Here is a 72089-nt window from a genome sequence, read left to right as displayed (position 1 = left end):
CAACTCACACCGACTCAGAGTCCCTTATTTCGAGGATGGGGAGGTTCCTCACCTCACATTTCGCTGGCTCGACCGTCGAACCGGGCTTGGAAACACTTAGGGGCATTTATGCTGAAGGCTTCCAGAGCTAAAGATTGGGAGCCCACTTCTGACCCACATGTTTTATACTCCTCATCAGCTCGCGTGTATTGTCAAGCACTCCCTAGTGCTGTTCACTGTCAGCGTACTGTGCGGCTGGAGTGTCAGTATGATTCACTTCTCTCTCTCTCTCCTTGTGCCTCTCCCTCCACAGCAGCAGCCCTTGACTCGCTGCCAAAGCAGCTGTGGGCTGAAAACAAATATGACGTCGGACTGATAAGGGGGTGTGAGCCTGTCGTCATCACACCCAAATCTTCTTTCCGGCCCTGTCAGAAGCAGTATCCGCTGAAACAGGAGGCCGTGGCAGGCATAACTCCTGTGTTTCATTCGTTGCTAAAAGCAGGGGTGATTGTGCCCTGCCCCTCCTCACCAGTGCACACTCCGCTGTTTCCTGTGAAAAAAATTAGGGGCCCTGGTGAACCAGTGGAGTGGCGATTTGTTCAGGATCTACAAGCTGTGAATAGGGCGGTGGTCCCCAGGTCTCCCACCGTTCCTAACCCACACACCATTTTATCTCAGATACCGTCCACAGCTACGTTTTTTTCTGTGATTGACCTGTCAAATGCATTTTTCTCTGTTCCAGTTCACCCGGATTCACAGTACTGGTTTGCATTTGAATTCGAAGGGAAACCGTACACCTTCACACGGCTGTGTCAAGGTTATTGTGAGTCTCCCACCATCTATAATGCGGCACTGCGTGATTCTCTCTCCTCCCTTGTGCTGTCCCCAGGTTTGGTCCTTCTGCAGTATGTGGATGATCTCCTGGTCTGTGCGCCTACGGAGGAGCAGTGTCAAACTGACACACTTGCATTGTTGCGTCATCTTTGTGAGCAGGGTCACAAGGTCAGCAGGAGGAAACTGCAGTATGTTCTCCCCACTGTCACCTTCTTGGGGCATGTGATCTCCTGCTCCGCTCGGAAGCTGTCAGACTCCCGCGTTGCTGCGATACGCAACATTCCAAAACCCGTCACTAAGAAACAAATGATGTCCTTCTTAGGCATGACTGGTTATTGTAGGAATTTTATTCCTAACTATTCATTTCTTGAGTCCCCTCTTACCAGGTGTATCTATGGGTCACACCTTGCGGCGCAAGAACCAGTCCCGTGGACCACGGAGGCCGAGGCTGCATTTGTGGCTTTGAAGGAGGCCCTCCTCTCTGCTCCGGCTCTGGCTCTGCCTGATCCAACCAAACCATTCACACAGATGGTGGATGAGAAGAATGGCTTCATGTCATCTGTTCTTTTACAGGCTCATGGGGACCTGCTTCGTCCGGTGGGGTACTACTCCTCGCGGCTAGATGCGGTGGCTGCGGGGCTCCCACACTGCCTGCGTGCTGTTGCGGCGGCGGAGAAGGCGGTTTTGGCATTCAGAGACATAGTGGGTTATTCTCAGCTCACTGTTATGGTACCACACTCTGTGTCGGTCATTCTACTTGAACAGCGTACCTCGCACCTCTCTGCGGCGCGTTGGCTCAGGTATACTACTGTTTTGCTGGACATGCCTAACATCACTGTTCAGCGGTGCACCAGGCTTAACGCGGCAACCCTCCTCCCCACCGAGGAAGATGGGGAGCCTCACCAATGTGATCAGGTCTTGTCACAGGTCTGCACCCCGCGGGTGGATCTTTCTGACTCTCCTTTGCCTAATTCTGATCTCATCTTGTATGTGGATGGCTCCTCCTCTCGCGATGTGACCGGAAGAAACCGGGTGGGTTTTGCTGTTTGCTCCGATCACGACACCCTGGTGTCCGGCTCCCTTCCGGCTCACTTCTCGGCTCAGACTGCGGAGCTAGTGGCCCTCACTGAGGCCTGTAAGCTCTCCAGGGGGAAAACTGTCACCATTTACACGGACTCTCGCTACGCCTTTGGCGTGGTGCACGACTTTGGTGTCCTGTGGAAGCACAGGAATTTTCTGACGTCTGGTGGTAAACCGATCCTGAATGCATCTCAAGTTTCTGATCTGTTGGATGCTATTTTGTTACCCTCTGCTGTTGCTGTTGTGAAATGCTCTGCACACACAGGCTCTGCGGATTCAGTCTCCAGGGGGAACGCTGCTGCTGATGCAGCTGCCAGGCGGGCGGCGAGTGCACCTCCGGCTCCTCAGCTGACTGTTGCTGACTCCGAGGCCCCCTCAGCTTCTCTTGCTGAGGTTCAATCGCTGGCTACGCCTGATGATCGCCGGCTTTGGTCCTCAAGCGGGTGCAGGTTCGCTGACGGGGTGTGGGTGTCTTCGGATGGACGTCCCTGTCTCCCTCGCCGCCTCTTCCCTCATTTTGCTAAGCTTGCTCATGGTGTTGATCATGTCTCCAAGGGGGGAATGGTACAACAGGTCACATCTTTGTGGTTTACCAGGGGATTCTCGGTTGTGGCGGAGCGGCACTGTAAGACATGTTTGGTGTGTGCAGCTCACAATGTCGGCCATGTCCGGCCTGTGGGGAGCGCTGCTCACCCGCCGTCTGAGTTCCCTTTTGACCACCTGATGATGGACTTTGTGGAACTGACTCCTGCAGAGGGTAAGAAATACTGCCTGGTGGTTGTTGACATGTTTTCCAAGTGGGTGGAGGCTTTTCCCACCAAACATGCGGACAGCGGAGCGGTAGCCAAAGCACTCCTGACTGAAATCATTCCGAGGTGGGGCATTCCCACCAGAATCACGAGTGATAACGGAACCCATTTTGTAAATAAGGCGCTGACGGAGGTCAGCAATAGATTGGGGTTCCAGTTACGCACACACTGCTCTTATCATCCACAGTCTGGAGGAGCAGTGGAAAGAGAAAATGGCACTTTGAAGGCCAAGCTGGCTAAATGTTGTGAGGACACGGGCCTTTCGTGGCCTAAAGCTCTTCCTCTTGTGCTGATGGCCATGCGCATGCGTCCGAGAGCCAGAACAGGTCTCAGTCCATTTGAGACACTGTTCGCGTGCCCGCCTCAGACAGGCTTGGAGCCTCCGCGCTGGCAAGCCTTGTCTACTGATATGTGTGACAGCAGCATGGTGTCTTATTGTGCCGATCTCTCCAAGACTCTGTTTCAGATCAGGCAGACCGTGAAGGAGGCTCTTCCGCGCCCGGCTGAAGGCCCTCTACACCGACTGAACCCAGGGGACTGGATCCTGGTGAAGGACTTCCGCAGGAAGCACTGGAAAGCCAGACGGTGGCTCGGTCCGTTCCAAGTCCTGCTGGTGACTCACACTGCCGTGAAGGTAGCAGAGCGAGCTACCTGGATCCACGCGAGTCACTGTAAGCTCCTTACGGTGCCACCGCCGGCTCCGACAGCTGATCTCCCAGCCACAGGGCAGAATAATCCCTGAGATCAGCTCCCGTGTGAGGTAGTCCACCCTCCACGAGGCAACGATGGAGATGTTCCTGGTCCTGATGATGCTGCTGCCAGTGCTAGCAGTGATGGCTCCTCCGCTCCACCGTGGGCACGTGGTGGAGGACCTCGCCGGGCCCCAGGACAACCTGTGGTGGAGAGCTGCCCGCGCGGTAGCTCGGGGACTGCATAATTCTAGTTGTATTGTGTGTGCTTTTATGCCTCATGCTACCCCTGCTAACACTCTGCTGATCCCACATCCCGTCTCCCTCTCAGACTCTCTATACACCTTTATCCGCTACCGCAAAAATCAAACCCTGCTTACACTGCGATACCCGAACGCAACTGTTCCCCCGTTGACCCCTTTCCGAGAGCCCATGCATTTTTCTAATATTACTAATTTCACGTGTGCACACACAGGTACTATTTACGAGCTCAGGGGCCTACGTTCTCCTTTTGGCCCACCTCCCTTGTGCGTGCGGCAACCTGCTCGGACCCGTTCCCATTTGGGTGACACTGTTGGCTGTGCGCTCACTCTCAATGTGTCCTGTTCTGTGGATCATCAGCCATGTCCTAATGCTACCTCTCCCCATGCGTCGACCTGGTGGAGTGGTTCACCGCTCTGGTCTGTGATCTACTTGAACTACTCTGTTTTTACTAACATGTCTTCGTTGTTTCTCCAGTGGGATGCTAAAACTATTCTGAAAGGGGACATCGTATCCTTCCCCAGCAGGGCGGGCTATGGGTGTCCCACGGACATGGTGTGGGTTTGTGGCCATAGATCCTACATTTATCTGCCGAGAGACTGGTCTGGTACCTGCTATTTGGCCCATTTGATTCCTGCTGTGACTGTGCATTCCTCTGCTGCTGATATCCCAGGTGTCCGTCGTCTCCGGAAGCGGGCTGTTGCAGTTCCGGAGGACAAGAGACGCATAGGGTGGGGGCAGGCGTTCTGGGGGGGGGTTTTCCCTTGGCATGGCACCGTTCGGAACCAGCATGAGATTAACTCGCTTGCATGGGAGTTGGAGAACCTCACCGGTCTCGTCACTGACGGTTTTGATCTCCTCACAGAGGCCGAGCGTGTCATGGGCCTGCAGAACAGGGTGGCCCTGGACCTCCTTCTCGCTGAGAAGGGAGGGGTCTGTGCTCTCATAGGTGATCACTGCTGCACCTGGGTTCCTGATGTCTCTGATAACATGACTAATATCCATGCTCAGCTGTCCTCTCTCCTGGCTGAACTACATGCTCAGGAGACGGGTGTCCCCTCGTCTGGATGGGACTTCTGGGGCTGGCTGGCTGGGGCCGGCTGGCGGGCTTGGCTTACTAAGGTTTCTGGCATGCTAGCTGTTTTCCTATTGATTCTGGGGGTTTTCTCCTGCTGCATTATTCCCCTGGTCCGTTGTCTGGTTGCTCGCATGTTCACAGCTACTTTGGCTCATTATACTTTGCTTCATTCCACTGAGCTGTCTGCATCCTCGTTCGCTCACCTTTCTGATGATTCTGATGTTGATGATGCTGATGATTTGGGGTTGATTGACTGATGTGGGGGGGCCTGTTGAAGTTGATTAAACCGTGGTTGATTTAATCAAAAGGGGGGAATGTGATGGAAATTTCTCATGTATGCATGCTGTTTCTCACTTGTAGTGCTCACAGAGGTATTTTTTGTAAACAACCGTAGCTCAAGCATCTTAAAGTTCCATTCAGAGGGATCCAGATTCTGTGAAGGATTTAAACATTTTTTTTTCGTGCGAAAGTAACACAGGAGTGATTTTGCCTGGTAATTAAAGAATATTATAGCTTAGTGGCTTTATTGAAGGAGTTACTAGTAACTATAACTACTTTTAAAAAGTAACCCTCCCAGCACTGATGAAGAGTGGACTGTTGGTCCAGACTGCATTTGAACTGACTGTTCTTCCTCGTGGCCACCAGGGGGCGCAGCAAACCAAAGCAGCCCAGCAGTGAATGTATGAAGAGCAGCTGCTTCCAGCTGATCCAGCTCCTGGACAGTTCACCTGTATGGAGCACAGCTCCTCCTTCAGGGACTGCTTCCTGGACGCTTGTCCACACTGACCACAGCAACAACCGCTGCTGGGAGCAACTGAGGCTGAGCACAGAGCTCAGCAGGTAATCACATTACTCAGAGGATTCTGTGTTTGTGGAGAGTGAGAGTTGTCAGAACACTGAGTGGATGACACACTGTGTTTGTCCTTGTCTTTATTTCTGTTTACTGGTCTAAAACTAATGTTAACTACTCTGCCACATAACTTTGTCTTCACTGTTTCAGTAGTTAGAGGAAGTTACTGACTGCATTTTATACAGGTAACTTGTAACTGTACCGGATTACATTTTTAACATAACCCTCCAAACCCTGCTGAACACAGAACAGAACGTCAACCAGGGGAAACAGTAGAACCTCAGATGAATCAGGAAAAGCTCAGTGGAAAAATAGAACCTCAGAGGAAACAGCAGAAGCTCGAAGTAAACATTCAAAACACAAAGGAAAGAGTAGAAACTCGCACAAGACGATAGAAACTCAGGAAACAGTAGAAACTCAGCTCAGCTCCAGCAGTTGAGGTATTTTCATCCTCAGATCTTTGTGGATTTGAGGTTTTTTTTTTTCTGACAACATGATTTTGTTGGAGACCAATCAGCTGATCTCTGGTTTGAGGAACAAACTGAAGCAGCAGAGAAGCAGCAGGAAATTAGTCTGCTGTTAAACCAGGAAGGAAAGATTAATTTTTTGAAGTCAGCAAAACATACCTGAGCAGGTGAGTTTCAGGGTGTCAGAGGAGCTCCATGATACCACACAGCTCCACAGGTCAGATCCAGATTGAACACAGTCTGAGTTGATTCTCCACATAGATTGATATGACACATCAGTTGTTTGTACAGAAACAGCAGAGCCACAGTTCAGATGTTCACAGATGAGAGCTGCTGTCTTCAGGGTGAAGCCACCGTCCCTCACAGGTCTCTGTTCACCAAGAACTTTCAGCTCCAGACTTCCTGCACAGCGACTGGCTCCTCCCACCAACCTGAACTCATCATCCCCTGAACCCAGAGCAGAGAGAGAAGAGAGAGAGGATGGAGTGAGAGTGAAGAGAAGAGCAGTGGAAGCTGCAGCTCCTCTTCTACCTGAGCAGGTGAGTCCAGCAGCTTTACCAGGTGAGCAGCTGCTTCTAGCTGAGCCTGAGCTTCTACAGTCCAGCAGAGCAGACTCATGGCCTCCACACTGGAACTCTGGGCTCCACCTGGGAGTCTGCACGTCTCCATAGAGCGCCCCCTGCAGGACCGAAGGAGCCCCGCAGCCCAGCTCCCGACACACCACCTGTGCATCCTGCAGGTCCAGGTCTGCTTCACACACTGAGGACCAGGTCTGGTCAGACGGGTTAGTCTTCACCTGCAGTCTGCCTGAACAGCCACTGGATCCATTCAGCAGCCGCACCCCGTCTGAACACCAGGGTTGGGGAGGAACGCAGTACATGTGACACAGTTACAAAAATAGGATACAAAAGTAGTGTAACTGTAATTCTTTACTGTACATAAAACATTTGTAATCTCATTACAGGTATATCTGATAAAAACATGGGTTAGTGAGTGGGATTACATTTGAAAATAAGACTAAGTATTCCAGACATGTGAGCTGTCCAGACTTTACAGCACAAACCATGACACTACCACAGATATATATGAAGAGAGGCCATTGACATAGAAAGAGTAGACGCCATAGATATATTAAGAGTAGAGGCCATAGATATATTAAGAGTAGAGGCCATAGGTATATAAAGCGTAGAGGTCATTGACATAGAAAGAGTAGAGGCCATAGATATATAAAGAGTAGAGGCCATAGATATATAAAGAGTAGAGGCCATAGATATATAAAGAGTGGAGGCCATAGATATACAAAGAGAAGACACCATAGATATATAGCGAGCGGTGATGGGAGTAACTGTTATTTTGCCTCCAGTGGTTTGGTTCATTTCTTCAAACAGAAATGACCTTTTCAAAACTCTAAGATCATTTTGCAAAACAGTCTGACAGTTCAGCACAACACCAGATTAATGTAGCATTTCCTGTTTGTCACTTTTTCGGTCAAGTGTTCATTTTAGGGCTGTCGCGGTAAACCGGTATTGACGATAATCGTGGTATTAAAAAAATGAAATTTCAATATCGTGTTCAAAATGCGGACATGATAATATCGTAAAGAGGATCTAGTGCCACTTGAAACGAGTTGAAGTGTATTTTCAAAATCCGCTCCTGTTCTTTCGCCCTGCTTCGTCTCCCGACTGCAGCGCTCCAATCTCTCCCCCTCCCCTCACATATAAACACAGCAGAGCAGCGGTAGCGGCATGGCTCCTAGCTAGCTAGCTCCCAGTTAGCGAGCGTCACGAGTGAACTAAACATTGTCGGCCACCGCCGACAACGACAGCGAGACGCTCTATCCTAACCCGAAAAAAGTGTGTTTAGCAACTTTTTTAGCAACACTGACTGCACGTTGACGCAAGCCGAGTAGTAGTGGGGCCCCATTAGGTAGATTCCAGACGTGTCATTGTAATGTGGCCGGGGGGGGGTTTCAAGTTGTGTCGCTGATATCCGCCGTCTTCTCCGCCGGCCCCCTTCCAGCAACTAACCGGTGAGTACTCGGAAAAGGGCCCCATGCGAGGGATTTTCGACACGTTGTCGTTGCAGCGTCTAGTGTAGCGCCTTAAATCTGTCATTGAAATTGACTGATGTCAGCCGTTCCTCGTGGCCCCCTTCAGCTCGGGGCCCTAGCCAGTAGCGGCGCCTCTGGCTGGAGAGAAGCCGCTGCTGCTCATTCCGCCTCGGATTTAAACAAACAAACAAAAATTCTCGGCAGTGTGGTGGTGGGACAGGATTTCACCCCAACAGGGTCCGTGGGTTTTCATAACCCACCAACCCTACGTCAGGGCTTAAAGAGTTCCGTTGCCACGACGGAATTCCGTCAGTTGAAAAAATTGAGAAAAAAAAATACGTATCATGAGCGCATATTGACTAGGTGCCGCTTTTTCTGGTTTGCGTGCTTTGGCAATGAAGCCGTTTTATTCATTTGGTCAAAAATGTCATATGCGCAAGGTTACAGGCTTTGTTGTTGTCGCACCTCGTCACAGTAAATCTATCCTGATAGCGAGAGTACATGGGGACTTTTATTTTGTAAGTGATGCGGGAAGTACATGTACATATTAATAGCCCCGAATTCACAGCAGAAGAAGAGTTTTTCTGCTGTAATTGTATTTATCATCATTTATCATTTATCATTGCGGTTTTGAAGACATTACCTGGTTTACACAATCTACAAGAACAATGCAGCGTTAAAAGCACACGGGACATCAGGAGGCTAAAGCCAGGTTTACACTTGCACGACTTTTTGCCACGATGTTGTCGTGGCAAGGCGTGCCAATCTGGAGTTAACTCGTTGTCACGGCCCCAATTCATGTCGTCCCTGACGTCGCCGGTCCCAAGCCAAGTCGGCCCCCGATCAACTCGACCCCAGCCCGCGATCATCTCGGACCCGACTCCCGATCACCTCGCCCCCGACCAACTCGGTCCCAAGTAATTGGGAAAAAAAAAAAATCCAGTAAATTTGTCTGGTGCGCCGCCGCTGTGGAGCCGGGACGAATCACACACAAGCCTGTCAATCAAAAAAGGGAAGGGGCGGGGCTAAAATAGCGCAGCAACCAACGAAAACAAGCATTGTTGTCACGTGAGTCTGCTGCCGTGTGCCGCATAGAAGTGACCATAAATCCATCAGTTTTCAACTTCTGATGGAGTTTATCATAAACATCATACATGGAGGACACATGAAATGCAGTCATAAACTCTTCAGATAGAGAGTTTTATTGAGAGAATTGGTTTAAGGATGTATATTGTACTTGATTGCTGTTGATATTGTTGTATGATTCTGATCAGCATTATTGTGATATTGTACTGTTATATATAATTACCACATGTTATTATCACAATTAGTATAATTAATGTTTTTATATTTAAATTTTAGAATTACTATTATGACTATTATTGCCATTGTTATCTTTAAATCGTCACAGTATTGCTGTTTCAATATTAAGAATCTTTTTTCATTAGTTTGTTTCTGCTCTTGGAAAATACATCAAGAAAAAGTAGACCAGGTACACAAGCACAAACAGCTATACAGGTATTTTCATAAACAATGCTTATGTGGCAACGTTGTTTTCTATTTCTATGCATTTATGGGGAAAATTATGAAATCTGTAGTACTCTTGCAGGAAATTACCATGCGATGATGATTGAGTTTTATTTGTGGGAAGAAGATTGGAGGAAGGTCAGACTAAATCTGGATGAGAGACACTGATGCTGGACACCAAGCCCCATAACAAAACATCAATAAACACGTATTTTATAGTAGTTTGTAGATATGCAGATGGTTTTAATGAGACAGATGTTGCAACCGAGGCTTTAGTGTTTATGGTATTTATCATGTTGAAACTTAGTATGAATCAAAATAAAATACAACATAATAATTAATGGGGCCTCCACTTCCAGCTCCACTGCTCTAACAAAGGCCTCCACTTCCCCTTCTACTGCTGCAGCAAAATCCTCCACTTCCACCAGCAAAGCGTCGGTCTAAAGTGGCAATGCTTGAAACCTTTGGTTTCAGTATTAAAAAGCAAGATTAGAATGACTTCCTTAAAGAGAAATAAACATCAAATCAACTGTTTTTTTCTAAATGTTGTTTCTACAAGTTCTTAAGAAACAAGTTCCAAAGTTTGAGTTTAATGAAAAATAACCTTTGAATAAACTTGTAATTTTTGTATGCTTTTGATGCTTTTACCAACTTATGTTGATTTTAAGATTTCTTCTTTTCCCACTGGGTTTTTGGAGTTTTTTCTTGCCGGATGTGAGGGTCGAAGGCGGTGGTTGCTTCGTTCTGTCTCGTTACTGTAAATATTGACATATTACCATTATGCTTATTCACTGTTTTTACTTTTACCGACAAATGTAACATCTTGAAGCCCTCTGAGGCAACTGTTGTTGTGATACTGGGCTATACAAAAATAAATTGATTGATTGATTGATTGATTTAATATCAATGCTGTTTGTTATAAAGGACATTGTTCAAATTTAAATTGAGAAGAAAGCACAAAGTTTCACTTAAAAAAATGTTCGAAAATTTTCAGTCAAATCATTTTTTTTTGCTTTAACCCCTGCCCTACGTAAATGACGCCTCTGCTGTGGATCCTCTGTTAATCAGTTCATCACATTTTAATTAATTGAGTGTAACTAGACTTTTTGTGTATGCAGTTGTACAGTTACTGTTCTCATATTGTTTCAACACCTCATTTGACAGGTATTCTGAATGTAATTCATCTGTGAAAAGAGAGAAAACAAAAAAATAAATAAAATTAAAGATGAATCTGAATGTTTGTACCATTATTAGTTAAATTTTTGCTGATATCGTGATAATATCGTTATCGTGATATTTTTTGCCCACGATAATCGTGAAGAGAAAATTTGATATCGTGACAGCCCTAGTTCATTTACTTCATTAATCATATATTTAGTTTTGTAATAAACAGAGCTGGGTATGTAACGACAAGTAACGAGCGTTACAAGTAGTTAAATTACTTTTGATGGGAACGAGTAGTGTAGCGGCACTACTCCTTCTAGATTGGTAGTTAAACTGGCGTTACAAATGAAACGGTGCGATCGTTACTTTTACAATGACTGCAAATAGAGCAACCAAAACACTGCACTCCCTCCCACTGTAAATGCCACTTTTAAAGGAACACTCCGAAGATTAGGGACCCACGCCCTTTCCCTAACCCATTGACAAAGTGAGACAAGCTCATAAATACCTTTTTTCTGTCTCTGGTTCAGCGGGTTCCCAGCTGTTAGCATCGTAGTTAGCTTAGCTCGAAGCTAAGCTGGAAGTCAATCAGAGCCGGACTACGCAAGTGGACAAAATCCTCCTTCCAGTGGTCCAGGGGACGGTGTATTAGCACGTGAAGTAAATCCGAATGGTTATAAAACATTTTAAAAGACGTGTTTTCTTTTCAAATCCATTAAAATAACGTTTTGATACACAGACCTGCGCATGCGCAGCGCTCCGCAGAAGGATATAAGGGAGCACAGCTCCACGGAGCACTATGCAGTAATGAGTAGTGTAACTTCTTTACTATTTCCATGGAGTAATCAAGTATTGCAAGGCACTACTTTTTCAAAAGTAACGAATAACGGGTAACTCTTTACTTTTTTGAGTAACGGACCCCAACTCTGGTAATAAATAACTGAACATGCACCTTAAAGTTCCAGTAATATTGGATCCACATTCTTTGACACATTAAAATTGATTTAAGGCAACTTTACAAAATTTACCTCAGTGCTGCCGCGATAGGTGCTGTGGGTAACTGCAGCCACCAGCCAAGGCGGCACGGGAGCGCGCACAAACATTTTACAGAAAGTCCGTCTTCACAGCGCTGCACCAGGGATGCTCCTGCTGTTTACTACGTCACGGTTTATTGCAAGACCACAGTGCATACTATGTGATTTTTGTCAGCCTCCGTTTTCACTCCCAGCTGAAGTTCCCTCCATGAATCAAACGCATATCAAATATTTATTTGGGTTCCTGCCCGGCTTCGGTCTTTATTTTATTATTTTTTTTTGACTCACGAGATAACGCTGATAAAGTCCTTTTTTTCTTTGTGGTGTTTTTTTGTGGGCTTTGAGTGGATGCAGTTATCCGATTGTATAGGAGTGTAACGGTATTTGTATTCGTCCCGTACCGTGACGGTACGGGGGTCACGGTTCGGCACACACAATCACATGACGAATACACCAGTGAGTAAAAAAAAAAAAAAAAAAATTCCAACCTTAGATGGCGGTAATGAGCCTAAAAGCTGCCGGCAACCACCATTATCACAGAAGAAGAAGAAGTAGAACAAGCAGGTCCAAACATGAACAAACAAAGAAGAAAGTACAAGCGGAATGAGAGCTGCAGCGTGTGGCGGAGCGGATTAAACGAGAGAGTATTTGTTCTGCGTGCGTTCCCTCATACGGAGTGACGTGTGACGTGCCAGTAAACGGGAAGCAGCACAGTCAAAAAACCAGCAGAGAACGCCACGGTGGTGGAAAAACACTTTTTTAATACAAAACCCCGACATAAAAAACATTGGAGAGGCGAGATGGAACCAAATCGCGCAACAGCCAGTTGTATAAAGAGCTCTATAGCAGAATACGAGCGATCGCCGGCTGGTGTTATGGATTAACTGGTTCCCGTGTTAACGAATGACAGCGGAGGTCTGTGTAAACACATGCTGATTACAGCAGTTGTTAAAATAAGACTCACAAAAGACTTTAAACGTATACACTCACTGTAACTGTCGATAACCGACGTTCGCCAGAACGACTAGATGTTTCAGTCATTATTGGTCACAAGTTAACACGGGCACCAGTTAATTCGAAACATCGGCATGCGGCGCAGAGCTCACACCGAGACGTGCTGCTCCGCACGGCGGTGCTGCGGTCAGGGGAGCAGCCGCTCCTTCAGCAGCGTATCATGGAGATTTTGGGACATTATTTGAGCAGATATCAGCAGATAAAGACTCTCTGCTTGGCGCTGAGGCTGCTGCTGCAGAGAGGAAGACCTGCAAGTTCCTCGTGAGACTTTGTGCGCATGGATGCTTTGTATGCTGTACATGAATACACTCGCGTTTAATACTATTGTTTACAATCGGATTGAAAAAACACCATGCAAACTGGGCCAATAATGTGTCGCATGGGAAAGCTTAGGAAAAATGTTCTGGTACATTTGTGAGCTTTTTTTACTTTTTCCCCACTGTACCGAAAAACGTACCGAACCGTGACCCTTACACCGAGGTACATACCGTACCGTGGCTTTTGTGTACCGTTACACCCCTACGATTGTATGAAGAGAGCAGAGCGGGTGGGGGGGGGAGTACAAATAGAACTACAAACAAACTTTCTTCTGTTGATTCTTGGTTTGTCAGCAGTGAGCAGCGGCGTATTTGCGCAGCGCGATTCATTTGACGTGTGGACGGAGCAGTGTGGGTCTCCTCTCTGCTCTGACTGCAGCAGGGGGCGCTGCTGAGACTGACCGCTGTGAGAGCTTTGGGACGGGGGAGGGGCTCACGCAGCACCCGCTGCTTGTTGAGGACAGCGGAGACGTCCTGTCACGTCTCCAGAGCACCAGAAAAAGTCGCTAAATTTGTCGCTAGTCGCTTTTGACAAAAAAAGTCACCAAGAGGCTTTGGAAAGTCGCCAGATTTAACGAGAAAGTCACCAAGTTGGCAACACTGTCCACCCCTGATCCCAGCAGTGTTTGAGTCCGTGTCCACAGCAGCCATGTTCTTCCTGTTCGGCAACGCACATACAGCGTCAATTTACGTCACATCCCCACGATTGCGCGGGAAATTCTGAGCCCGAACAGCAACAAATTCTGTGGCATACAGCCTGTATAAGGCAGCAGACAGATACGTGGACTGGCCTGTTATTTTAGGTTTTTAATGCTTCACGACCCATTAGCATTGAATAAACTGGAAATGCATGTGGATTTTTTCACAAATCTTGCCTTAAGTCCCTCTAAAGGTGCATTAAAGACTTTAAAACAATAAAAATATTTATTTTCCACCATGAATATGTCACAAATATTCAGTGATGTGTAGAATGTCCCTGACATATTCATTGCAAGTACCGCTAACAGCGTAAACTTGTCACTGGAATAGTTACAGTGCCGGTCCGGCAATTTGTGTTTCTTGGGGAAAATTGAGAGGATGTGACGTAATGCGCCTCCTGCTGGCCTGACTCGCTTAGCTTCCGTTTTGTCCGCCATTACTCCTCCAGATGCTTGGCGAGCAACAACTGAGCAGGATGAGGATGGATCTTCCAGAAAGTAAGAAAAGACCGGCTTCCAGCACTGCCACAGCTCCAGCACAGACCCACCAGGCAGAAGAACCTTAAAGGTTACTGCAGCGCTGCTAACAGAGCGAGGAAGGAGGCTGACCAAAAGTTACTTCAGTTGAAGCCATTCTTGTGAATCAATCACCTCTTCTGCATACCAAGGCTGCTAATGCAGGTTTTTTTCCCCTCTTCCGTGCACGTACATGGACGCAAGCCACAGGCACCAGCGTTTCACTGAGCTGCAGTTACGCCCAAGGCCTGAAGGGGCCGCTGTTTCACATGAAACATGCAAACTCCTTAATGCACCTTTAAACACATTTGTTTTCTGAAGTAATGCAAAAGTTATTTTAACAAGTAATTAGTTATTTTCAAAATATTATAACTCGGTTACTTTATTGAAGGAGTAACTAGTAACTATAACTACTGGGTTTGAATCTGTCAAATCTTCAGTGGTACTACTGGGCGGCTCAAATACGAGCCTCAATTTTCTATTTTGACAGGAATCATCCGCCAGCTTGGGTTCTAATGGAAACACATCTCCTAAATATTCCTCCAAACCTTTATATGTATTCGGCTAATAAACGCAAACTTCTTAAAAACACTAAAAAGCCATTTCTCAGAAACGCCTTGTCAGTTTGGCATAATTCTCTCGCATATTTGGGAGAGGTTGCTGAACTTTCCCAGTTCTCCTCAATCTATGGCAATGATGATTTTGTTCCTGGCAGAGCAGACTTGGGATTTAAAATTTGGGCCACCCAGGGCATCGCAAAGATGTCAGACTTATATGATGAAAACGAAACCCTTATGTCTTTTGAACAGTTGAGAGCAAAATACAATATTCCTATAAAACATTATTTAAATACCTGCAGCTTAGATTGTTTTTCTGCCTGGAAAGAATGAAACTTCTGACACTCCCAACTTTAACTACTCTTGAAGACTGTGCTTTGAGGGGGTTACACTCTAAAGCCCAGGTTTCAGTTCTGTATCGGACCTTTGTAAGCAAATCCAAAGAATCATCTACTCAATCTCTTCAAGCACGGAGACAGGATTTATCTGAAGGAGTAACGGAGGAAGAATGGTCACAAGCTGGCTTATTAGCTCAGACCCAATCTAGTAATACAAATTCAAAATTGTTACAATTTAAATGGTTGAGCAGGTTATACATTACACCTGTTAAACTGCACCGATTTAACTCCTGCATACCCGATTTCTGTGTGAAATGTGGGGATCAGAAAGGCACACTTTTTCACTGCATGTGGGAGTGTCAGCATGTTTTATCTTTCTGGGGAAAAGTGTGAAATCTTGTGAGTGAAATTATAGGCAGGAAAATTCCTCTATCTCCTAAAATGTGTCTGTTGAATATTTATCCAAAAGAAGTTGTAGTTTCTAAAAAAGTGAAATCTTTGCTCAGTATATGTTTACTAGAGGCTAAAAGGTGTATCGCTTCGTCATGGAAATCAGAGACTGTTTGTCCAGCTTCACAGTGGCTGAAGGCATTGACTTTCTATCTTGCTTTGGAAAAAATAAGCTACACAGCAAAGAACAGACTTGACAAGTTTCAGGAAATATGGAGTCTCTTCTATAAATTTCTTTAGAAAAATAACATATCTGTTGATGGCTGGATGGATGACTGCTGATTTTCTTTGGTTTTTCTGTTCTAAATGAGCAACGTCCTTCCATTATAGTTTCTAATGTCATTACTGTTATTTCATCCGGTTATTAGAAATGAGGTGCCTCGCTGTGTGTGAGCATTTTTTTTTTTGTTTGTTTTGTTTTGTTTTTGCTGTTTTGTCTGTTTTTTGTATGTTTTGTTAAAATAACAAAAAAATAATAAAAACATGTTTGAAAAAAAAAAACTATAACTACTGACTTTTTAAAAGTAACTTGCCCATTTGACATCCCAGTTTACAATGCAGGACTGAGCTGTGCTCGGTGTACAAGTTGAAAATGTGCTGGTTGTTGTTTTGGTGGGGTGTTGTTGTACAATGTACACACTGATGAGGATGTGGTGCTTGATTGTTCAAAAAAAAAAAAAAAGAACCTAACCCGCCCAACACTGATGAAGAGTGGACTCCTGGTCCGGACTGCATTAGAACTGACTGTTCTTCCTCGTGGCCACCAGGGGGCGCAGCAAACCAAAGCAGCCCAGCAGTGACTGTATGAAGAGCAGCTGCTTCCAGCTGATCAGCTCCTGGACAGTTCACCTGTATGGAGCACAGCTCCTCCTTCAGGGACTGCTTCCTGGACGCTTGTCCACTCTGACCACAGCAACAACCGCTGCTGGGAGCAACTGAGGCTGAGCACAGAGCTCAGCAGGTAATCACATTACTCAGAGTATTCTGTGTTTGTGGAGAGTGAGAGTTGTCAGAACACTGAGTGGATGACACACTGTGTTTGTCCTTGTCTTTATTTCTGTTTACTGGTCTAAAACTAATGTAAACTACTCTGCTACATAACTTTGTCTTCACTGTTTCAGTAGTTAGAGGAAGTTACTGACTACATTTTATACAGGTAACTTGTAACTGTACCGGATTACATTTTTAACATAACCCTCCAAACCCTACTGAACACAACAGAACATCAGGGGAAACAGTAGAACCTCAGATGAATCAGGAAAACCTCAGGGGAAAAATAGAAGCTCAGAGGAAACAGCAGAAGCTCAAAGTAAACATTCAAAACTGAGAGGAAAGAGTAGAAACTCGCACAAGACGATAGAAACTCAGAGAAATCAACAGAACTTCAGAGGAAACAGTAGAACTCCGCTCAGCTCCAGCAGTTGAGGTATTTTCATCCTCAGATCTTTGAGGTTTGAGTTGTTTTTCTGACAACATGATTTTGTTGGAGACCAATCAGCTGATCTCTGGTTTGAGGAACAAACTGAAGCAGCAGAGAAGCAGAAGGAAATTAATCTGCTGTTAAACCAGGAAGGAAAGATTCATTTTTTAAAGTCAGCAAAACATACCTGAGCAGGTGAGATTCAGGGTGAGAGAGAATCTCCATGATACCACACAGCTCCACAGATCAGATCGAGATTGAACACAATGTGAGTCGATTGCCCACATAGATTGAAGTGACACATCAGTTGGTTGTACAGAAACAGCAGAGCCACAGTTGAGATGTTCACAGATGAGAGCTGCTGTCTTCAGGGTGAAGCCATAGCCCGTCACAGGTCTCTGTTCACCAAGAACTTTCAGCTCCAGACTTCCTGCACAGTGACTGGCTCCTCCCACCAACCTGACCTCATCCCCCCCTGAACCCAGAGCAGAGAGAGAAGAGAGAGAGGATGGAGTGAGAGTGAAGAGAAGAGCAGTGGAAGCTGCAGCTCCTCTTCTACCTGAGCAGGTGAGTCCAGCAGCTTTACCAGGTGAGCAGCTGCTTCTAGCTGAGCCTGAGCTTCTACAGTCCAGCAGAGCAGACTCATGGCCTCCACACTGGAACTCTGGGCTCCACCTGGGAGTCTGCACGTCTCCATAGAGCGCCCCCTGCAGGACTGAAGGAGCCCCGCAGCCCAGCTCCCAACACACCACCTGTGCATCCTGCAGGTCCAGGTCTGCTTCACACACTGAGGACCAGGTCTGGTCAGACGGGTTAGTCTTCACCTGCAGTCTGCCTGAACAGCGACTGGATCCATTCAGCAGCCGTATGGAGTCTGAAACCAGGACAGGAGGTCACTGCAGCTACAGCCTCATTAAACACTGTACCTACAACCAGAAACACTGTAGCTACACTCTCACAGGACAAAAGACCGGATCAGAACACAAACACTTTTTTCACAACAGTTTTTCCTTGACAGTGAAACTGAAAAAAAACTGAGATGGAAACATTATTTTGTATGCATGTGTACACACACACACACTTTCATCTGGTCCTCTTGTTGTTTTGTGTCTATTCTTTATTTCACTCCTGCTGAGTCTTTATTTGATTCTCCTTTTGATAAATGAATCTGTTTTTTTTAACTTGACTCCACAGAAACATGACAGCCTGTGTGTCTGAGCTGCTGGTTCATGTGAACAGATGGAAAATAAAAACCTTGAATCTTTCCTGACTGATCCATCCTGATGTCATGTTAGAAGCTTTCTGTCTGAACTCACCATGTGGAGAACATGCAGTTAATGAAACCTCCCTGGTCTTACCTGAGCACCTGAGATTAATGGAAGAGGAAGAATAAGAGGGCCAGAAGCAATTCTTCAAATCTGACAGAGGCTCTGAACATCGAGGGTAGACCCTCCACACAGATCTGAATGAGGACTCAGACGTTGTATTGATGGAAACAGCAGAGCCACAGTCCAGACGTTCACAGACTACAGTTAATAACTTCAGGTTCAAGTCTTCGTTGTCCACCGGTCTCCATTCTCCGAGGCGTTTCAGCTCCAGTCCACCTGAACAGCCAGAGCTTCCTCCCACCAACCTGACCTCACCATCAGCCTCTGAGCAAAGAGCACAAAGTCAGCAAGAACAATGATTCTCTTTCTGTCTTCATCTCTGAGGACTGTCTTTACCAGCTGGATGGTTTCTGTCTTCCAGATGGACTCCTGAGGGGAGACAGAGACAGAGTTCAGGACTCATCAGGTTTCAGTGATTCTCACTTCCCATCATGCAGCTTGAGTTCAGAGTCGACATTCCAGTGAAATGTGTTTGATCTGAAGATGAGAGAGTCCAGCTCAGGTCAGGAGCATCCAGACTGGGCCAGCAGAGGTCAAAGGTCGAGAATTAGATTATTTCTAAAAGCAAATCTAACAAACTGAGTCTGACCTGAAGTCTTAAAGTGTGGGACAGAAAACTCCACATTTCAGTTTGGAATTGACACCGAGGCTCCGTTTTCACCACTTGTCAAGAGGAAACTCATCGCTGTTGAAACGTTGTTGTGTAAACGGGACCAGAGAAACTAAATCTGGGAATACGTCTGAAAACCAAGACGTGGTTTAGCTCTCAGGCAGGTTTTGGAGTCGCAGCAGGTTCATTTTGCGCTGGTTTTGGGGTTTTTCTCAGGACTGGGATGGTATTGACATGACGATCAGCTGTCTGTCTCTGCTAACTGGTAAATTCCCAAAAGAGATGAAAATGGCTGGAGTCATTCCACCAGTGTTGTTTTCGTTAACGAGATGAGACGAGACGAAAATGTCAGTAATTTGACTTTCAAAATAAATGAAAACAAATGCGATTCCCCCAGCTTGTTCACACAGATCGGCAGCTTTACTCTGAAAATATCAGCAGTTCACGAGCTGCTTCCTGTTTGACCAGCTTGCGCTGCATGCACCGGTGTCGTGCCAAACCGGCGCACTAGAGCGCGTGGAGCAACTTTCGCCGGGGCTCGGCGGGAGGAAAAGACGCAGTGATTTATGGATGTATTTTAATCAGAATCCAGCAGAAAAGAAAACAGAACGCCTGGTAGTGGAGACGGAGGATCTGATCCAACTGTTTGACTGCTTGTTCTTACTGTGAAAGTGCAATAGGAGCCACTATTGATTAGTGAAGATTTTTTTCCCCAAGTACCTAATAAATCTTTACTTCTTCTTTTTTTTCTTTTTTGAAAAATAATTCAGGTGTTGTCTTATTTTGAAGAAATGTATTTTCACTTTTGTTTAAAATTTGTATAGAGAAAATCCAGGTAAGGAATACTTACAAAGTTTATGAAACTCAAGTTATGTTTGTCATTTCAGTTTTGAAGACTTCCACGTGTTTCAAACCATCAAGTGTACCCAAGGAATTCATTTACTTTATTTCAGTATTTTTAATGCTAGTATTTTCCTAATAACCATCTTAGTATTGGTTTTATCGCTCCTCCAAAAGAATAACAGGCAGTTACTCTTACCAGTTCAAATCAGTAACATAGAAACAGAACAGACCAGTTCAGTTTTAATAAAAGATCTCAGCCTTGATATCAGTATGGACATTATAAAAACAGCTTGAAAGTATCAGCAAAATCCTATTAGTCCTCTCATTCTGTCTGGCAGAGCTCATATAAGCACTGCATTGAGTTTGCAAAGTGTCAAACAGTCCAGTTTATTATTTGATATTCAAAGGCATCAATGTGTTCTGTTATTTTTATGCCATTTAAGTATATTTTATTATGTTTGTTTGGCTTACAATTTTCTTTGTCTTTTTCCTTTTAAGGCTTTTTTATGACTAAAACTGGACTAAAACCCATTTGGTTTTCGTCGACTAAAACTAGACTAAAACTATTAAGTGTAAAAATGACTAAAACTAATGAGGCTTTCGTCCAAAAGACTAAGACTAAAACTAAATCAAAATAGGCTGCCAAAAACAACACTGCATTCCACTGAGCAGAACTGGAGACACCAGATCAATAATTACAGGCCCGTTTCTTTACTCCCAGTTTTCCAGAACCACAGAAAAAGTTTTCACTGGATGAATCTACTGACAAACACAAGCTGCTGTGTGAAAGTCACCATGGATCCAGATCACACAGATCCACATCACTGCATGAACAGAGTCCATGGAGAGAACCAGCATCTCCACACACACAGAGAATGAAGCCGTTCCAGAGTTCATTGATCTGAAAAAAGCATTGGACTCAATAAATCATGAAATACTCATCAATAAACTGGAGTCCTGCTGTCAGGGGCGTGGCTTCACACTGGAGGAAAAGTTGCTGAAGCAACAGACAACAGTTGGTCACAATGGGAGAGTTTCAGTCTTCATGCTTGGACATTGGTTGTGGTGTCCACCAGGGGTCAGTATTGGGAGAAGACTCTTTATTCCAGACATGACAGTTTTCAGATCCTGTGGAGTGATCAGAGTGATTGATCCTGTGGAGTGAGGAGTGATCAGAGTGATGATCCTTTGGAGTGAGGAGTGATCAGAGTGATGATCCTTTGGAGTGAGGAGTGATCAGAGTGATTGATCCTGTGGAGTGAGGAGTGATCAGAGTGATTGATCCTGTGGAGTGAGGAGTGATCAGGGTGACTGATCCTGTGGAGTGATCAGAATGACTGATCCTATGGAGTGAGTGATCAGAGTGATGATCCTGTGGAGTGAGGAGTGATCAGAGTGACTGATCCTGTGGAGTTAGGAGTGATCAGAGTGATTGATCCTGTGGAGTGATCAGAGTGATGATCCTGTGGAGTGATCAGAGTGATTGATCATGTGGAGTGAAGAGTGATCAGAGTAATTGATCCTGTGGAGTGTGGAGTGATCAGAGTGACTGATCCTGTGGTGAAAACTAGGGATGTGCCATACCATTTTTTTTCAGACCGATACCGAGTACGAGTATTTCATCTTCAGTACTCACCGATACCGATACTTGCATACCGATACTTTATATACATAAAATTTAAAATAATGCAATGATTATTTTTGAAAATGAATTTTATTTCTAACAAAAAGGCAGCCCAGCCACTATGTTTAAGTCCAAAATAATAGTCTGAAAAATAAAACAACTCTGAGTTTACACTTATTTAAAAGAAATTAAGTGCAAGATAAAACAGTTTCTCTGAATTTTAAGTTTTTTAAATGAACTGAATTACAAGACGTAAATAAACAACTCCAAGTTATACACTTTTTAAAATGAACTGATTTTAACGGTTTTTAAATGAAATTAAGAGCAAGATAAAACAGTTTTCTCTGAGTTTTACACTTTACATAATAAGGTTTTTAAATGTACTAATTTTAATGTTTTTTTTATGAACTAAAGTCAAAGATAGAACAACCCCTGAGTTTAAAGAGCTGCTGGTGTTCTCTGTGCTGCTCTCGGATCTCTGCTCTTCAGTTTCTCGGTCTTCTGCAGAGTTTGCCGTCGAGTTGCTGCCGGAGTTTTCTTTTTTCCAGCACAACAGCGTCAGACTCTCGTCCACAAGCTTCGCCCTGAGGTGTTTAAACACATTACTAGTGGTAAATGAACAACATCGCGCACCTCCTTTAGCAATTTTAGCATTGCAGAGTTTGCATTCTGCAAAGCTCGGCTCGTTTTCACTGATATAAAAGAATTTCCACACCGGCGGTTCTGGTGAGACGAGCAGCCGTTCTGGATTCATCCTGTTGTCTCTGCTCTGGATGAGACTCATGGAGAATCAACCCGCTGCAGTGTAGCCCTGCGCCTGTCAGCGCTCCAGAGAGGAGCTTCTTCCTCCTTCATGTTTGTCGGCAGCTTGCATCCCATTTGGTTGCACTATCGCCACCTGCTGGCGAGGAGGGCTTACTACGTGTGGGGTTTTCTTGCCGTGAGTATCGGCGGCTGGCATCGGTAGCCTTCACGAGTACCCGATACTTTGAAATAAGGCCAGTATCGGCCCGATACCGATACCTGGTATCGGTACTCGCACATCCCTAGTGAAAACCGAGTAGAAAACCTGAAAAAACCTGTTACTTGTTCAAAATGGAGAGTTCATTCCTCAAAAGCAGGATTTCCTGACAGTAAAAGTGTCTTTAAAATTAAGTCCTTTCACCACGACTTGTTGCAGCTAAGAAGATCAGATCAGAAAATTCTCCACACACTCCTCGTCAGTGAAAGCTGAAGTTCACCTGAGGATAGTACTTCAATTTAAAAGACATTTTCAGGAAAAACAGATTAAAAATGTCTCAAATCTGCTTGACGGATTTTGACAGCCAAAATGTCCACTGAGCGTCCTGCTCTTCTCTCAGCTCCAACAACGCAGCGCTGCGCTCACCACCACGTCTCTCTGAATCCTTCAAACAGCTGCTTATCAGAGCACATCAGCCTTCACAGGGCCCAGCCCACATTTACTCCTTCATCCTGCAGACTTCATTACCCATACTGCCCTGGGCTTCACCACAGAAGTGCGCATGCGTCATTCAAAGCGTGTGTGGAACCGGAGCTCTTAAGTTAATAAAATACAAGGAGAACTCTGCCGTGCTCTCCTGGCTCAAAGCTCCAACAAGAAGAGAAGGACGATTCTGCATCACAGCAGAGTTCATCTGGACTGACGGGACATGAGCAAACCATCATGTTATCACACAGCACAGAGCTGGAGGACAGCAGCTGAGGACTGTCCACAAGCAGTGGACACTTGTTAGAAGGAAGAGAAACTGCTGCTGTGATGAGAACAAATGACTGAATGTTGAGGAGGCTGAACTGACTGCTGAGCAGCAGGAAACAGTCCTGAGAGAAATGCTCCAAAGCCACTGAGAAAAGCTGTCATGAAGGAGGTAAAACCTGTAAAATACTGCAGTTTATCTAGTTTTCTGATGACACAGATATTTTCTGTGCAGGGAGAATTTAGAGCAGCTCTCAGAGGAAAAAGCTCACATCAAACATGCTGAATCCAAAACATCCACAAGTCTTCCAGTCCTCAGCAAAGTCTCCAGATGAGATCCTGTTCCCTGATACTGTCGTACTGGAACCACTGCCTGGAGGTTTGGAGCAGCAGCTCCAAATCCTCACTGCAGAACAGAGCCGTCAGGAGGATCCATGAAGCAGCTTTCAGGACCACACTAATGTCTTCCTTCTAGTGTGTGGAGCAGTGAAACTCCCCGATGGAGGAGAATTCCCAGCAGAGAGAGAAGCAGCAGAGAGCAGCAGAGTCCTACCTGAGCTCCACAGCAGCAGCAGCAGCAGCTTCAGCTCCATGTTCCAGGTCGACCACGTCTCTCTGAGAGTCTGATCAGCTCTGTCTCTGGATATGTCTCCAGGTTGCGAAACTTTTTTCACCACGTTGAGCAAGAAGTCACTTCCTGAGAAAGGGACTTGTATAATCAGATCTGATAGGAGGCTGCTGTCACGTCAGGAGGTGGTTGTGTTTCCATGACAGAATCAGAGATCTCCTCTCAGATTAAAGCAGTCTGATTTATCTCTGTGTATCTTCTGCAGGCTGAAAACTGATGTTCAAACACCCCAAAATGTTTGTTTCTTCATTCTTTATGTTCTCAAACAGGATTTCAATCAGTAAATTCCAGTCAGGCTGGATCAATCAGTAAAACCTTTCTACAGCTGGAAGATCCAGAAGCTCCCAGCTTCATGCAGAAACACTGCAGGATGGATTTAGTCCTGATCTCTGATGATCAGCGTCAGCAAAGGCCGACTGATGGATGAGAGAGAACCACATGGTGTCTGATGGTGCTGTGTTCTCAAAATACATTCAATTTACATGACAGTGAAATATATTCACTATAAATGACAGTGAAATATGTTCAGTGGCTCAAAAAAGGTGCCGGGACTCTCTTTTGCATCAGTCAGTCTTTAAAAGATGAAATAAATCCATGACAAACTGCACGCATGGCGCATCCTGAAATGAACTGGCCTCTTGATACAATAACTGCTCATTCAAGTCACTGCTACAAACTCTTTTTTTTACGCACTGGGCTGCAACAACAACGTTTGTTGAACTTTACTGAACAGGTCAAGGAGCAGGAAGAGCGATTTGAAGGATTAAAGTTAGGCTGACCAGATCCTGACTCCCCAGTTCTGAGACCAGGACTATGGTTGTCCGAAATAACATTAAAAAGTGAACACTTCCATGCTACATTGTTCGTATTGTTTATCTATTATTTAGAATTATTGTGTATTTCCTGGAGCCGGGGGAGGAGGCCCCCTTTGCCCCCGGCCACCTCTCTCCTACAGCCACCACTGCATGCTGCACCGTGTGCTGAACGCTGGCTCTTTCAGCTGCTGTTCCCTCCTCTGGGTTTGAATCTTCTTTGGGTTCCAGCAGGAACACGTCCAGAGAACAGGAAGCCTCCGTCTGAGAAGCACGGTTCTTCTGAGTCACATTCTGTGTGTGAAACGGAGAAACGGCTTCGGCAAACTTCACTGAAAGCGTCAGGCTGACCTTCCACTGAGTCCATCCAGAGAGAGAGAGAGTTCCAGGCATTTCCTTCTGTTCCCTCCAGTTCTCTCTGCTCTGCATGAGTTTGCTGCTGGTTCTCCTCTGAGGTTCCGTCCGTCCCGCGTCCCGGTTGATGGACGAGACCACAGTGCGGCCCGAACCGCCGCCTGATCCCAGGACTCTGTTATCAGATGATAAAACATGCATCTGTGGTTCAGGAAGCAACGACTGAACTGTTCATGATGGAGCATCTCTCCTGCTGAGAGCATCCATCCCTCCATCCATCCATCCCTCCATCCATCCATCCATCCATCCCCCATCCATCCATCCATCCATCCATCCCTCCATCCATCCATCCATCCCCCCATCCATCCATCCATCCATCCCCCCATCCCCCCATCCATCCATCCATCCATCCCTCCATCCATCCCCCATCCATCCCTCCATCCATCCATCCATCCCTCCCTCCATCCATCCATCCATCCCTCCCTCCATCCCTCCATCCATCCACCCCTCCATCCATCCATCCCTCCATCCATCCATCCATCCCTCCCTCCATCCATCCATCCATCCCTCCATCCATCCCTCCATCCATCCATCCATCCATCCATCCCTCCCTCCATCCATCCATCCATCCATCCCTCCCTCCATCCCTCCATCCATCCCTCCCTCCATTCCTCCATCCATCCACCCCTCCATCCATCCATCCCTCTATCCATCCTTCCATCCATCCCTCCATCCATCCACCCCTCCATCCATCCATCCATCCATCCCTCCATCCATCCATCCATCCATCCATCCATCCACCCCTCCATCCCTCCATCCATCAATCCATCCCTCCATTCCTCCATCCATCCCTCCATCCATCCATCCATCCATTCATCCCTCCATCCATCCCTCCATCCATCCATCCATCCCTCCATCCATCCATCCCTCCATCCATCCATCCCTCCATCCATCCATCCATCCCTCCATCCATCCCTCCATCCATCCATCCATCCATCCATCCATCCCTCCATCCATCCATCCCTCCATCCATCCATCCATCCCTCCATCCATCCCTCCATCCATCCATCCATCCATCCATCCCTCCATCCATCCATCCCTCCATCCATCCATCCATCCATCCATCCATCCATCCCTCCATCCATCCATCCCTCCATCCCTCCATCCATCCATCCATCCATCCATCCCTCCATCCATTCCTCCCTCCCTCCATCCATCCATCCCTCCATCCATCTTTATTTAGAGCACTTTCTGTGTTCATAAAAAACAACTCAAAGTGCTGAACAGTAAAATCATTTATGAAAACAAAACCACACCTTCAATTAGGGTCACACACACACACACACACACACACACACACACACACACACACACTCAGGTGTACACGCACACACACAGACACACTCCCAGTGTGTTTCATACAAAATGGAGCCATGGCACTGAGCATCATGGGAAACTCCACCAGTGGAGCCGCCCACACTGGGAGAGGTCAAAGGTCAGGACTGCTGGGGCTCCGACCCCCAAACACACAATAGGTGTGTGTTTACCCTCCCTTTAAAATATCATCAGTCTCTCTGATCAATCTGATCACTCCTCACTCCACAGGATCAATCACTCTGATCACTCCACAGGATCAATCACTCTGATCACTCCTCACTCCACAGGATCAATCACTCTGATCACTCCTCACTCCACAGGATCAATCACTCTGATCACTCCACAGGATCAGTCACTCTGATCACTCCACAGGATCAATCACTCTGATCACTCCACAGGATCAATCACTCTGATCAGTCCACAGGATAAATCACTCTGATCACTCCTCACTCCACAGGATCAATCACTCTGATCACTCCACAGGGTCAATCACTCTGATCACTCCTCACTCCACAGGATCAGTCACTCTGATCACTCCACAGGATCAATCACTCTGATCACTCCTCACTCCACAGGATCAATCACTCTGATCACTCCTCACTCCACAGGATCAATCACTCTGATCACTCCACAGGATCAGTCACTCTGATCACTCCACAGGATCAATCACTCTGATCACTCCACAGGATCAATCACTCTGATCACTCCACAGGATCAATCACTCTGATCACTCCTCACTCCACAGGATCAATCACTCTGATCACTCCTCACTCCACAGGATCAATCACTCTGATCACTCCACAGGATCAGTCACTCTGATCACTCCACAGGATCAGTCACTCTGATCACTCCACAGGATCAATCACTCTGATCACTCCACAGGATCAATCACTCTGATCAGTCCACAGGATAAATCACTCTGATCACTCCTCACTCCACAGGATCAATCACTCTGATCACTCCACAGGATCAATCACTCTGATCAGTCCACAGGATAAATCACTCTGATCACTCCTCACTCCACAGGATCAATCACTCTGATCACTCCTCACTCCACAGCACCATCAGACACCATGTGGTTCTCTCTCATCCATCAGTCGGCCTTTGCTGACGCTGATCATCAGAGATCAGGACTAAATCCATCCTGCAGTGTTTCTGCATGAAGCTGGGAGCTTCTGGATCTTCCAGCTGTAGAAAGGTTTTACTGATTGATCCAGCCTGACTGGAATTTACTGATTGAAATACCGTCTGAGAACATAAAAAATGAAGAGAAACATTTTGGGGTGTTTGAACGTCAGTTTCCACCCTGCAGAAGATACACAGAGATAAATCAGACTGCTTTAATCTGAGAGGAGATCTCTGATTCTGTCATGGAAACACAACCACCTCCTGACGTGACAGCAGCCTCCTATCAGATCTGATTATACAAGTCCCTTTCTCAGGAAATCACTTCTTACTCAACATGGTGACAAAAGTTTCTCAACCTGGACAAACATCCAGAGTTAAAACTCCAACAAACATAAAACTCTCACAAACTGATGCAAATGACAACAAGTCCGCCTCATTTAAGGGGGGAGGCACATGGAGGACGGCCCAACATGTCACTGCCAGAGTTGTGCTGAAGTTCATTTTCCGTCCATCAGGAGAAACAACGATCCAAAGTCTCCAAAAACAAAAGCAGGAGTCCAGCATGGACTCAGGATCCAGATCCAGAAACCAGAAGCTGCTTCAGCAGAGGGCAGGGAGACAGGAAAGAAGATCTTCCAGACCGCCTGGCAGGAGCTCAGCATGCAGCTCTCTCTGCTGACGGACTGAACGGGACCAGCATCGGCTCAGAGCAAGAAGACAAGACCACCCCCAACCTGAAGTCTACCTGAACCCCCATGAGCCCAGACCACCAGGTGACCCCATGAGCCCAGACCTCCAGGTGACCCCATGAGCCCAGACCACCAGGTGACCCCATGAGTCCAGACCACCAGGTGACCCCATGAGCCCAGACCACCAGGTGACCCCATCAGCCCAGACCACCAGGTGACCCCATCAGCCCAGACCACCAGGTGACCCCATGAGTCCAGACCACCAGGTGACCCCATGACCCCAGACCACCAGGTGACCCCATGAGCCCAGACCACCAGGTGACCCCATGAGCCCAGACCACCAGGTGACCCCATGAGCCCAGACCACCAGGTGACCCCATGAGCCCAGACCACCAGGTGACCCCCATGAGCCCAGACCACCAGGTGACCCCATGAGCCCAGACCACCAGGTGACCCCATGAGTCCAGACCACCAGGTGACCCCATGAGCCCAGACCACCAGGTGACCCCATGAGCCCAGACCACCAGGTGACCCCATGAGTCCAGACCACCAGGTGACCCCATGAGCCCAGACCACCAGGTGACCCCATGAGCCCAGACCACCAGGTGACCCCATGAGCCCAGACCACCAGGTGACCCCATGAGCCCAGACCACCAGGTGACCCCCATGAGCCCAGACCACCAGGTGACCCCCATGAGCCCAGACCACCAGGTGACCCCATGACCAACGAGACACAGGTGAAGCACATCAGGGTGGAGAACAGCGATCAGACATGAGGAGGGGAGGCAGCAGAGCTGGAATGAGAGACACCACCTCCCTACTCTACTCTACTCTACTCTGCTCTAACTCTACTCTACATTACTCTACTTTAACTCTACTCTACTCTACCCTACTCTATCCTACTCTACTCTACTTTACTCTAACTCTACTCTACTCTACTCTACTCTACTCTACTCTACTCTACTCTACTCTTCTCTGCTCTAACTCTACTCTGCTCTACTCTGCTTTAACTCTACTCTACCCTACTCTACTCCACTCTACTCTACTCTGCTCTAACTCTACTCTACTCTACTCTACTCTACCCTACTCTACTCTACCCTACTCTACTCTACCCTACTCTACTCTACTCTTCTCTGCTCTAACTCTACTCTGCTCTACTCTGCTTTAACTCTACTCTACCCTACTCTACTCCACTCTACTCTACTCTGCTCTAACTCTACTCTACTCTACCCTACTCTACTCTACCCTACTCTACTCTACCCTACTCTACTCTACCCTACTCTGCTCTACTCTACTCTACTCTACTCTGCTTTAACTCTACTCTACTCTACTCTACTCTACTCTACTCTACTCTGCTCTGCTTTAACTCTACTCTACTCTACTCTTCTCTGCTCTAACTCTACTCTGCTCTACTCTGCTTTAACTCTACTCTACTCTACTCTGCTTTAACTCTACTCTACTCTACTCTGCTCTACTCTACTCTACTCTACTCTACTCTACTCTACTCTACTCTACTCTGCTCTGCTTTAACTCTACTCTACTCTTCTCTGCTCTAACTCTACTCTGCTCTACTCTGCTTTAACTCTACTCTACTCTACTCTGCTCTACTCTACTCTACTCTACTCTACTCTACTCTAACTCTACTCTACTCTACTCTGCTTTAACTCTACTCTACTCTACTCTACTCTACTCTACTTTAACTCTACTCTACTCTACTCTGCTCTACTCTACTCTACTCTGCTCTACTCTACTCTACTCTGCTTTAACTCTACTCTGCTCTACTCTGCTCTACTCTACTCTACTCTGCTCTACTCTACTCTGCTCTGCTTTAACTCTACTCCGCTCTACTCTACTCTGCTCTAACTCTACTCTACTCTACTCTACCCTACTCTACTCTACCCTACTCTACTCTACCCTACTCTACTCTACCCTACTCTACTCTACTCTTCTCTGCTCTAACTCTACTCTGCTCTACTCTGCTTTAACTCTACTCTACCCTACTCTACTCCACTCTACTCTACTCTGCTCTAACTCTCCTCTACTCTACTCTACCCTACTCTACTCTACTCTACCCTACTCTACTCTACCCTACTCTACTCTACTCTACTCTACTGTACTCTGCTCTAACTCTACTCTACTCTACTCTGCTTTAACTCTACTCTAGTCTACCCTACTGTACCCTACCCTACTCTACACTACTCTACTCTACTCTACTCTACTCTACTCTGCATCCATGGATTTACCATGTTAAATTGATTGGCCAATAGGCGAGGAGCTGACCCCAAGACACACCTTGAAACCCCGCCCCCTCAATTATATACTGACGCATAAATAAATGTGTAGAAAAAAAATAGAGCAAGAAAATCCAAGATTGGAAAAAAATGAAGATATAAATGTGACGGTGAATAAAGTATCAATCAATAAATAACTTTAATAACTTAAAAAACTTTAACTGAAACTCCACAAAGTTTGGATTCATTCTTTAAATTCTAATTTACAGAGAAATGCAAACAATGTGTCATTATTAGGAAAAATTGAAGAAGACCAAAAAAAAAAAAGGAGAATAATTCATTTAACACTGGGATGTAAAATTCCTGATGTTTCTGTCCTGCTCTTGGCTTGAGGCCAGTTTCAGGATTGATTTCAGGCTCATTTAAAGATGGACTTTAGACTAGTTTCAGTCTGGGTTTCAGTTGGATTCACAGTCCGATCAGTCGAGATTCACACACAGATCTCAGAATTCGTCTCTCTGAAGTGAAAATCAGAGAGAAAGTGGTTCAGTTACTGGAGTTCAAAAAGAACAGAACTATTTGGTGACAGCCGGTTATCTTTAACAGTAATTATTGTCGAGGACAACAAGAAAACACTGTAAAACACTTTTTGCATGTGTTTCATGGTTTGTATTTGGATTCACACTGTTCACAGTGTAGAGATTCACCTCACCTCAGGCCTCTGGATGAATCCAAGTCGTCATCAGTGAGAAGCTGGAGCAGAAAAGTCACTTTAATGGATCAGTTATTTTAATGATCACTGCTCTGTCGGCTGTGGAATCTACCTTTTGGGTTCAAATCACTTAACTGAGAAAATCAGACATCAGAACAGTGAAGGAAAAATAATTCAGATATTTTCATAGCGCATAAAAACTAGAGGAATCCCCAAATCTGTCTGAGCAGGATCACTGCCTCCAGAAATAAAACTAAAACGGTTATTTCTATATTATCAAGTCTGGGAGCAGGGACACATTCAGTGGTGAAGCAGGTGGAAACATTTCAGAAAAGGAAATAAATGGAGGACATTTGTGGGGAAAAAAGGTGTTAAAACACCTGCTGACAGCATGAAATAAGATTTCAAATCAACATTTTGTCTTTACAGTGAAATAATTCTGCCACAATATGGAGAAGAAGGTCAAACCAGGAGTACTGCTGTTGTGTATTATCAAGAGTTCCAGCTGATTCTCTTCATCATTCATCAATAAACTGATTCCCTCCTCCTCAGTGTGAACTGGGGTTTCAGGGGCGTTTGTTTTCCTCTCTGTTCCCGCAGGAGCGGGCGGGGTGGAGACTTCATGACTCACACACACCTGCAGACATTCACACATCTCCTGTAGAAACGGACTCAGTGTGACGCTGCTGGTGAGTGAAGGTGTTCAGGAAGTAGGGGTGGGCGGATCGATCCAAATATCGATCCCAAAGTTAGTATTGGTATCGGATCGATACCAGGACGTTGAGATCGATTCTTTTTTTTTTTTCACCTGCTCTGGCAGAGTCAGCGCAGCCTCTCTGTCGGACCTCAGATCACTACAGCGCTCAGTCGCTGTTAAGGCGCTCTGGCCGCTCCCTCCTCCCTCTGCTCTTCACTGCTGAGAGAGAGAGAGAGAGAGAGAGAGAGAGAGAGAGAGAGAGAGAGAGAGAGAGAGTTTGAGTTTAAAAAACCCTTTATTACTCAGTATAGTACACTACAGTACTATATTCAGTCAAAAAGCCAAAAACAGCTCAAAGATTCGTAAAAAAAAACACAGGCAATCAATCCCTTAAAAAAGAATGTCCAGCTGTCCGTCTCCTCCCACCCGACACAGAACCTCCCTCACAGCCCACAAACCACTGAAGGTCTGCACATCGTCCATCAGGTGGAAGAACGCAAACTCGACTTTCAGCCTGGACCGAATCAGGCCTTTCAAAACGTGAACCAGGTCTGTGCTGCCGGACCCTTGGGCCTGGTTCTTACGGGTCAACCACACGGCCAGCTTGGCCGAGGCAGAGAGGAAGTTCAGCAGGCAGTGCACGGCCTTTTTCCTGGCTGAATATCTGGGGCCAAAAATGAACACTGGGAAGGAGAAAGTTTCCCCGAGGGCAAGAAACCAGGATCTTAAGACGGAAAAAAGAGGAGGCAGCCGCGAACACTCTGAACAAGTGTTGCAGCGTTTCCGGTTGGTTGCAGAACCCGCACTCCTCTCCCACCCCGGACTCGATGCGTGCTCTGTGTCTGTTTGTAGCGATCGCCCCATGCACCACCCTCCACTGGAGGTCCGCCGCCCGCTGTCCAGGGTCCGCCAGCTGCCCTTCGGAGAAGAGTCTGGACCAAAGAACCCGGCCCACCTGGACTCCCTGACCACAGACAGAGTCCGGAGGTTCAGGACCTTCACACAGGTTCTGTACAGGTCTTTCTTGGTTGCCTCCTTGAACCTGTCCAGGTTTGTCCCTCTGAAGGACAGTAGCAGGCCCTCCTCCTCCCGCCATCCGCCCACCGCCGGGCTGACAGACAGCGGAGGGAAACCATACTCGCCCTCCTCACTCCAGTGCAGGATGACAGTCCGGTCCATGAGAAAACCCCTCAGAGGCTGCGGCAGGGCCTCACAGACCTCCTTCACCTCCCTCTGGATCAGCCTGAGGGAGGTGATGCCGCTCCTGTCTCGTAGCTCCTCTGCAGACCCAGATGTCGTCTTCAGCAGGTGGCCCAGTTTGGTGCATCCTGCTTCCCTCAGGCTGGAACGCAGTCCTGCAGATTCCAGTGATCGAGTCCGGATTAGTCCATTTGCAAACAGCGGCTCATGCAGCACCCACATGCCTGGAGTCTCACCAACCACCCGGGTATGGTCCAGGGTCCTCCAGGCCTGCAGCACAGACCTGTAGAACGGCGTAAGCCCGGTCAGGTCCAGGCTCCCCGGGTCCAGCAGGAAGAGCTGCTTATCATAGTTCAGCCGTCCGGCTCTCCTGAGCAGCAGACGGGCCGTAGCCAACCAGCTGGGACCACAGTCATAGAGGAGTCTCTGAGCGGCCTGGAGGCGAAAGCCGCTGATTTTCGACTGGATGTGGACCAGACCCTGGCCTCCCTCAGCCAGCGGTAGATAGAGGGCCGCCGCTCTGATCCAGTGGTGTCCCGACCAGAAGAAGTCCAGGATGGTCCTCTGGATGTCCTCCACCAGGCCTCTGGGTGGAGTCACAGCAACCAGCCTGTGCCAGAGCGTCGAGGCAACCAAGTTGTTGGCAACCAGAACTCTCCCCCTATACGACAACTGGGGCAGCAGCCATTTCCATTTAGACAACCTCGCACACACCTTGTCCTTCACTCCCTCCCAGTTCTTCATAAGGAACCTGTCTGTGCCCAGAAAAACACCCAACACCTTCATTCCTTCCCTCCCCCACTGCAACCCTCCAGGAAGACTGGGCACTGCCTGCTCCCTCCACCCTCCGAGTAGCAGCGCCCCGCTCTTAGCCCAGTTCACATGGGCTGAGGTGGCCCTTTCATACAGTGAAAGTGCTTCCTGCAGACACCTGACATCCTCCTGGCTACTGACAAAGATGTTAATGTCGTCTGCATAAGCAGAAATAGCCGGAGGACGCTCGATGCTGCAGGGCCCAGAAGAAAACAACCCGCTGAGCCGCTCCCTCAGTCTGCACAGCATCGGCTCGATGGCCAGGCTGTACAGCTGTCCAGAGATGGGACAGCCCTGCCTGATCCTCCGCTGGACAGGAACTGGACGACTCAGCCCCGGCCCCACCTTCACCAAACACTGCGCACAATACAAGAGATACAAGAGATCAATCCACGACACAAAACCTTGACCAAAACCAAAAGCCCGAACTGCAGAAAACAAATAAGAGTGATCGACCCGGTCAAAAGCCTTCTCTTGATCCAGCGACACAATGCCACAGTCCAGATTAAACAAAGTAGACACAGCTATCACGTCTCTAATTAAGAAAATACTGTCCATGATCGTTCTCCCTGGAATGCAGTAACTCTGATCAGGGTCCACAATACTGCCCAGGACCTCCCGTAGTCTGTTGGAGAGAGCTCTGGACAGGATCTTACAGTCCGTGCAGAGCAGGGCCACAGGTCTCCAGTTTTTTAAAAGAGTTAAGTCTCCTTTCTTTGGGAGTAGGGACAGTACAGCTCTCCTGCAGGACATTGGGAGAGATCCAGACTGCAGACCCTCCAGCAGTACACTGTGAAGGTCCTGTCCCAGAACCCTCCAGAACCTTTTAAAGAAGTCAGTAGAGAGCCCGTCGATCCCCGGTGCTCGTCCCGAGGACATCTGACCCACAGCTTCTGTCAGCTCTTCAAGAGTCAGCTCACCGTCCAAAGAAGCCCTCTCATCCTGACTGAGCTGTAGGAGACCCTCCAGAAGCTCCTCCCGACACTCCAGGTCACAGTCCTCTGCCCCGAACAGCTGTGAGTAAAAATCCACAGCGAGGCCCCTCATCTCAGCTGGATCTGATGTAATCCTCCCACCTGGAAGCTGAAGGCAGGACATCTTCTTCTTCTGGGCCGCCGACCTCTCCAGGTTGAAGAAGAAGGCGCTCGGGGCGTCCATGTCCTTCAGCTGGAGATACCGAGACCTCACCAGTGCTCCTTTCACCCTCTCCTGTAAGAAGGAGCTCAGCTCCATCCTCTTCTCCCGCAGCAGGGGAGCGGTGGTGGAATCAGCCTGCCGGTGTAGTCGGCCCTCAAGGTCCTGGATCTCAGCCTCCAGGTCCCTGATGGCAGCCTTCAGAGAAGAAGATTGGGAGGAGTACTGCTGGCAAAAAACCCGAATCTGGGCTTTACCAACCTCCCACCACAGCTTCAGTGAACCCAGCTGATCCTTGTTCCCCTGCCATTGTCTCCAGAAGGTCTGGAAGCTCTGGCAGAAGACCCGGTCCTGGAGCAGTTTATTATTGAAGTGCCAGTACGATGAGATCCTCTCGGTGGGAGAGAGGATCAGCTGTGAGGTAACGAGGTGGTGGTCTGTGAAGCCCACAGGACTGATGGAGCAGTGGACCAGTTGTGAGGTGAGGGTTTTGGAGATGTAGATCCGGTCCAGCCTGGCAGCACTGACCCTGTTGTTGCTGACCCGGACCCAGGTGTACTGTCTGGATCTGCCGTGCTTCACCCTGTAAGTGTCCACTAGGTCCAGCTGGGAGATGACGGAGGTCAGGGTGCGGGCGGATTGTGGGTGGGGCTCCTCACCGATCCGGTCAATACAGAAATCTGCGGTGCAGTTAAAGTCCCCTCCGACCACCAGCTGGTCCTGGTGGTGAGTCATTAGCTGGTCTTTTAAAATATTGAAAAAAGAAATTCTATCAGCTCCAATAGTTGGAGCGTAGACGTTAACAAAACAAAAAATAGTGTTCATGATTTCTGCTCTGACCACCAGCAGCCTGCCGTGCACCACCTCCTCACGGGACAGAATGTTTGCATTAGCAGAATCTTTGAACAGCACAGCCACTCCAGCACTGGAGTTTGACCCATGGCTGAAGGTGCAGGAGCCCCCCCACCACAAAGTCCAGTCACTCTCATCAGAGGGGGAGGTGTGGAGAAACAAGACGTCCACCCTCTTCTGGTTGGATGTTTCCGTAATCAGAGCTCTTTTCTGCCTGTCTCTACCACCGTTAATGTTAAGCGAGCCGATGGTGAGACTGCTCATAGACAGGAGAGAGAGAGACAGACAGCAGAGGGACAGGAGACAGTATGAAGAGAGACACACCCTGTGACGCATGATCATTTATTTCTTAGTCCTTTTAACTGTTGTCCTGCTGGCTTTCCTGAGTGCCGTTCTGTGTTTTTTGAGACGGAAGCGCTTCTTCTCTTCAAGGAGGTCGAAACCAACCTGCTTCTTCAAAACATTCACAGTCCTAATGAATTTCTCCACGCTGTCAAAGTAGTCGGTCACCTTCACCTGTTTCTCATGAGAAGTGTTGTCCATGAAGCTGTAAATCTCTTCCAGAGTGTAGATGTCATTCTTATCTAAAGCCTCAGCAACGGAGGAGATGTCAGACTCTTCTCCTCCCTCCTCCATCTCCTCCTCCTCTCCTGCACAGGACGCCTCAGTCGCCTCAACCACGTCCTCTCCAGCTTCCTCACTGAGGACCCCCCCACCTGACTGGCCCCCACCTGACTGTCTTTCACCCGAGTCCGCCGCAGAAGCTGACTGGGAGATTTCCTCCTGTACCTCCTCGACCGGGGAGCCCCCGACAGGCGCGGGCCCCCCGTAGGCACCGCGCGCCCCGGCGGGCCCCGCGTCCGCGGGCCCCCCATAGGCACCGCGCGCCCCGGCGGGCCCCGCGTCGGCACCGCGTGCCTCAGCGGCAGCCTCCGCGGGGCGCCGTGCTCCACCTGCAGCAGCAGCCCCCCGCTGTGCAGCGTGCGGACAGGAGACACGTTTATGGCCCACATCTCCACACTCAAAGCACTTCATGTGTCCAGAGCTGTAGACCATGTAGGACCCGTCTCCATATCGGACCCGGAAGGAGACCTCCAGGGTCTGGGACGGAGAGTCCAGAAACATGAACACCTGCCTCCTCAGTGAGTTCACGTGTCCGATTTTAGAATCCTTGCAACATAAGTTTACTTTTTTGAAGCCGCTTGCAAGTTTACCGAACCTCCGGAGCTCCTCGTGCTCCAGCTGCTCGTCCTTGATGAACGGCGGCACTCCGGACACGGTGATCCGGGTGGAGGGGACCGACAGCGGGGAGACCTGGACAAACATTTCCCGGATGAAAACCCCGCTCTCGATGAGCTGAAACACCCGAGCCTCACTTTTCATAAACACCACCACTCCTTCATTCATCCTGGAGGCATACAGCAGGTCCTCATAGCCCACCTGCGCCCCCAGGGCCAGCAGAACCTCCTCCACCGACACCTGGTCCGGCGGAACCAGACGGATTCCCTGGCGGAGGGACGGAGCCGGCGGCCATTCCTCCCCGAACCCCCGGCAGCACCCTTACCGGAGAGCCGGTCCTCAGTCGGACGCGCTAGGAAACAGTAAAAAGACTCTTACCTGATCAGCAGAGAACAACAGGAAAGAAAACACCCGAAAAACAGGTTGAAAATCCCGCCACGCTCTCACAACCTCCACCTCCACCACCACACGCTCACGCTCACGCATGCGCACGAGAGAGAGAGAGAGAGAGAGAGAGAGAGAGGGGGGGGGGGGGAGAGGGAGAGAGAGAGGAGAGAGAGAGAGAGGGGGAGAGAGAGAGAGAGAGAGGGGAGAGAGAGAGAGAGAAAGAGGGAGAGAGAGATAGACAGAGAGAGGGAGAGAAAGAGAGAGAGAGAGAGGGAGAGAAAGAGAGAGAGAGAGACAGAGAGAGAGAGAGAAAGAGAGAGAGAGACAGAGAGAGAGAAAGAGAGAGAGAGAGAGAGAGAGAAAGAGAGAGAGAGAGGGGGGAGAGAGAGAGAGGGGGGGGGGAGAGAGAGGGGGGGGCGAGTGAGGAAAAGCGATGGTGGACGGATGGACTTATTTCACAGCTTCAGACAAAGACACTGCATCATGTAAGGTGTGCAGGAAGGTGATTCTCTGCTGTGGTAACACCACCAACCTGCACAAACATTTAACAGCAGCGTGAACGGAGGGAGGAGGAGGGAGAACCCCGACTGACCAGACCCCGACACAGACAGAGGTCTCTGTCTGAGGTTTTCAACAGAAGCCTCCAGAACATCCAGGGAGTGTTTTAGAGAAGTCCAGTTAAGATTTTGGTATTTCCAGCATAATATGACGTTACTTTTCAATTGGTCATCAATGTCATTTCAGCAGTGATTAAACTATTTTTATATATTTAGTCAATTGAAATAAATCCTGATTGTGTTAATGAAGCTAAAAAATATATATAGTATATATCGAAGGTGGTGGTGAATGACAACCAACTATAGTTTACAGCAGGGCTACTCAACCCTGGTCCTCGTGGGCCGCAATCCAGCATGTTTTAGATGTTTCCCTCTTCCAACACAGCTGATTCAAATGATCAGGCTGATAACGATCCTGATCATTTGAATCAGCTGTGTTGGAAGAGGGAAACATCTAAAACATGCTGGATTCGGCCCACGAGGACCAGGGTTGAGTAGCCCTGGTTTACAGTATATTTAAACTGATGACTGGAGCTGTTTAACGTGGTTCAGCATGTGACTCTGAACCAGATGCTGTCTTGACGCAGCAAATGTGTTTTTAAAGTTTTGTTTATCGTGTTATTTGTTGTGCATTTTCAGGTATTTTTTTTAAAATGTACTTATTTACTGAAGTATAACTACTCACGATACCGAGAGCAAAACAAGGGACCTTAACTCTCTTTACTGGAAGCCATTTCAACATAACATAAGACAGAGAGAACTTCCAGAATATTACACTGTTCTAGTATTTGTGTGTTGGTTAATAAAATGTTTTCTTTTATTTGGTTAAAATCCTGGTCCTGTGTTTTATTGTCCAGGTGAGGTTGTTCACTCCGGCTCAGTGAGACAGTCAGACAGACAGACTGGCTCATTAAGGCAATGTCAAGATGAGGAAGAGGAGCAGGAACTGTTGGGAGCTGCTTTACAGCGTCAGACAGCGTTACTGCTACCTGTGATCTATGTCAAATAAACATGAAAATATATTTGAAAAAAAAAAACGAGTGAAAAGTATCGGTATCGGTATCGGCGATACTGGTCCAGTAATTACTTGGTATCGGATCGATCCCAAAATTTGGAGTATCTCCCACCCCTATTAGGAAGCCTGGTGGACATTGGCAGGGCGGAGTTAGTTACTGAGTGTGTTTCAAACCCCTCGGGGTCCTGGTGAGATCAATTGGTGTGTTTGATTTCCTCACCTGCAGAGGCAGCAGTTCATCTCACACAGTGTCTCCTGCTGACGGTTGACTCATGAAACGTTCTCCAGCAGAGCAGAAGAACTTCTTCCTTCAGATTTCACTTCAATCTTCTCCTCAGGACAAACTGCTGAAGACCTGGACTGTTTTTTCCAATGACGTATAGAATGACTAGACGCTCGCTGCCCCCTGAGAGACGGCAAATCGCAGCTGACTTCCGGTAGGGGCAAGAAGCGGATTCAGAGTGGGATCCAGCACGGTGTGTGACTGTGTGTTTGGTGATTTACCAAGGTACAGTAAACTTCTGTGTTGGAATCAAGTCACAACGCTTGAGATACATTGTGAACACCAAGCCAGGAGTTTTTTTTTTTTATTTACCTCCTCTGAAACAGAAGTCACAAAGACAAGTGTATCCTGCGACTACGGAATGTGCAATTAATATGTCACTGTGTGCATTTTTTCATTTACTGTGAATAAACTTTTAATTTTATTGCAATTACTGTGTTTCATGCTTTCATTTTTTCCATTTCTTGTCTTCCTTTGGCTGTTTCACTCAGTCTGTTGTAATTATTCTAGAAATGAGTGTCCGTTGTATTCAGAGGACCCCACTGCTTAAATTGACTTGATTGTTTATTACACTACTTTATTTCTTACATTTTACTCTGAAAAACCTCTGTGTATGTTAAGGTATTCAGTTCAGTTCAGTTCTTTATTGAGCATTAAAGCATTATTACATAAATATATTACATAAATACTGTGCATGTTCTGACTGCAACAATTGCTCCTCCAGAAACTTTTTATGGCCATTTTTGTGGGAGGAAAAGAGCAACCATTCCAAGGTCTGTGGGTCTGAGCAGCTGTGAAAGTCCAGCTGAATCATTTGAATTGGAGAAAAATTGTTTAAAACATTAACTTTCTTATTTGGTATTGTTTCTGTTTTGGCAGAAACATTATTGATTTCAATCAGCAGTTAAGGGACCGTCTAGAATTTACAAGATGCTGCAGCAGTGAAGACAAACGCCATATCCAATAAATTTGATAGGAGACAAATGAAGGTTGTGGTGATTATAGTGACGCTGCAGTGAATCCCAGTGGTGGTATTACGTTTTGTTTTGTTTTTTGTTAGTTTTTTATTTTTTATTTTTTTGGTGTTAGTCTTCACTGTTGCAACGTCTTGTAAATTGTAGACGGTCCCTGAACCCCACAGCAGGACCGGCTGCTTATAGAAATCAATATTGTTTCTGATGCTTGATAGACACATACTTTTAATAAAAATGAGCTTGTAGCATGTCGTCCACCTCACAGCGATGGGATGCAGGCGCCCTTTGTAAGTTACTGACGTTTTGTTTAAGAGTTATTGAGACCGAAAGTCCGTGTCTGTCAACTACAAACATGCTTTGTTTTTTCTTGTCTGTGAGGCTAAACAGCGCTGTGGTCGCCATGACAACGTGCCGAGGACAGAGATTTTACTGTCTGCTGACAGTCAGAGCCACAACATAACACATATTGTCCCATCGGTGTTGACAAGCAGGCCTTGAAGTCAGTGTATTTACCCAGGATTCCACAGCGCCCCGCTGCTTCCTGCCCCTACCGGAAGTCAGCGCCGGTTTGCCATGGCGCCGCTGCTGTCCGCCGAGCAGCGAGCGGTCCAGTAATTCTGTACGTCATTGGTTTTTTCTCTACATCTGTCCAAAAAACGGCGGAAAAGAGAAGGGAATGAGTCTGTTGAGAAATGGAAGTCTGCCCTCTGGTGGTCAAAAGGCATTACTGCAACCGTTGAAACATTGAAATAAATTTAGTAAAATCACATTTCCTGGATTAAAGGATAAGTTTAAACAGTTTTCACGTTGTTTATAGAATGAAGTAGAACAATGTCCCCACCCAGAAGGCTTTTCTGATCCGAGCAGTGCTTCAGGAGAAATTTAGATCCAAAATCGAGCGGCAGACATCCCGAAACTGTTAGCAGACGGAGCATCGGTAACGCCGCTACTAAAACAGCTTTAATCGTCCAAGAACTCATTAGTTTCACTAATACTTTCTCCTGCGCCGCTCGATTTTGGATTTAAATTTCTCCTGAAGCACTGCTCGGATCAGAAAAGCCTTCTGGGTCAGTAGATCGTTGTACTTCATTCTATAAACAACGTGAAAACTGTTGAACACTGATCAACCAGGAATTTTCTGCTTTCACGTTTTTTTTTATAAAAGGGACTTTTATTTTGAAGGAGTTTGGGATTTTATTGTGAAAAGTTAGGGTCTTCTGTCTAGTGTTGAAATAACATGATTATTTTTCATCAGGCTAATGTGATGAAGTTATTATGGGTTGACAAGATGAAATTATGCCAGAAGAAAGGGGAAAAACTGTGTCAGATGTGCACAATCTGATCATGTGGGACCGATGTACACATTAAAATGAAGTAAATCCAAAGAACATTTTTTTCAGTGTGGAGCTGTCCATGGTGCTGAAGTATCAGCCCATTACAGAGTTCATTGTGTTTCCTATGACGTCTCTGCTTGTGGAAAATAAACTCTCCTCACTGATGTAGAAGCAGCAAGCACATTTTGACAACCGTGACTCAGTCTGGAAGTTTCCTTCTTCTGATTGTAGAAGACATACTTCAAGTTTTCCTCCATTCCTGACCTCAGTACTGTAGGAATTGCTTCAGCGTGAGCCGGTGTTTCAGCCACAGAGGAGGACCAGCAGGAGGAAGAGACACAGAGAGCAACTGTGAGCGTTAATAAACCACTTTAGACACTTGTTGATTTCTCAGAAAATATTTTTGGCAACAACAGAAAGATTTCCGAAACAGTTTATCTTGCTGGAAGGATTCTCTGGGATGTTCAGAGATGGATTTTATCTCACAGCCACCACGAGACAATCAGCCTCTTTTCATGAGCTTGATGATATTGATGTCAGACATAAAGCTTGGAGATGCTGGGGATTGAACCCAGGACCTCCTACATGCAAAGCAGGCGCTCTACCACTGAGCTACACCCCCTGTTTCCTCCAGCTGCTCTGCTGGTTCTGACTGAAGTGAATCAGCTCAGTGAGTCCAGGAGGAAAACTCCTGAGAACCTGTTCCTCTCTCAGCAGGACAGTCTGGACTGTGGAGTGTGGCTGCTTGCTGGAGGTCAGTATTGATGGAAGTGGATCCATCACTGGTCCAGGTCAGGTGGTTTCTGTTCATGGGGGTTTGATGGCTGATGGTCCATCAGCCAGGTAGTGCAGCACTAAAACCATGCTGAAGGAGGCGCTGTGGCTCAGCTGCTCAGAGAGCCTGTCTCACCAGCAGGAGGTCCTGGCTTCAAACATCATCAGTCAGTCACTGCATCTGGAAAGTGACAGCAGGGTGACTGTCTGCTAAATAACCAGGGTGCTGATGCAGCACTCCTCGGTGAAGGATGGAGGTTTGTGGAGCTCAGTGAAGCAGGAAGAGTTCTTCACTTCACTTCATTGCAGTAAAACAGAGAAGTTAGTCCACAAAGAGCTCCATGGCTCCAGATGCTCCTGATCCTCCTCTGCTGGGATCTCCTGCTTCATCTGCTCTCTGGCTGACAGCTGCTGCTCCAGAGGCAGAGGAAAGCCTGCAGAGGGGGGTGGACAGGAGAGACTGTCTCTCAGGGGACGGAGACACAGGAGCTGCTGCTTTCTGTCTCTCTGGGATGTGAAGAGTTCCCCACCTGGAAAGGTCTGAGTCAGTGTGACGGTGTCTGCAGCTCTGAAGGTGTGAACAGGGAACAGAGGAGGGATTTAAAAAGCCTCTTTGAGGAAGAGAGGAATGGGAATGCACTTTTAATACTGCCGTGAAACAAAACGTGGACTGAGGGCCGCCGTCTTGGAATATTGACTCATCACGATGGAGCATGCGCAGAACGACCAGAATGAAGTCGTCTCATTAGCATATAATTCCTCTTCCAAAGGAGATAAACCCGCCGGTCTATTGGGACACTCAGTGAGCAGTGAAGTGACTCCCAGTCGTCCTGCAGCGTCACACTGATCACTGAAGACCTGCCGGAGCTCTGACCAGTGAGCAGGAAGTGTGTGAAGGTGCTGTACTGCTACACCCAGTGTGACTGCTGTCCTGGTTACTCACTGGAACTCACTCACCTGGAACAACACAGGAGCACACTTCAGCATCGCCATGCCGACACACCAGCTCCAGCTACACCGAGCATTGTGCATCCCGAGGACCCCTGCTGCAGCCTGAGCTGCCCTCAGAAGTGCCTGTTCGCCTGAACCCGCTCAGTAAACCACACAACGTTTCCTTGTAGTGCTCTCACCAAGTGCATCAACCAGACATCACAGTTTAACAATGAACAATGTAAGGATACAGAAATTAAAACAACAAAGTACGGGGGTGTCCACTGCTCCACACAGACTGCTGTGGCTCTCACTGAGATGAGAGGCTTTATTTCCAACATGAAAACAGATGTTGGAGGATGAAAACCTGCAGATGCTCCCTGACAATGTGGAACTGAAGCCATGTTTTCAGTGACTTCCTCCTTTCACCCAATTCAACGTTAAATTCAGCTTTACTGATGAAAAGTCTCCACCAGGTTTATTCCCAGAGCACATTTAAAAACAATAAAGTCCTACGGCTCACCAAAAGGACAAACCTGCAGGCCACAGAGCTCACTGCTGCCACACTGAGGACGTCTTTCACATGGTCCAGAGATTAAAAGGTTCTTTAAACATTCATTTAACAAATACTGGTCAGACTTCCAGAAGGATTCAGTGAGCTGCAGCCGTCTGTCTCCAGAGGGGGAGGCTCGTCCAAAACACTGAAACCAAGGAGGCTGTTCTGAAGACAGACTGTTCCTGTGAAACAGCTGTTCTGAAAACTCTCCCATCAGCACTTCACTCCTCATCTAACTCACTGGTGATAATTCCAGCAGTCAGGATTTAGCTGGACCAGTGGATGAGGAGAGTCCAGGCCGAGCTGCTGGAATGGAGACATGCTGCTGACCTTTAAGTGTGAAGCAGCTGAGTTTACATGACATGTTGACACCAACAGGAAATGCCTGAAGTTAAAATAGAAAACAAATTAAAAAATAAATGATATGAATGCACCAGATGTTTCTTTTTAGGGTCAGAGCAGATCATAGAGTGGAGTTCTGCTCTTTACTGGCTTTGTCCTCCAGCTGGAGTCTGAACATCCTGGGATGAGGAACCAGGACTGTCCATATTTCATTCGAAGGAGAACATTAAGGGGGTCTCACAGATCAGCAGGGCCCTCTGTTTTGATGATCACTTTGGAAATCCATGTGTCAGGGATGAGATTTGTACTTTAATAATCGCAAGTGAGAAGCTTTCCCATACCGGGAGTTGAACCCGGGCCACCTGGGTGAAAACCAGGGATCCTAACCACTAGACCATACGGGAGACTGAGGGACCAGGACACACCAGCTCTGTCTGGTCCAGTCTGGACCAGATCTAGTTTGGATCAGGTGTGAAACTCCCCCAGACTCTGTTCTGGACCACCAGGTGAACTCTGGTCCAGCTGAAGATGAGGGTCAGTCTGTCAGTTTCTGCAGTTTGTGGCTCCTGACTTGATTAAAGCAGGAAGACCAGATGAGCAGCAGGAGTCTCCCTGAGTGGATCTACTCATCAATCAGTGTCTGAAATAATCAATAGAAATGTGATCCAGAGAAATCAGACCTGTCATTCAGCTGTTTGTTCTGAATCCAGCTCTCACTGGACTGCAGCCTCCATCATCTGTGATCAGGAACTCAGTGGAGCTCTGCAGGTTATATTCATCTGTTACCATGGAAACATCATTAAAGCAGGACTAAAACTGGCTTCAATGCACATCTGAAGCTGAACTTCTAAGAGAGAATCAGAAACGTGTGAACAGCTCTGTGCTCACTGCTGCTGAGCCGCTGAGCTGCCTGCTGCTCCTGTGTGGAAACAAACAGTGAGCCTGGTGTTAAAGAGGACTCCACTTCCTGTTGAGAGCAGTCTGCAGCTTCTGCAGCTTCTGGCTGAAGTTCTGCAGGCAGCTTCTCCGGGCTCCACCCAGAGCCAGCTGGTCAGGAAACCTCTGCCTGATTCCATCAACTGAGAGAACATTTCTACTGAACATAGAGGCTCCTGACAAACTGAGATACTATCAACTGGTGGATGAGCTTCTTTCATTCATTAGAAACCAAAAATAGTTTGGTGCCAACATGAACTCAGGGTCATCATGACTGTTTTCATGTCCTTTAGTCAGGATGTCGTCATTCATTGAGCTCTGTCCCGGCTGTCAGGAGTCTGGATCACCTGCCTGATTTATGACAATCAGTTCAGTCCTTTTGCTTCTTGAACTTGTCGGCTCGTTGGTCTAGGAGTATGATTCTCACTTTGGGTGTGAGAGGTCCCGGGTTCAATTCCCAGAGGAGCCCTTCTATTACCATCCCCGTCCTCCTGGGATCAACCCCCAGTGTCTCCAAGCTTCAGGTCGAACATCAATCATCAAGCACATTGATGGAGGCTGAGTGTCTCTTGGTGGTTGTGAGATAAAATCAATCTCAAAACAAAGAGTTCTGAACATCCCAGAGGATCCTTCCAGCAAGACAGAACCTTCACATGATCAGAGCTGTCAGAACTGTCATCAGGAAAGTTCTCCTCCATGGCAGTGAGCTCTGGAGGAAACAGGATGGATGGAGAGAGTTTTTAGGGAGCTCCAAGACTTCCTGGCCCATGATGATGACTGGATAATGATCCCTTCTGGATTCTATAGAGCAGCTCTGGGATCTCTCTGCTGATCTGGCTCCAGTGTTAGACACACCAACCTCTTTCCCTCTGACCCAGCTGGAACAGTAAAATGTGTCTCCAGTGGTTTGAGAAGATGAGAGGTGAGAGCCACTGGTCTGAAGTCATTGTTGACCTGGGTTCCTGCTTCCTGAGAACCAGAATGAAGACTGATCTTCTCCAGAGCTCTGCTGCTGAATGACTGTCAGTGGAGAGCTGGAAGAGTTGATGCTGAGCTGGAGTGAGTTCCTCTGCTGAGGTTTTACAGTCAGACACTGACATAAAGCTGGAGATGCTGGGGATTGATCCTAGGACCTCATACATGCTAAACCACTGAGCTGCATCCCCTGTTTCATTATTGTAGGATTACTTCTTTCACTGAATCAGCTCATACAGTCAGAAACTGTTAAACCTCTGGAGAAACTGTTAATTCAGCACCTTCATGTGGAGCTGAAGTCACATCTGGATCAACATCAGTTCACATACAAAAGGAACCGGAGGACGAGTGAAGCTGTTTTAACTCTAATGCAGCTGTTTTAAAACAGCTGGAACGTCCCTCTGCAGACGCCACGTTAGTTTTTATTGCTCTGCAGAGGACGGCTTTGCTGACTGGAGTGATGCTCACCAGCTGCTGATCAACAGAGGAGAAACAGTGGAGATGCTGGAGGAGTCCAGGACAACGGGAGACCACAGCTCTGTGGACGGACATGGGGACAACACTGTCCACACACTGGGGGACAGTCCACCCACAGCCTTCAGTCTGGACACTGGGGGACAGTCCACCCACAGCCTTCAGTCTGGACACTGGGGGACAGTCCACCCACAGCCGGTCTTCACGCAGCAGCAAATAGTTAATGATCTCTGGAGCTCTGCAGATACAGAGGCCTGGAAAATGACTCAGGTTTAGTGATGTTGGCTAAAAACTTGCTGGTCACAATGTAAAGACTCCTGAGGACACTTTAAAACAGCTCCAAAAGAGGACTGGAGCGGGACTTTAAAGAGCTTTCAGGCCTCGGCTTCATTCATTTTCTTTAAAGAGGATATTTCTGTCTGGGCTGAACTCGCCATTAGATCAGGCAGTTGTAAAGTTTCTTCTTCCCCCAACCTCTCAGTATGAACAGTGACCAGGTGGGGGCAGCATTCCGCTGATCCAGCGTCCAGCCTGCCGGAAGTCAGTAGAAGAAGAAGCTGCAGCTGCAGTTGATGCCAGTCCTGGTCTGACACGTGCTGGTCCAACAAGGATCCAGACTCAGTAAAGGTCCAACTCTTTAAACTTTGTGTTCAGAGCGGTTAAAGTGAGTTTTCCAGGAAGCTCCGGATTGATTCCTGTCGGTTTTTAACATCTGCTTTTAGCAGCAGCAGAGACGCTACAGGAAGTGGGGCACCAGTTAACACGGAGACCAGTTAATCCGAAACCCCCGCGAGCAGCGTCCTGCTGCCAGAGGAAGAAAGTGAAGCTCTTGGATTGGAGGAGAAAATAAGTCCTGATAAGGTGGAAATATTGCTGGAAGCTGCTGGAGAAGCTGAACCACAGCCACGGAGCTGCAGCTCCTTCAAAGCCACGTTTCTGGAGGACTTCCGGTGAGCTAGCTGCATGCTAACAGCTAATTAGCACGTGTTGACCTTGAGAATGAAAGCAGTGAGCTGGTGAAGCTGTTTCCAGCCTTAAATCAGGCTGCAGGGAGGTTAAAGTGAAGCAGTGTTGTATATTTAGTGTGTTGATGCTGCTGCTGGCCTCAGTAAACTGCTTTATCAGGATTAGGGTTGCCAACTCCCAGAGATTGAAATAAGGAACACCTCTCGCGGGCAGCTGAAAAAAACGCATATATAACAGCATTTTGACACAGTTATACCTACTACAGACTATAAAAACACATTAGGCTACTGCATTATACCTACAGTAGCAAGATTGCAGTAACTCATGATCTGTTTGTATTTGAGGCCTACAGTGAGACAGTTATCATTCCAGTATCATCATCATCATGGACAGCAGCTCTCAGCCACTGCACCGGACGGTAGAGCAGCTCAGCAGCTCCTTCAGAGGAGACTGAGACCCTCAGAGCAGGAAGGAGCTACCACAGGCCTCTCATCCCCACCGCTGTCAGACTGTACAGTTCTACTGTGTAGAATATGTGCAATAATCCTGGACATTATAATATCCTGCACCCCCCCTTTAAGAAATTCAGCAACACTTAATCATCCATTCACCTGCTGTATCCATTCACTCTGCTAAAACATATTGTACATATTATATCTCATACTGTATAGTTATATATCGCATCAGATATTGCATATTGTATTGTATATATTGTATATAATATATATATATCCTGTTATATTTTTAAGATTCAGGTTGTACATACAGTTAAATCTTTATTGTCTTTAGCTTCTATTGTCAAACCTAGTCTGATTTGCACTATCATTTGTTAATTATTGCACCATTCATTACTTTTGCACCCCGCTGTGGGTTCTATGAGCCTATACACCTGTAAATTTATCCACTGTGAGATTAATAAAGTCTTCTATTCCTATTCTATTCTATATTTATTGCTAAATGTGCAAAATAACAAACAGCTGCTGTCTCTTCTGGATTTTAACATGTTCTTTTGTTATTTTCAAGTAAAAAAGTGCAAAATCAAAGCTGAAAAACCTTCCGAACAAAAAAACCAACAAGGTTCCGTTTCTAAACTGAAAACACTCCACAGTCTGCAGCAGCAGACACACATCAATGAACTGAACATTATATATCCGATATGGAAACGGCACAAACTTACGTGTCTCTGGAAGCCGTGCTGCGCTGCTGTAATGTTTTGATTTCCTTCTTCCCATGCGCTCTGTGACGAGACTGACTGTTGGCCAATGAACTGCCGTAGCCTCCGAGGAGCAGTCTTTTTTTGACCAATGAGATAAGAATGATTCTGTGTTGTCGAGCCATCTCTGTCAGCTCATTGGTCACAGAACCTCAGAGAGCCGGTGAACAATTTACCGTAAGTTTTCAAAAAAAGCGCAAGTTCCATTGCTCACGTTTTGACTCTCACAAAAATACGGAACAAAGTGCGTTCCTTTTCAGCTCAATACGGAACGCACACTTTTACATCCAAATACGGAACGATTCCGTTTTTCAAGGAACGGTTGGCAACTCTAATCAGGATCTACAGACTAGATTCAGTCAGGATGAAGAGAAATGTGAAGAAATGCTGTTAAAATGTGAAATGGTTTGATATGAGCTTCATATGTTGGTGCTGAGAGAAATGTGAGAGTGAATCAGTAGATGTGGAGCAGGGAGTGAATCTTGTTGAGACTGTTCCTCCAGTCAGTCCTGCTCTTCATCATCATCCTCCTCTCCTCAGGCCCTGGATCTCCACTGCCTCCATCCTGGTCTTCATGTCCTCCAGCCCCTTGGTCTCCTCCGTCCTGCTGGGATCCAGGGTGCTGGTTAGGCCTGCACAATATATCGTTTGAACATCGCCATCGCAATGTGCGCATGTGCAATAGTCACATCGCAGGATGTGCAATATTTTATTTTTTTTATTGTTATTTTTAACTTTTGTTTTGCTTCGTAAAAGCAGCAAGCTGCTCCATGCTCCGCACCCCCACTCCCTCCCTCCTGCTCGGTACTCACCGCCCCCCTCCCTCCTCCACAGCGGGGGGGGGGGGGGTTCGGGCTACACAGGCGAAATGCAGGAGGAAGTGACAGAGGATTTAGTCCCCAAAAAAAGGCCAACGTGAAATTTGGATATATTTCGGCTATAAAAAAAAGACGATACGGAACAAAAAAACGTTATCTGCCGACAGTGCCTCGTCGAGGTTGCCTCAACACGAGGGAATACGTCAAACCTGTTGGACCATTTGAAACGCCATCACAAGCTCCTGTATTTCCAGTGCAAAATCAAAGACCCCAGGTGAAACTTCATCTTCTCAAAAAACAATTACAGAAGCCTTTGCCGGCATAACACCGTATGATAGGAACTCCAAACAGCATCGACAAATCACGGATGCAATAACTTTTTACCTAGCGAAAGACGTGGTGCCACTGAACACCATCGATCGTTAAAGAGGGATTTCAAAAAATGATCCGCATGCTCGACAAGCGGTATGAAACACCACGTATTTCTCTCAAGTGGCCATCTCCCCAAATAGAGCTATTCAGGTCATCTGGTGAAAATTCTTCCATTTTTAATATCGCAATATATATCGCAATATATCGCAAGCCCCCAAAAAATCGCAATGTCAGTTTTTTCCAATATTGTGCAGCCCTAGTGCTGGTAGGAACTTGATGCTCTCAGCAACTGTTCAGATCAGCCTCCTCAATAGAAAGAGCGTCCAGGAGGAAGCAGGGAGTCTCTACCTGGTTCCTGTCTTCTTCTGATCAGCAGCTCTCATTGTGTCTGGAGGATCAGGTCTGGGTCCTCTGTCCATATCAGAGCTCTGTGGGTTTCACACACCATCCAGTCCAGGAGGTTTTAAAGGAGGAGGAGTTTTTCCTGTTGAGCAGCTGCAGCTGTGTTTCTTTCAGAATGTGATGTGGGACTTCTCTGGAGCTGCTTCAGACAGCATCTGGAGCCTTTTCTAGGACTGGAAAGTCCATTTCCATGAAGGGAGCCGGTCTGAAGGTCCTTGTTGCTCTTTACCAACCAGCAGGAAACATTTCAGTTTCTGCTTTAGAGCTTCTTTTGAGCTCCAGATGAAACCCTGACAGGACTGACAACATAGAAATAAAAAGCAGAACACCAATCAAGCCATTCTTCTAACATGGAGGCAGCTGTTCTCCTCAGAAATGTGGGGAGTTTCCCAGCCAGCAGGTGGCGCTCCAGGCTAAAGAGAAGCTTGTGGAAGTGAGTGGTGGCAGTGAAATGTGTCCTCTGCCAGGTTTTCCCCTGAACTCCATCCAGTTGTCTAAAGTGTGTGTGTCAGTCTGGAGCAGAGAGTTTGGAGTGAATCCAGCCCCGGCTGAGCTTCTAGTGCTTCTAGAGGAAAGCAGCAGCTTTGTTCAGGGCCAGAGTCCTGGTGGAAATGAAGTCTGGCTGCTCAGCTGCTGTGAAGTCAAAGCTTTGAAATGAGGTTCAAGTCAGGGCAGTGTATCCTGGAGATGTTTGAAGACTATTGGAGCAGATCTCAGCAGATCAAAACACACTGCAGGCCCTGAGGACTGCTGGCTGCACAGCTAAACACTCCCTCAGAGGAAATAGAGCCATTAAAGCTTTAACTTCCTGTCAACTGAAAACACTCCTGACGGGAATAAAAGGCCTTTTTACTGCTCTGAAATCAGCTGCTTGGTTTTTCACAATAAATCAAGGTTGAGAAGGAACTAAACTCAAAGCTCAGACAGATCAAAGCAGTGAAGTGATGATTTCAGTCCAGATCAGCTCAGAGAGGGAGGAAGGGGCTTTTTTTCTGAATCCCAGCTTTATATTGACATTAGGGGAGTAAATCCCAGCTTCATCAGCAGATGATATGATGTCCATATTTCTGGATCACCACACCATGTTTGCCCAGATCACAAAGTCTGTCACCAGACGAATTCCACTGGATTCTCCAGCCTGCAGTCGATACGATGCTCATCTCACCATCATTTACATTGATATGAACTCCCTGAAAACACTGAAATACCATTGAACCATTTTATTTCTAAGGTCTTTATGGTGTCAGGAGTTAAACAGAGCAAACAGGATTCTTCTGGAGTTAAAAAGAAATGAATCAAATGAAAATAGAGCACTATGGTCTCACATTTCTGATGTTTCAGAGCATTTTTTCTCAGTGAGCTTAAAGAGCCTTGATGAGCTTTCAGTCATACAGAACAATTCCCATCCTGGAAAACCAGACTCAAAGAGCTTCAAGTCCTCTTTCCATCAATGAAAGCAGGATTTTAGTGGAAAGCTTCACTCATGTTTTAGTGTGTCAAACAGAAGAGTGTTGAGAGAAGTGAGCGGAGATCCCTCCTCACCCTGTTCTTCCAGATGCAGTTCACTCATCCTGCATCAGAGCTACTAGATCCAGGAGCCTCTTCTTCTGGAGGAACTTTTGATTTAGTTATCAGTCCAAACAAAGTGAGACATTTCAGCTGAGAACCAGTTGAACAAAGGTAAATCCTTCAGCAGATCCTTTGCAGGTGATGATCAGCAGCTCTTTGGCTTTTACTCTACAGCTGTCTTGTAGTTTTCTTCTCTGGAAGGTTTTTCTTCCAAAAAGCAGCTGATCAACATGTTGAGGAGACAAAACTCTGCTCTGAAGGCACAGTGTCTCCTGGTGCTGAATCCAGGCTCAGAGGGTCCACTGGGACCAGGTTTAGCCAGGAGGGAGCCTCCAGCAGCCTCCCTCCAGGACCAGAGATGCTGAGCTGATAGACTTGGCAGCCTCAGTGTGGGCCAGCTCTCTGGAGGTCTGGACAGTCCGGCTGGGTCCACAGTGAAGGAGGACCAGAGATCCTCAAGGGCCGGAGACTTTTAGAAAGCAGGACATCATCTGACATGACAGAGAAGACAATGTTTTAATCTTTCAGAGGGAAATCTCTGGTTTGTTCACTCCTCACACTGATCAGCTGATTGTTCATGAACTCATTCACTGCTCTCTAACACTGAATCACACACTTCCCACAGAAGGGAAACACACACCTGGTCCAGGGTTTGAACCTGAGACGCCGTCACCAGGTCAGGCTGATCAGCAGCAGAGTGAAGAGCTGGTTCTCAAGCTGTGGCTCTGGGCCCTTCTGCAGGTCATTAAAACAAATGTCAGTATTTTAATCATAAAGCAGCAGCTGATCTGTTCTTCATGAACAACAGTATTTCTAGCAGCAATCCTGAAGCAGAATGTGATCTTAGTGTCTGGTCCCACAGCTCTCAGCCTCGTGTTGGACACTCTGGAAAGTTGATCTCTCTCCTCATCACTGAGGAACGGCAGCTTCTTGAAGCTGGTGTCTGAGGCAGAGGCTCTCTGCAGGACATATGGCTGCTGGAGCTCCTGGGACATGGTCTGCTTCATCTCTCTGACTGAACCGGAGTCTTCCTCTGAGATCATGCAGCGCTCCAATCACTGAGCTGTGAGAGGAGCAGTCATAGACACTGTGGCTGCTCTTCCTCACATGATGGTCGTGGCTCTTTCCACTGGTCCAGGAGTTGAACCGAGTCTTCAGCTGCTGATGTCTTCTTCACATCGTCTGTCTGGAGGGATTTTATCTGGCGGTCCAGAGGATGTAGCAGCTGGAGAAAGCCGTCATTCTGGACCACACTGTGAGCTCTCATATCTTTACAGATGGAATCTGAAACGGCGTCTGTTCTCCTCAGCGCTCTTTCTGAGGCTCTGCTCAGTGTTTGTGGAGAGAAACTGGTTAAAGCTGGCGTGACGTCGGAGCCAGCATGGGGGTGGAGTCCCTGCTGCTGCTTCAGTTTGTTGTTTCCCGAGTATTTGAACTCCCACTGGCTCTGTTTGCTGACGGCTGAGTTTTGTCTGTGAAGCGTCTTTCCTTCCAAATCCCAAATATCTCCTCACCGCCGCTTTCTCTCACATCCTCCTCATTTGTGTGGACTTGGGGTTGGAGCAGGGCCCCCAGACTGCAGCTGCTGCTCAGAGCCTTGTAGCAGAGCAGCACACTGCTCCACCGGGTCGCCACATGGTAGAGAGCTGCTGGTTCTTCAGCTTCTCTTTGAGGACACTGCTGGCTGTGGTCCTGATGCCATGTGCTTCACTCTCCCAGGAGGCGTGTGACCATCAGGAGCTTCAGACCGGCTGCTGAGGCCAGGTCAGGGCTTAAAGAGTTCCGTTGCCACGACGGAATTCCGTCAGTTGAAAAAATTAAGAAAAAAAAAAAAAAACGTATCATGAGCGCATATTGACTGGGTGCCTCTTTTTCTGGCTTGCGTGCTTTTTCAATGAAGTTGTTTCATTCATTTGGTCTAAAATGTCATATGCACAAGGTTACAGGCTTTGTTGTTGTCGCACCTCGTCACAATAAATCTATCCTGATAGCAGGAGTACATAGGGACTTTTATTTTGTAGGTGATGCAGGAAGTACATGTACATATTCACATTGACTTGAATTTACAGCCGAAGAAGAGTTTCTCCGCTGTAAGGAATACATTCATCATTACGGTTTTGAAGACATGACCTGATTTACACAATCTACAAGAACAATGCAGCGTTAAAAGCACACGGGACATCAGGAGCTACTTATTCAGGCTAGCTAGCTCCAGCCGGGGGAGGACACCGCGGGAGTCAGAGCGTCTCCTCGGGGTCTGGGAACCGACGCATGGAGGCTGTCCGTTTTCAGGCCCGCTCAAGTTAAAACTCGGACTCCATCATGTCAGGGGACTCAGAGGGCTTGCCTCGGTGATGCTCAGGTCGGAGAATGTTACTGCGCCCTCAGCCAGTGGGCTTCAGTGCTTTAAGATACGAGTTGGAGAAATATTGCACAGCCGCGGCGACGGCATGGACGAAGATTCTATTTTTAGAACAGCTACAGCGACGCCTGCAGAGGACGGAGCAGCGAACCTTTCACCCTCTGTTCACCAAACTGCTGGAAGTCATTTCTTCGTGGGAACAATGGCAGAAGAACAGGTAACTGGTACACACTGCTATTACTTGCTGTAGCTGTGCAGCCACAGCCTTATGCTCATTACAGAAAAAGATATAGAAGTCACTGTTTCAAATGATTCTATGTTGACAGAATCATCAGTCACAGGCAATGTTAACTTACAAGAGCAAGGTGACTGAAACCTGCTTGAGAAACTTTAGATGTATTTGGAAGTCTGAAACATCCAAATAAAATAAAATACATTCACTAATGTTTTGTCTGAATTCACAGTGAAACAAAAAAGGCAGACTCTTTGATTGTGTTTTTTTTTCTTTACAAAATTAAGTTAAAATGAATGAATTATGACACAGTAAATGAGAAATTGGGACTTGAAGTGAACCACAGTGAAATTTAAGGTCTTCCTGAATTGGAAAAAATGGATTGTTTGATGCTGACTGCAGGAAGGTTCTGCTCTGTTCCAGCTCTAACAGGCGTTATTCTATTGATGACAAGTAAAACACCCAAGACTGCTTCCTGATTATATATTATATTAATATACTATTTTAGGGCTTGTTCAGTGGTGTTTTCTTTCATAATTTCAGTTTTTGTTTTTACTGTGGCAGGTGGACAAAGATGCTGGTGGGATGAAGGATGAGGAAACCCTCTTCCTCATTCTGGAGCTGTGTGGAGGCCAGCTTTACACTTTCTGTTGTGTTTTCTCCTCTTCAGTTTCATGCAGTTTTATTTTCACTACAAATTCTTGTCAGTTCCTGAATGATTTTATTGCAGAATATCATTGTCAATAAAGATTTTATTTTTGTATTAAACTGTTTCAAACTCAAGCCAGTCTTTTTTAATATTTCCCAGTCTAATTATATTGATTCATATCTATGATTTCATTAATACTGGTTTCTGCTGCTCTTAAAGCAGTGAAGAGACCAGAGAGACTGTTTTACCTACCTGTACAGAGCCCAGCCTTACCTGGCAGTGAAGCTGTGTGTTTTACAACCAGGAGCTCCAAGTCTGCAACAAAGACCGGCGAAGAGGCCAGGATGCAGGGCTAAACACTTTTTATTTACTAAATGTGAAAAACTTCACAGATTGTCAGTTATCAGTGTGTGCATGGATGTGGTTGTGTGTTAAACTATGACAAAAAGCTGTGCTACTGAACCCACATGAGTGGCGTGCACAGGGCATCCACCAGCCGTTGTGTGTGCCTTAGAGAGAGATGAGGAGGAATTTAAGTGCAGATGTATCCTACAGAGAGTCAATCACTATGCAGCCACTGACATACAGAGGTTGTCACAAATATTTGAGTCCATTCAGTCTCCATTTGAGGGTATAAATATCAGAGCAATTCAATAATCCTTTCTGGACAGTTTTATCTTTATAAAGAGATGCTCTTAAATCCCTGTGTAAAAAAAAGACAGCAAATCAGTCAAAACAAAAGATTCAATTAATACAAATTTATGAATCTTAAGAGAAAGTTAACCGTGGTGCAGATTTGGCTGAACCATAATATCGATGTTGTTTGTTATAAAGGACATTGTTCAAATCTAAATTGAGAAGAAAGCACAAAGTTTCACTTAAAAAATTTTTTTCGAAAATTTTCAGTCAAATCATTTTTTTTAACTTTAACCCCTGGCCTAACTTTAATCCTTCAAATCGCTCTTCCTGCTCCTTGACCTGTTCAGTAAAGTTCAACAAACATTGTTGTTGCAGCCCAGTGCGTAAAAAAAAGAGTTTGCAGCAGTGACTTGAATGAGCAGTTATTGTATCAAGAGGCAAGTTCATTTCAGGATGCGCCATGCGTGCACTTTGTAATGGATTTATTTCATTTTTTAAAGACTGACTGATGCAAAAGAGAGTCCCGGCACCTTTTTTGAGCCACTTTAAACACTGAATATATTTCACTGTCATTTATCGTGAACATATTTCACTGTCATGTAAATTGAATGTATTTTGAGAACACAGCACCATCAGACACCATGTGGTTCTCTCTCATCCATCAGTCGGCCTTTGCTGACGCTGATCATCAGAGATCAGGACTAAATCCATCCTGCAGTGTTTCTGCATGAAGCTGGGAGCTTCTGGATCTTCCAGCTGTAGAAAGGTTTTACTGATTGATCCAGCCTGACTGGAATTTACTGATTGAAATCCTGTTTGAGAACATAAAGAATGAAGAAACAAACATTTTGGGGTGTTTGAACGTCAGTTTTCAGCCTGCAGAAGATACACAGAGATAAATCAGACTGCTTTAATCTGAGAGGAGATCTCTGATTCTGTCATGGAAACACAACCACCTCCTGACGTGACAGCAGCCTCCTATCAGATCTGATTATACAAGTCCCTTTCTCAGGAAGTGACTTCTTGCTCAACGTGGTGAAAAAAGTTTCGCAACCTGGAGACACATCCAGAGACAGAGCTGATCAGACTCTCAGAGAGACGTGGTCGACCTGGAACATGGAGCTGAAGCTGCTGCTGCTGCTGCTGTGGAGCTCAGGTAGGACTCTGCTGCTCTCTGCTGCTTCTCTCTCTGCTGGGAATTCTCCTCCATCGGGGAGTTTTACTGCTCCACAGTAGAAGGAAGACATTAGTGGTCCTGAAAGCTGCTTCATGGATCCTACTGACGGCTCTGTTCTGCAGTGAGGATGTGGAGCTGCTGCTCCAAACCTCCAGGCAGTGGTTCCAGTACGACAGTATCAGGGAACAGGATCTCATCTGGAGACTTTGCTGAGGACTGGACGACTTGTGGATGTTTTGGATTCAGCATGTTTGATTTGAGCTTTTTCCTCTGAGAGCTGCTCTAAATTCTCCCTGCACAGAAAATATCTGTGTCATCAGAAAACTAGATAAACTGCAGTATTTTACAGGTTTTACCTCCTTCATGACAGTTTCTCTCAGTGGCTTTGGAGCATTTCTCTCAGGACTGTTTCCTGCTGCTCAGCAGTCAGTTCAGCCTCCTCAACATTCAGTCATTTGTTCTCATCACAGCAGCAGTTTCTCTTCCTTCTAACAAGTGTCCACTGCTTGTGGACAGTCCTCAGCTGCTGTCCTCCAGCTCTGTGCTGTGTGATAACATGATGGTTTCCTCATGTCCCGTCAGTCCAGATGAACTCTGCTGTGATGCAGAATCGTCTTTCTCTTCTTGTTGGAGCTTTGAGCCAGGAGAGCACGGCAGAGTTCTCCTTGTATTTTATTAACTTAAGAGCTCCGGTTCCACACACGCTTTGAATGATGCATGCGCACTTCTGTGGTGAAGCCCAGGGCAGTATGGGTAATGAAGTCTGCAGGATGAAGGAGTAAACATGGGCTGGGCCCTGTGAAGGCTGATGTGCTCTGATAAGCAGCTGTTTGAAGGATTCAGAGAGACGTGGTGGTGAGCGCAGCACTGCGTTGTTGGAGCTGAGAGAAGAGCAGGACGCTCAGTGGACGTTTTGGCTGTCAAAATCCGTCAAGCAGATTTGAGACATTTTTAATCTGTTTTTCCTGAAAATGTCTTTTAAATTGAAGTACTATCCTCAGGTGAACTTCAGCTTTCACTGACGAGGAGTGTGTGGAGAATTTTCTGATCTGATCTTCTTAGCTGCAACAAGTCGTGTTGAAAGGACTTAATGTTAAAGACACTTTTACTGTCAGGAAATCCTGCTTTTGAGGAATGAACTCTCCATTTTGAACAAGTAACAGGTTTTTTCAGGTTTTCTACTCGGTTTTCACTAGGGATGTGCGAGTACCGATACCAGGTATCGGTATCGGGCCGATACTGGCCTTATTTCAAAGTATCAGGTACTCGTGAAGGCTACCGATACCAGCCGCCGATACTCACGGCAAGACAACCCCACACGTAGTAAGCCCTCCTCGCCAGCAGGTGGCGGTAGTGCAACCAAATGGGATGCAAGCTGCCGACAAACATGAAGAGGAAGAAGCTCCTCTCTGGAGCTGACAGGCGCAGGGCTACACTGCAGCGGGTTGATTCTCCATGAGTCTCATCCAGAGCAGAGACAACAGGATGAATCCAGAACGGCTGCTCGTCTCACCAGAACCGCCGGTGTGGAAATTCTTTTATATCAGTGAAAACGAGCCGAGCTTTGCAGAATGCTAACTCTGCAATGCTAAAATTGCTAAAGGAGGTGCGCGATGTTGTTCATTTACCACTAGTAATTTGTTTAAACGCCTCAGGGCGAAGCTTGTGGACGAGAGTCTGACGCTGTTGTGCTGGAAAAAAGAAAACTCCGGCAGCAACTCTACGGCAAACCCTACAGAAGACCGAGAAACTGAAGAGCAGAGATCCGAGAGCAGCACAGAGAACACCGGCAGCTCTTTAAACTCAGGGGTTGTTCTATCTTTGACTTTAGTTCATAAAAAAAAATCATTCAAATTAGTACATTTAAAAACCTTATTATGTAAAGTGTAAAACTCAGAGAAAACTGTTTTGTCTTGCACTTAATTTCATTTAAAAACCGTTAAAATCAGTTCATTTTAAAAAGTGGATAACTTAGAGTTGTTTGTTTACGTCTTGTAATTCAGTTCATTTAAAAAAACTTAAAATTCAGAGAAATTGTTTTATCTTGCACTTAATTTCTTTTAAATAAGTGTAAACTCAGAGTTGTTTTACTTTTCAGACTATTATTTTGGACTTAAACATAGTGGCTGGGCTGCCTTTTTGTTAGAAATAAAATTCATTTTCAAAAATAATCTGTCATTGCATTATTTTAAATTTTATGGATATAAAGTATCGGTATGCAAGTATCGGTATCGGTGAGTACTGAAGATGAAGTACTCGTACTCGGTATCGGTCTGAAAAAAAAGTGGTATCGGACATCCCTAGTTTTCACCAAAGGATCAGTCACTCTGATCACTCCACACTCCACAGGATCAATCACTCTGATCACCCCTCACTCCACAGGATCAGTCACTCTGATCACTTCTCACTCCACAGGATCAATCACTCTGATCACTCCACAGGATCAATCACTCTGATCACTCCTCGCTCCACAGGATCAATCACTCTGATCACTCCTCACTCCACAGGATCAGTCACTCTGATCACTCACTCCATAGGATCAATCACTCTGATCACTTCTCACTCCACAGGATCAATCACTCTGATCACTCCACAGGATCAATCACTCTAATAACTCCTCGCTCCACAGGATCAATCACTCTGATCACTCCTCACTCCACAGGATCAGTCACTCTGATCACTCCTCACTCCACAGGATTAATCACTCTGATCACTCCTCACACCACAGGATCAATCACTCTGATCACTCCATAGGATCAATCACTCTGATCACTCCTCACTCCACAGGATCACTCACTCTGATCACTCCTCACTCCACAGGATCAGTCACTCTGATCACTCCTCACTCCACAGGATCAGTCACTGATCACTCCATAGGATCAATCACTCTGATCACTCCTCACTCCACAGGATCAATCACTCTGATCACTCCTCACTCCACAGGATAAAACACTCTGATCACCCCTCACTCCACAGGATCAATCACTCTGATCACTCCTCACTCCACAGGATAAAACACTCTGATCACCCCTCACTCCACAGGATCAGTCACTCTGATCACTCCTCACTTCACAGGACCAATCACTCTGATCACCCCTCACTCCACAGGATCAGTCACTCTGATCACTCCTCACTCCACAGGACCAATCACTCTGATCACCCCTCACTCCACAGGATCAGTCACCCTGATCACTCCTCACTCCACAGGACCAATCACTCTGATCACCCCTCACTCCACAGGATCAGTCACTCTGATCACTCCTCACTCCACAGGACCAATCACTCTGATCACTCCTCACTCCACAAGATCTGAAAACTGTCATGTCTGGAATAAAGAGTTTTCTCCCAATACTGACCCCTGGTGGACACCACAACCAATGTCCAAGCATGAAGACTGAAACTCTCCCATTGTGACAAACTGTTGTCTGTTGCTTCAGTAACTTTTCCTCCAGTGTGAAGCCACGCCCCTGACAGCAGGACTCCAGTTTATTGATGAGTATTTCATGATTTATTGAGTCCAATGCTTTTTTCAGATCAGTGAACTCTGGAACGGCTTCATTCTTTGTGTGTGTGGAGCTGCTGGTTCTCTCCATGGACTCTGTTCATGCAGTGATGTGGATCTCTGTGATCTGGATCCATGGTGACTTTCACACAGCAGCTTGTGTTTGTCAGTAGATTCATCCAGTGAAAACTTTTTCTGTGGTTCTGGAAAACTGGAGGTAAAGAAACGGGCCTGTAATTATTGATCTGGTGTCTCCAGTTCTGCTCAGTGGAATGCAGTGTTGTTTTTGGCAGCCTATTTTGATTTAGTTTTAGTCTTAGTCTTTTGGACGAAAGCCTCATTAGTTGTAGTCATTTTTACACTTAATAGTTTTAGTCTAGTTTTAGTCGACGAAAACCAAACGGGTTTTAGTCCAATTTTAGTCATAAAAAAGCCTTAAAAGGAAAAAGACAAAGAAAATTGTAAGCCAAACAAACATAATAAAATATACTTAAATGGCACAAAAACAACAGAACACATTGATGCCTTTGAATATCAAATAATAAACTGGACTGTTTGACACTTTGCAAACTCAATGCAGTGCTTATATGAGCTCTGCCAGACAGAATGAGAGGACTAATAGGATTTTGCTGATACTTTCAAGCTGTTTTTATAATGTCCATACTGATATCAAGACTGAGATCTTTTATTAAAACTGAACTGGTCTGTTCTGTTTCTATGTTACTGATTTGAACTGGTAAGAGTAACTGCCTGTTATTCTTTTGGAGGAGCGATAAAACCAATACTAAGATGGTTATTAGGAAAATACTAGCATTAAAAATACTGAAATAAAGTAAATGAATTCCTTGGGTACACTTGATGGTTTGAAACACGTGGAAGTCTTCAAAACTGAAATGACAAACATAACTTGAGTTTCATAAACTTTGTAAGTATTCCTTACCTGGATTTTCTCTATACAAATTTTAAACAAAAGTGAAAATACGTTTCTTCAAAATAAGACAACACCTGAATTATTTTTCAAAAAAGAAAAAAAAGAAGAAGTAAGATTTATTAGGTACTTGGGGAAAAAAAATCTTCACTAATCAATAGTGGCTCCTATTGCACTTTCACAGTAAGAACAAGCAGTCAAATAGTTGGATCAGATCCTCCGTCTCCACTACCAGGCGTTCTGTTTTCTTTTCTGCTGGATTCTGATTAAAATACATCCATAAATCACTGCGTCTTTTCCTCCCGCCGAGCCCCGGCGAAAGTTGCTCCACGCGCTCGAGTGCGCCGGTTTGGCAGGACATCAGTGCATGCAGCGCAGGCTGGTCAAACAGGAAGCAGCTCGTGGACTGCTGATATTTTCAGAATAAAGCTGCCGATCTGTGTGAAAAAGCTGGGGGAATCGCATTTGTTTTAATTTATTTTGAAAGTCCAATTACTGACATTTTCGTCTCGTCTCGTCTCGTTAACGAAAACAACAGATACGTCTCGTCACATTTCCGTCTTTAAAGAGATATTTTAGCTCGTCACGTCTCGTTTTAGTCACAGAAAAAAGGGGCGTTGACGAAATATTTTCGTTGTCGTCATCGTTAATGAAAACAACACTGGTGGAATGACTCCAGCCATTTTCATCTCTTTTGGGAATTTACCAGTTAGCAGAGACAGACAGCTGATCGTCATGTCAATACCATCCCAGTCCTGAGAAAAACCCCAAAACCAGCACAAAATGAACCTGCTGCGACTCCAAAACCTGCCTGAGAGCTAACCACGTCTGGTTTTCAGACGTATTCCCAGATTGAGTTTCTCTGGTCCCGTTTACACAACAACGTTTCAACAGCGATGAGTTTCCTCTTGACAAGTGGTGAAAACGGAGCCTCGGTGTCAATTCCAAACTGAAATGTGGAGTTTTCTGTCCCACACTTTAAGACTTCAGGTCAGACTCACTTTGTTAGATTTGCTTTTAGAAATAATCTAATTCTCGACCTTTGACCTCTGCTGGCCCAGTCTGGATGCTCCTGAGCTGAGCTGGACTCTTCTTACTTTCAGCTCATCTTCAGATCAAACATATTTCACTGGAATGTCGACTCTGAACTCAAGCTGCATGATGGGAAGTGAGAATCACTGAAACCTGATGAGTCCTGAACTCTGTCTCTGTCTCCCCTCAGGAAGTCCATCTGGAAGACAGAAAACCGTCCAGCTGGGAAAGACCAGTCCTCAGAGATGAAGACAGAGAGAGAATCTTTGTTCTTGCTGACTTTGTGCTCTTTGCTCAGAGGCTGATGGTGAGGTCAGGTTGGTGGGAGGAAGCTCTGGCTGTTCAGGTGGACTGGAGCTGAAACACCTCGGAGAATGGAGACCAGTGGACGACTATCGCTGGAACCTGAAGTTATTAACTGCAGTCTGTGAACGTCTGGACTGTGGCTCTGTTGTTTCCATCAATACAACATCTGAGTCATCAGGCAGAGCTGTGTGGAGGGTCTACCCTGGATGTTCAGAGCCTCTGTCAGATTTGAAGAATTGCTTCAGGTCCTCTTATTCTTCCTCTTCCATTAATCTCAGGTGCTCAGGTAAGACCAGTGAGGTTTCATTAACTGCATGTTCTCCACATGGTGAGTTCAGACAGAAAGCTTCTAACATGACATCAGGATGGATCAGTCAGGAAAGATTCAAGGTTTTTATTTTTTATCTGTTCACATGAACCAGCAGCTCAGACACACAGGCTGTCATGTTTCTGTGGAGTTAAGTTAAAAAAACAGATTCATTTATCAAAAGGAGAATCAAATAAAGACTCAGCAGGAGTGAAATAAAGAATAGACACAAAACAACAAGAGGACAGATGAAAGTGTGTGTGTGTGTGTGTGTGTGCACATGCACGCAAAATAATGTTTCCATCTCAGTTTTTTTCAGTTTCACTGTCAAGGTAAAACTGTTGTGAAAAAACATGTTTTGTGTTGTGATCCTGTCTTCTGTCCTGTGAGAGTGTAGCTACAGTGTTTCTGGTTGTAGGAACAGTGTTTTCTGATGCTGTGGCTGCAGTGACCTCCTGTCCTGTGTTCAGACGGGGTGCGGCTGCTGAATGGATCCAGTGGCTGTTCAGGCAGACTGCAGGTGAAGACTAACCCGTCTGACCAGACCTGGTCCTCAGTGTGTGAAGCAGACCTGGACCTGCAGGATGCACAGGTGGTGTGTCGGGAGCTGGGCTGCGGGGCTCCTTCAGTCCTGCAGGGGGCGCTCTATGGAGACGTGCAGACTCCCAGGTGGAGCCCAGAGTTCCTGTGTGGAGGCCATGAGTCTGCTCTGCTGGACTGCAGAAGCTCAGGCTCAGCTAGAAGCAGCTGCTCACCTGGTAAAGCTGCTGGACTCACCTGCTCAGGTAGAAGAGGAGCTGCAGCTTCCACTGCTCTTCTCTTCACTCTCACTCCATCCTCTCTCTCTTCTCTCTCTGCTCTGGGTTCAGGGGGGGATGAGTTCAGGTTGGTGGGAAGAGCCAGTCGCTGTGCAGGAAGTCTGGAGCTGAAAGTTCTTGGTGAACAGAAACCTGTGATGGACGATGGCTTCACCCTGAAGACAGCAGCTCTCATCTGTGAACATCTGAACTGTGGCTCTGCTGTTTCTGTACAACCAACTTCTCTGTCATATCAATCTATGTGGATAATCCACTCAGACTGTGTTCAATCTGGATCTGATCTGTGGAACTGTGTGGAATCAGGGAGATCGTTTCTCACCCTGAAACTCACCTGCTCAGGTATGTTTTGCTGACTTTAAAAAATGAATCTTTCCTTCCTGGTTTAACAGCAGATTAATTTCCTGCTGCTTCTCTGCTGCTTCAGTTTGTTCCTCAAACCAGAGATCAGCTGATTGGTCTCCAACAAAATCATGTCAGAAAAAAAAACTCAGAACCTCCAAGATCTGAGGAATGAAATACCTCAACTGCTGGAGCTGAGCTGAGTTCTACTGTTTCCTGAGTTTCTATCAATAACTCTGAGTTTCTATCGTCTTGTATGAGTTTCTACTCTTTCCTCTCAGTTTTGAATGTTACTTCGAGCTTCTGCTGTTTCCTCTGAGGTTCTATTTTTCCCCTGAGGTTTTCCTGATTCATCTGAGGTTCTACTGTTTCCCACTGATGTTCTGTTCTGTGTTCAGCAGGGTTTGGAGGGTTATGTTAAAAATGTAATCCGGTACAGTTACAAGTTACCTGTATAAAATGTAGTCAGTAACTTCCTCTAACTACTGAAACAGTGAAGACAAAGTTATGTATCAGAGTAGTTTACATTAGTTTGAGACCAGTAAACAGAAATAAAGACAAGGACAAACACAGTGTGTCATCCACTCAGTGTTCTGACAACTCTCACTCTCCACAAACACAGAATCCTCTGAGTAATGTGATTACCTGCTGAGCTCTGTGCTCAGCCTCAGTTGCTCCCAGCAGCGGTTGTTGCTGTGGTCAGTGTGGACAAGCGTCCGGAAGCAGTCCCTGAAGGAGAGCTGTGCTCCATACAGTTGACTGTCCAGGAGCGATCAGCTGGAAGCAGCTGCTCTTCATACAGTCACTGCTGGGCTTGCTTTGGTTTGCTGCGCCCCCTGGTGGCCACGAGGAAGAACAGTCAGTTCAAATGCAGTCCGGACCAAGCAGTCCACTCTTCATCAGTGTTGGGGAGGGTTACTTTTAAAAGCAGTTATAGTTACCAGTAACTCCTTCACTAAAGTCCTAAGCTATACGGCCTGGTCAACAATCACCGTGACTCCAGGTGGACAGCAGACTAAAAATTCCAGGCCTCAACAAACTGTGCCAATTTTTATATTTTCACCTTACTACAATTTTTCCGAGCATCAGATGCAAAAAAATCATCCCAGTAATCTTATTTGGGGGTAACTTCCGTAAATGGTGACAGTTTAAAGGATTGTCGAGGTAAATGGGGCTCTGGACCTCTACATTAGCATGAACTTGGATACGCATAACAGCTTAAAACAGATGAAGAGCATCACGAGCAACTAATAACTCAGTTGTTTGTTTAATTTAGTAAAATTATGAACAGAACTCTGCTTTATTTCCTATCAAATGACCACAAAAGACTCTATAACGTGCAAATGTGATGAAATATGTGGAAAAATAAATGATCTTCGACAAACTTAATATAAATGTCCTGCACAACAATTTGCCACATTTGCTGCATTGCTGGTAATTTATGTTTCTTAACTGATTTGTATCAAATGAACAACAACAACGCATTATTTCTGAAATCTTGACACTCAGAGTTTGTAAAACGTCCTATCGGGCCGATGAATCGGCCAATCCGTATGAATCGGTCCCGACCTCTAACTGGTAGTGCAGTGAAATAACATAAAGTCACTGAAATTGTTAAATTATCTGGCAAGTACCATTACCAACTTTACCAAATGAGAATTTTCCCGTAGCATTATACGATTTATTCAAAAAGAGGAATTTTGGAAATTTCAAGTCCTTGCTTCGATTCTCTGCGTTAGTTTTCTGTGGGTAAAAGATGTACTTTTAGGCAAATGTGTTGTCTTGAGAGTTGTAGATAATCCCCCTTTTCAACATGCTCACATGTTCCAATAATATCAAGAATTTCAACTTCTAAGTGGAATAACAAAATGCGAGGGTATGGACACTAACATGGGTACGGACACTACAATTGCAAACAACAGATCCCATTTGCAACTGTTGTAATATTAATTGTGTGCACTATATCCACAACATATCATCATTCAAATAGTGGCTACCCAGGTATATAAAATAGAACATTCAGCTCAAGGCCAAATACATAGTAGGAATGAGGACTGGATAGGGGTACGGACACTACCGGAAATTCTGGACATCGAGATACTATATTAGTTTCAGCCTTTGTAACTTCATAGGATAGCTATTTGCTGATGCTATTTTTGGTCAGAAACTGAACCAATACCAATAATAGATATATTTTAGACATGGCCTTGGCTTATATTGTGCTTATTTAAAAAAATAAGTCTCCATTAAGTCAAAAATCAGCTGAAATAGAGAAATATATAACGAGTTGAGCCTCCAGCTTCGCGGAACACAGCTCGGCCCCCACAGCTCGAATTTGCACGAAACAACCTGCAAAATAAAGGTAATCTCATCCATTATCAAAAAACATCACAGTATTTCAATATATTTCTGATTTCCTTTGAAAATGAAGCTCCTAAAATTCAAACAATCTTGTTTTGACCAGATATAACGCCCTTTTTCCACACAAAAACCTTACATCAAATCGTCTTGGCGAAGATGATCAATGAAACCATGCAGAAATAAATGCATGTTGTTGTTTCAGTAAAGCTATTGGCTGTCCAAACACACTCTCAAATGCATTCAAAACACTAGCCTACACCACATTAGAAGACAATAACAACACACACAATACATTTCACAGGAAGATTGTGACCAGGCCGTATAATATTCTTTAATTACCAGGCAAAATCACTCCTGTGTTACTTTCGCAAGAAAAAAAATTGTTTAAATCCTTCAAAGAATCTAGATCCCTCTGAATGGAACTTTAAGATGCTTGATCAATTATTTATTATAAAACTGAACATCTGGTTCATGAAATAAATGGTCACTTGACAGACTAAACTACAAACAGGAAGAACTCCATTAATCTAAATGATTCAAATGCTATTGTGTGATAATTTAAGACACCATAAAATCTGATTTGTCTCTGTAGATCGCATTTCCACAGCTCCTGACATGGATATTTGTGAGTAGAGGTCTGAACCTCCATTGAGTTTAAAAGCCTGTGAATGATCAGGGCTCTCTGTGGCTGTATCTCTGTCACGTCACGTGACGCACTTTGGACCAATCAGGTTCCTTCTTTCTCTAAACAAACTCCACTGGACTGTGGACGAGGAAGAACCAGCTGAAAGGGTGAATTATAGGAACGGAAACACAGAATTTCATCATCAGTCATGGTAACGGTGTAACGCTGGGAAAAGTTAGTAGTTAGATTACTTCTGACCAAAAATAGTAACAAGGTTTATTTTAATGCGGCTCCTCCCATCACTGCTCTTCATATCTCTATGGTAGTGTCATGGTTTGTGCTGTAAAGTCTGGACAGCTCACATGTCTGGAATATTTAATCTGATTTTCAAATGTAATCCCACTCAGTAATCCATGTTTTTATCAGATATACCTGTAATGAGATTACAAATGTTTTATGTATGGTAAAGGATTACAGTTACACTGCTTTTGTATCCTATTAACGTAACTGTGTCACATGTACTGCATTCCTCCCCATCCCTGGTGTTCAGACGGGGTGCGGCTGCTGAATGGATCCAGTACTTGTTCAGGTAGACTGCAGGTGAAGACTAACCCGTCTGACCAGACCTGGTCCTCAGTGTGTGAAGCAGACCTGGACCTGCAGGATGCACAGGTGGTGTGTCGGGAGCTGGGCTGCGGGGCTCCTTCAGTCCTGCAGGGGGCGCTCTATGGAGATGTGCAGACTCCCAGGTGGAGCCCAGAGTTCCAGTGTGGAGGCCATGAGTCTGCTCTGCTGGACTGTAGAAGCTCAGGCTCAGCTAGAAGCAGCTGCTCACCTGGTAAAGCTGCTGGACTCACCTGCTCAGGTAGAAGAGGAGCTGCAGCTTCCACTGCTCTTTTCTTCACTTTCACTCCATCCTCTCTCTCTTCTCTTCATTCAGGGTTTCCTGAAACCAGGTTGGTGGGAGAAAACAGTCGCTGTGCAGGTTCTCTGCAGATCAGAAGCTCTGGAGTTTGGAGACCAGTATATATCTATCGGTGGTCGTTGGAGGAAGCAGCTGTTTTTTGTTCACATCTTCACTGCGGCTCTGCCGTGTCTGCAGATATGACACGTTCAGTCAACTCCACACTTACAATGAGAATCTGGGACGGCTGCTTTCAGTCTGGATCTGATTTCATGAAGTGTTCATTTTTCTCTGAATATCACTCCAGCAGTAATCTCATCTGCTCAGGTAAGTTCATCAGTGGTGTGTTCCTCACTCACCACAGTCAGAGTTAAAGTTCTGTCAATGACCTGTGTGTGTGTGTGTGTGTGTGTGTGTGTGTGTGTGTGTGTGTGTGTGTGTGTGTGTGTTCCAGACCTGCTGCTCCATCCAGTCCTCTCCGTGTCCTCCTCCTCCTCCATGCTCGGGGTCTCTGAGGCCCAGCAGCAGGGGCTCCAGGTGGTCTGGGGCTCCACCTTCACCATCAGCTGCTCCACCCAGCCACAGTACCCAGGAGGCTCCTTCCAGCTCACCTTCACCTCCTCCAACACCTCCTACAGCTCCACCCAGCCGGCCGTCAATCACTCTGCACACTTCCTGTTTCCTGCCGCAGAGCCCGCCCACCGGGGAAACTACAGCTGTGTTTATCACCTCCATGTTTTTGGACACAACTTCTCCTCAGAGAGCCGCCTGCTGTCTCTGTCTGTGTTCGGTAAGAAGAAGCTGACTCCTCCTTTACTCCACCCTTCAGAGAACATGTGTGGGTTTTCCCCCCTTTAGAGGTCCAGCAGGAGGTCCCACTGGGAGGAGGCCCCGAGGGGGTCCAGGACTCTCTGCTTTGGTCTGGGAGAGACTTGGAGTCCAGCCAGCAGAGCTGGAGGAAGATGGAAGGGACAGACATGTCTGGAGGGGTTTGGGCTCTGTAGCGCCACCCAGACCTGATCCAGACCAAGAGGGAGCCCAGATGGAGGACTCTGATGGTCTCACTCCCAGCAGTCCTCAGACAGACGCTGATTGATTGGATGTGAGGGTCGAAGGCGGTGGTTGCTTCGTTCTGTCTCGTTACTGTAAATATTGACATATTAACATTATGCTTATTCACTGTTTTACTTTTACCGACCAATGTAACATCTTGAAGCCCTCTGAGGCAACTGTTGTTGTGATACTGGGCTATACAAAAATAAATTGATTGATTGAAATTGATTGATTGCTCTCTGTGTGTTCAGATCCAACAGCTGTGATCGTCAGATGGGTGGTGGTGCCGCTGTCTCTGCTGCTGCTGCAGGGGGCGCTGTGGCTGTACTGTAAGGTACTGTTCTCCTCTCTGCTGATGCTCTGGAGCTCTGGGTGGAGCCAGACTCCCCTCACTCCTGTGTCGTCATGTCTCTGCAGGCCAGCAGGGGGCAGACCAGCAGACCGGCAGACCGGGCGGACGCTGAGCGGAGTGCAGTGGAGGGATGAAGTCGGTTCTCTGAACCTTCCTGCTGTGAAGACCAGATGGTTTTTATGAGCTTTTTCCAGAAATGATGAATCTGATCACGTTCCTACAGACAGTGGAACAAGGTTCCTTTTCCTTTTGTGAACTGTGGTGAAAAAAAGAGTGTTGTTTTGCCGAATACTGGACCACAGTGGATGTCCTTTTCTAAGCTCCCTTTTTACACTTTTTCATTTATGGTTTTAAGTCATATCATGGATGCTCATTTAATCATATATTAGCTCTGGCTGACTGTGTTTAATGGCTCAGATGTTTTTGTGATTGTAATCCAGCTCATTAGCTTTTTCAGCACCAAGGTGAGGCAGGATGTGGTTTGCAGCTGGTGTTGAACTGTATGGAACCTCACCAGGTTGTATTTCAGCCTGAGTGGTTGATTTGGGCCTGAAGGACTCGTGAGGATCTCACATGTGCTGTGTGCAAATGTTTTCTTGACAATGTTTTTGTTTTTTTTCCTTCTCTCTTTCTCTTTTTTTGAGACCTGAGGCTGCCGTTGGTTTCCTTGGTAATGAAACAGGTGCACAGCCTCAGAGGACGTGTTCACGGGACCGGAGCAAAAAGTAGACCCTGTTTCCCAGTGGGTGGTGTGCTCGCTGGAGCTCTTTGGGTGATATGCTGTCAATTTTCCTTTCTGAATTGGCAGGAAAAAGATCTTTGAAAGTTTTCTGAAATCTGAACAGTAGACCTCCGAGGTTGATGTCAGCCAGATACCAACTTTAGACTAAAAACAGATTACTATGAGCAGCAAAACCTAAAAACCACTCACCTAAGTTCACTATATTCAAGTAATACATGTCTGAAATTTGAGACATGTAAGAACCAACGCAAAATCAGGTCTCTTTGATTTCTTCTGTTTTTTTTTTCATTCTTTTTTTATAAATTTTGAATTATAACCTGTAATCCTGAGTGAATAAAAATCCCGTGAAAATTTAAAAGCTCCAGTGGAGTGGTGTTACTTCTCTGAGTGAGACCAAAGAAGGTTCCTGGAATCAGGTTTCTTCTTCAGAAGTGAGAGACGTTTCTTTGTCCCTGAGAGCTGAGCCTCCACTACAACCCACACTATGGCACACGACTGATCCCACACACACACACACACACACACACACACACACACACACCACACACACACACACACACACACACACACACACACACACACACACACACACACACACACACCACACACACACACACACACCACACACACACACACACACACACACACACACACACACCACATGGACAGGGTAGGGAACCGGGAGTAGAACCCCTCACCAGGACCACCAAGAGTATCCAGAGCTCTGGGAGAAGCTTTGTGTCCAACTGGGTGAATCAGAGGGGAGGACATTCTTTAGTATTGAAGTTAGGTGGGACAGCTGCTCATGCCCTCTATGGTCTCTTCAAGACTGGAATTTTACCTAAATCAGTGACCTTTGTTGTTTGATAGCATCATTTAAGATCACTTTTATTTTTCAGTGAAAAAGTTTGAATTTTTCAAGTAAAATTTTAGGACACTTTCTATTTAGTTCAAGAGAGGTTTCCTGTGACAGAGCAGCACCAAAGGCAGGTTTGCAAGCTCATAATAGAGACACTTCATAAATTTATTCCATCCATCCAGGGTGTTAGCGGACATGCTGGAGTTTAGTGGAGGTGTGCTCGCTCTCATCACACATTTCTATTGTCATCAGTGAAAAGTTGTGTTTGTTGTTTGTTCTGGTGACTTTAGACAGGCTTCACACCAATCTGCTCCATCAATGTCTTCTTGTAGAATAATGACTTCAGTTTGATTTTCAAAACGTCACCAAATCTTTAAAATAGTTTCTGAAACAGATCAAAGGATGAACCACAATAAAAACTAAAGAGTGGAGAAATCTCTGGATTTTAATTTACACAATGCTTCTCTGGAGACAAATATACACTTCATCTTCATAGAATCCTCTCGCTTTATTGATATGATCTGGAGTTTTTCCTTTCAACGTTCATTCTTTCAGCTTACTCATCAAAGCTGTTGCTCTGCTGGTTGCTGTTAGTTTTTCTCATTTTATTGAGATACTGATCAAGTAGTCACTATTGATATATTTGTATATATTTAGTGGGTTTGTATATATTTATGTGTCTGCCAGCCGTGTCCTTGTTGTTCCTCCAAACGGACTCCAGGGAGAAGTGACCTGCTTGGATGTAAATAAGGTCCTGAAGCCACTCGCTGCCAAATGCTGTTCAGATCTGATGTCTTCACATCACTGAGTAGATGAAGTTGTCCAGCCCAGCCTGATCTCAAAGCAGA

At 46.1% G+C, this 72089-nt stretch overlaps 1 protein-coding gene and 2 non-coding genes across 3 annotated transcripts; 1 reads left to right on the top strand and 2 right to left on the bottom strand.

The window, feature by feature from the left end:
* Positions 1–42277: 42277 nt before the first annotated feature.
* trnaa-ugc (transfer RNA alanine (anticodon UGC)) lies at positions 42278–42349 on the bottom strand. Its single transcript has one exon. It is a non-coding gene; the product is annotated as a tRNA-Ala (tRNA).
* A 2312-nt stretch (positions 42350–44661) lies between these two features.
* Positions 44662–44733, bottom strand: trnae-uuc (transfer RNA glutamic acid (anticodon UUC)). The gene has a single exon. It is a non-coding gene; the product is annotated as a tRNA-Glu (tRNA).
* Positions 44734–62893: 18160 nt separating this feature from the next.
* LOC115384896 (scavenger receptor cysteine-rich type 1 protein M130-like) lies at positions 62894–69752 on the top strand (the record flags this gene model as incomplete). The annotated part of the gene is made up of 6 exons (XM_030087068.1): positions 62894–62985; positions 63698–63708; positions 67882–68196; positions 68272–68562; positions 68690–68731; positions 69706–69752. Coding segments are annotated over 6 exons (798 nt in total), but the record flags the coding sequence as incomplete, so codon positions are not given.
* Positions 69753–72089: the final 2337 nt, after the last annotated feature.

Source organism: Salarias fasciatus, unplaced genomic scaffold (genome assembly GCF_902148845.1).
Source record: "Salarias fasciatus unplaced genomic scaffold, fSalaFa1.1, whole genome shotgun sequence".
In the NCBI taxonomy this organism is placed as follows: domain Eukaryota; kingdom Metazoa; phylum Chordata; class Actinopteri; order Blenniiformes; family Blenniidae; genus Salarias; species Salarias fasciatus.
This window is presented reverse-complemented; position numbering and strand designations above follow the sequence as displayed.